The sequence below is a fragment of the Conger conger genome, chromosome 17 (assembly GCF_963514075.1).
Source record: "Conger conger chromosome 17, fConCon1.1, whole genome shotgun sequence".
Classification (NCBI taxonomy): Eukaryota; Metazoa; Chordata; class Actinopteri; order Anguilliformes; family Congridae; genus Conger; species Conger conger.
Window position 1 is genome coordinate 21,082,612 of NC_083776.1, and position 72,089 is coordinate 21,154,700.

The following is a 72,089-nucleotide window of genomic DNA, read 5'->3' on the forward strand; positions in this document are numbered from 1 at the left end:
ACTTCAACACAAAAAGATGACAAACGAACAATGCAAAGTTTTTTGGGGGAAATAGAATTTAGACATACATCAGAGTAGCGACATACACCCCTCTCCCCTCCTCTCCTTTTCCTCCACGCCCCAAAAGTGCATGCCTCTCCACTGGCACCACTGGGCTAAGCGCAGCCGTGCATTTCCGCAGGAGAAGCGCGCAGTGCGCAGAAGCCGTGGAGCGAAAAAGCAGAGTAAAATCCAAGCAGCCTGCTTCTCTCCATCTCCCGCACCTGATTCCCAAGCCAGCGCTGATTTCAACACAACAAGAGAAAGACAGTAAACACGCGTCGTCTGTGAGCAACGGTGAAGAAAGAACCTAGGGAATTTAGTCATCCTGGACGGGAAATCCAAGGTCGACTCAAATCCTTAATGAACTTAATGGACGTCTTCTATGCGCACCAGGAGAAGAAAAAGCGGAGGGTTGGGAACCGACGCGTGTCCAACACCAACGCATAAACCCCATCGCAGAAGTATGGAACCTTCTCGTCAAAACTATGCTCTGTCGTTAACGTTATAGCCTAATCGTTCCGTATGTCTCTACTGAAAAAGGAGTTAATTGCCTTATGAATCCGCGCAACTTTAAAGTCAATGTGTGGATTTCCCGTTGAACCAACCTGCATTTATATCGTCCAAGAAGAGCGGATGACTAATTAGCGGCTCGCCAAAGAATTTACTGTGCGGCTCAAACCTTAAACTGCACCTGGTGCAGCATAACTGCAAGTCCAGTGTCTGCTGTTTTTTTTTTTTTTTCTGTTTTTTTTTGTTTTTTTTTCCAGAATTGCCTGCTGGACAGATGATAGATTTTTATTCTAATCCATGTCACAATATTTATATTTGCACTTTTATTTTTTTCCTTTCCTCGGTTTGGAATTTATATTTGGATTCTGAGGAAAGGCTGTGCGTTTCACCGTGACCGTTTCTTCTCAGGCGATTGGCAACTACTTCTCCTTGCCTTGTTTTGGATACAGTTGAAGCGCATACAATACAAGTAGTCTACTGCGTCAAGTAAAACCAAGGTACTAAGGGGGGGCAGACTGCAGTTTCGAATCCTAGAGATTATTTCTCTGACTATTTTCTTCGTATTATGTCTGCACTTCGAAAGAAATTTGGGGACGATTACCAGGTAGTGACCACTTCGTCCAGTGGCTCTGGATTCAACCAGCCGGCGCCGGAGAAGAAGAAAAAGAGGCAGCGCTTCGTGGACAAGAACGGGCGATGTAACGTCCAGCACGGAAACCTGGGCGGTGAAACCAGTAGATACCTTTCAGATTTATTCACCACGCTTGTAGATCTGAAATGGCGCTGGAATTTATTTATTTTCGTCCTAACTTACACGGTGGCATGGCTTTTCATGGCGTCGATGTGGTGGGTCATTGCATATATTAGAGGAGATCTCAATCGAGCCCACGATGACAAGTACACGCCGTGTGTTGCCAATGTGTACAACTTTCCATCGGCGTTTTTATTTTTTATTGAAACAGAGGCTACCATAGGCTACGGCTATAGGTACATAACGGACAAATGTCCGGAAGGGATAATTCTGTTCCTTTTTCAGTCTATCCTGGGATCAATCGTAGATGCCTTTTTGATTGGCTGCATGTTCATAAAGATGTCTCAGCCAAAGAAAAGGGCAGAGACTTTGATGTTTAGTGAACATGCGGTTATTTCAATGCGAGATGGGAAACTGACTCTTATGTTTAGAGTTGGCAACCTGCGCAATAGCCATATGGTCTCGGCACAGATTCGCTGCAAATTACTGAAAGTAAGTGCCATTCCCTGCATTTAACACTTATTATTCCAGAAACGCATTTACGCACAGGCTACACTGGCCTATTAAAACTACAGTACCCAAATAAGTCACTTTAGTGTGACTACGGACTGGGGGCAAATGCATTGTTCAGAACAATAGTGGTCATTTTGTGAAAGTACAGAAAGTACAGATGCAAGGCTATTTGTAGATAGTTTATTTATTTATTTAGATAAAATAAAACCTGTTCAATGTATGACCATATTTGTTGTAGTAGCTAATAGTCATACCAAACAGGCCATTTTGTTGTTTGCTGTATTTACAAATCTGTTGCGGTACTTGTCACAAAAGAAAGTAAAACAACAGCCTGTATTTATAGGCCTACTTATGTACTTTATTTTTTGTTTTATGTATTGACATAAGTTTTCTTTCTAAAGGCTACTTCATTTAATCAACGAAGTAGGCTTATTCTATTGAAAGTGGGGCATGTACTATTTTTAGCAGTTTACTTTCAATAGACAACAGAAATGCATATACTTAAATTAATCATTTATGGGGAAGATGCGTCTCAGAACCTTGATGTCACTTTTTGAAGTAGCCTATATTATATTGAAGTATAATTTCAGAGCCTACATATAATCCAATAAAGTTTTTTTTTTGTCTAATCAAAAAATAAAAAATAAATAAATGGACAAACCCTCCAATTTTATCCAATTAATTTTAAACTTGGGAAAATGAATACATTTAATGAATCTTTGAAAAATCTTCAAATGATTGATGGCTTTGATTGCTGACAAAATGTGAATAACTGTCAGCCTGGCTCAGTGGATAGCAATGATTACTCTGATATGTCCTTTCTTTCTACACGCTTGTTTAGTCGCGGCAGACGCCTGAAGGCGAGTTCTTGCCGCTGGATCAGCTCGAATTGGACGTGGGCTTCAGCACCGGGGCGGACCAACTCTTCCTCGTCTCACCGCTCACGATTTGCCACGTGATCGACACCAAGAGTCCGTTTTACGAACTCTCGCAGCGATCCATGCAGACCGAGCAGTTCGAAATTGTCGTAATCCTGGAGGGAATTGTTGAAACCACAGGTAAGCGAGCCCAACACGGTTCTACCATCTTATTTCATAACTAGTCGACAACAGGAGAAATATTTATATTGTGCCCTGAATAAGGATCAGCATCTTAGAAATGTAGAACTGTGACATGGTGAGAATGAGTAAGATTTATTTTGGACTTGTTCCCAGCCTGTGTAATCTATGTGTGAAGATACGACAAGTTTAGCAGGCACCTACTGTATCTAGGCCATAAAGTGTCAGACAGGTTATAGAGCAGAGGTACTGTACATGATGTGCTTGGAAAGCTGGGTAAAGGGGTACATTAGATTATAAATGCAGTCAATATTTTTAGATTATTCAAATTAAATATATTCAAGCAGTCCTTCCACAGCGCTGTCTTGACAAAAACAATGGTGCCAATTTAAATCATGTTTGAAGCAGAGCCAAGTTTTTATTGATTATTAATACTGTCATTCTGGTCTTTTTCTCTTAAAAGATGGCCATGCCAGAAATTATTCTTGTTGTTTGAATAGTTGATGTGGTTAGTGTCTCAGTAGGGTTGTCAGTCCTAATGTTGGATGAGACATCGTAGTTCATTAAACAAGCTTAACGTGAATGGGACCCCCCCACCCTGACCTGAATGCATGCATTTTTAAGTGCAGATTTCCCCAATGCCTATTATTAAGCAAAAGACAATAAAGTATATAGTGCAGTTCTGGACTGAGATAATTATTTGACAATGAGGGAAATAGATTGAAATGGAATGTCTTACTTTGCAGATAGTTATATAATAGTGCTGAATAATTTAAAATGCATCCTGTTCATGCCATCATGATGTACAGTATATTAGACTTAAAATGGAGGATTGAAACACATAATCGAAGCCTAGAACAGTGTTGCCACCTGGTTGATCGACTCATTGCTGTTTGGAGACAATAAGCTGGGGCCTCACCCTTCTGTTGTAGAGAGATATGAAGTATCAGATGATAGTATCACAAGTTTAATGCATGAAAATGCATACACAATAAAATAATTAGAAGCAATATTAAATCAGCAGGAGCCTATTGTTGTTGCCTCTGTGTGATTCCATTTTATAAAGCTGTAATCCTCCTGTAATGAGGTAATCTTTCTTGCTAGAAAGTAACTGAAATACTAATTTTTAGTCTCCTATTTAAAGCTCTGGATGGCAGAGTGATATGAAAGGGTTTTACTAAATTATGGAGCATTGGTTTTTTATCAGTGTTATATGCTGGTCTGCCTGTTTGTCTGCTTCAAAGTGCGCTGTTGAGATAATCCTTTTCCCAGTCAACAGCCACATGACGTAGCTCAACCTATTATTCTGAAAACCTGCCCCAAAAACTAAAGCATTCCTAGTGCGCTTTTCTGTTTGCAAGTTTCTTTCATTCCTCTATAAAGACAGTTTTATAGACATGGTTGTCTCTCACATTTTTTGTCGTACTTACAGTGCTTTTTATGCGAGTTACATTTATCTAACGAGGGATAAGATGTCAATTTGTGTTTTTTGGAACTATGGTTGTGTTAGGCATGCTTCTTTTGCAAACTAAATTATTAATTTAATACTTAAACCAGCCTCAGGGAGCTTGTCTTGCTACTGTGCTGTCCCAGAATCCTTCAGTGATCCAGAAAAGGAGAGAGATTATCTTCAGCTGCAGGGCCCATATAACAATGAAATATTTTGGGAAGCATTTTTGAGTATAAGAGGGTTTGTGCAATTACGGGTGCGTCATGATCCTGAGATAGTCATTATGCAAGTTAGGAGAAGTCGTTTTGAGTACCCATGAATTGCACTCTGCAATCCCACTTTCTTGCTGATCACACATCATTTCACCAGTCTGTCCACATAAAGGAGTTTTCATGTGCACCGCCACATAAAGACTCCTTTATCGTTCGTCCTTGTGACAGCTTCTTCACTGGCTCGCCGTATAACCATTCTTTACTAGCATTTACAGTACTGTACCCGCATAACAACTTTCTCATCTCATCTCAGCTTTTCTTCCACTCGTCTGTACAAACCCCCATTCTTACCTGATGGTCTATCACCCGTTCAATCACATTACATTTGTTTGAGTCCCTCATCTACAGAACTCAGATCCTCCATAAATACCTTTCTGGTATACGACACTCTTTCTTTTCTTATATACATCCACACACATTGATCCTCTATCTCACCCCTTTCTACTAACAGAGCTGGCTTCACATCAGCCTGGACACATGACATTTTGCTCATTTTTCCATAATTGTTTTCATTTTCTCATCGACATTATAGTTTCTGACTTTCTCATTCACATGAGTTTGACACCAACTCTTTTATGTAACTTCTTTTCACTCTACCATCCACATGGCAGCTTTTAGACTCGGCCTTCGTCGGTACATAGTGATCTATGTCTGAGATGAGATCTGAATAAGAATGCAGAAATATGTCGTATGAACTGTTGAGTACCGAAGGTTTTTTATGCCAGATCTTATTTATAATCAGCATTGCCAGGATGATTCTAATTATTTTGACTCACTTAACTTCACATTTGCCTGGGCACTTTGTGATTGCATACAGTAATTACAAAGGTTAATAGATTGTAAGCATTGTTTAAAGACGTCTTATTGGGAAAGCCTACAACATTCAATTTGACACGTATACTTGTATTGCATTGTTTTTCATATTTGCTAAGATTGGGCAAGGAAACATTGAGTTTGATAAAGAAACATATCAAAGCCTATTTCCTTTTCCCTTTCAAACCACAGCACTGATGAGACAAAATGGCTATTGAAGAAACAGAAAAAGGCTTATTGCCCATTTCAAGTGCTAGCAAGCTAAGTAACTTACTCTGCTTTAAAAATGGCAGTATTGATTGTAATACTGGTTTCATTTCTTTTTTGGAAATGCTTGCCTTATCATGTGGAAAACCATTACTTTTATCTTTGTCAAGCTGCCCATTGGTGACCTACAGTATAATGGCCCTTTTAAAATGGATATCTTAAAATACTTAAAATGAAAAATGGATGCAGTGCTGTGCAACATTGTGTCTTTTACTTTTTACTAATATACAATAAAAAAGAAAATGAAACAAAATAAACAAGGTGGTCTAGTAGTGTATTGTAGTGTAGTGTACAATTGATGTACAGGATGTTTCCTCCACAAAGTTATGGAGATACCACAGTGCTGTTGCTATAGGCGATACCATTGGCTTTGAGCTGTTAACCCCTAAAGTGTTGCTGTGTAGATTACTGAATCATATTGTCATGTTTCCTGATCACTGTTAAATGTGCGCATGATCTTTGATTTTCCAAGATATGAGCTGGACTCGTATCAATCATTTCCCAACCCCGCAAAAGTAGCAAACTAAAAAAAATTCAAATCTCCCCTAGCTTAATAAACAGTATATGAATAAAAAATGTATGTACAGTTTTAGTCTCCAGACGGTTTCAGTTCGGGCTATTGAAACTGTTTCCATAGTAACCATTTTTTGTCCTCGAACATTCAAGATCTCAGCTCTGCAGCTAAACTTACAGTTTGTGTCTGTAGAATGGAAATAAAAGATTGAAACCCAAACAAGTATTACACTTCTGATATTACACTGTTAGCACCATGCATTTATATTACATTATACATTTAATGCAGTTAGTAAGCTACTTGCACCAGTATTAGTTGTATTTGTCGTATCAGTTGGATAATATTCTAAAAATAGAAAAACCCAAATATATACAGTGTATACTGTACCATGTAGTATTGTAAGACAGAAAGTAAGGGTCTATTGAACTATTTATTGTCAGTGTATCTCACAGTCTATGGCAAGTCATTAGCATACGTGGGGATTTTGTGATTTGTTTCAGCAATCATAGCATTATGAAATTCTTAGTCCAAGTGAAAAGTAAACAATCATTTTACCATTTATGAGCCTCGGTTAAAATTGAAACCAAGGCCGAAGTCGTCTCTCCAGGGAGGCATGATCATCGAATCACCGATGGAAAATTGGTAATCATTTTCGGGGCCAACTTTACAGATGTTAAATTACTTGGACTGCAATTGATTCACAATTCCCCCTGCCTGGTCTGCCAGAGTAGCACACCAATTATGTTCAGCTACCATATAATTTCTTACACAGATCCTGGCTTTGTCTTTGGTAAATCAGAGTCTTTGAGTTTCATTGCAGATTTTCCTTTTACAGAACACTGAAGTCATGTGTGATGGACCGGATTTTGTCATCAGCACAATGCTCTCATTTGTGCAAAGAGTCTTCTATGTGCTAATTAAATTTTCTTCGCGATGTGTAGTAATGCTAAACCGCATTGTTGTTATACAGACAATTTCACATCCTCCAAACACATTTTTAAATGTTGTGTTCTTGTAAATGGCTCTGTGCTTGACTTATTTCTAGAGCAAGGATGTCAAACTCCAGTCCTGGAGGGCCGCAGTGTCTGCAGGTGTTTGTGGTTTCCTTTCAATCAGCAGCCAGTTAAGGCCTTGAGAACAAGGTGTGTGGACTCTTTAGCCAATGAAAGACTTTAAAATGTATATCTCGTGCTGAAACTCACCAAAAGCCAGCAGACACAGTTTGACACTCCTCTTCTAGAGGAACCCTAAATTAACATTTTTTACAAACTTTTAACAGCATTTCCTCAGATCGTAATGAGGTCACTGGTCCCTGTAAAGTCAAGGCATTGAGAGTGTGGAGTGGCAACAACTGGGTGAACTGTGTGCTTCAGAGCATTGTGGCCCAACATGCTTCATCCATACATTAACAGTGAAAAGGTCTTATTGGCTTCAGTGTTTTGTTTTTGGCTCACTGGAGATGGACCACCTAACAGGGCTGTGGAATGGAGTGGAGAATGTGCTTACTCAGCAGTCTAATATAGAGAAGCAATAACATTGTTTCTGTGAGGGTTTCCTTCACAGGCCTTATGGGGGGCCATGTCCTATTCACGTTTATGGATCGCTGTACAGTAACATGAACTTAAGATAAAACCTGAAGGTCGCTTTTTCTATTCCAATGTTGTTAATAGTCAGATTAGGCATTAGATAAAAGTGTCTTTGTGAAGTTCTCTTTTCAGAATTGAAATATGTACATAATATATACTGTATTTGCATACAATTAATTGTTTAATTACACATGTCTATTGAATGTACATTGCATCTCGAGTGACACAATTCATCTGTTATTCGTATCTGTGCATATATCCCTTTGAACTACCATTGGCCATTTGCAGTTGCAGAAATCAACATAGATATTGATTATGCAAGAACAGTAATTAATGTATAGTAGGCATAGCAGGAATTATTTCTAATGATTTGTTGTCCTTATAAATCTTTATTCTTTTCGGCGTTTTACTGATTGTATTCAAAATTATATTAAAGGTTGACTCACTTATTTTCCCCAGGGGAAAAAGAAAAACTAAGCAATTATAAAGCATATATTATATTTGTGTTCTTTTCAATAAATCTTAATTTAGAGCTTGACCAGACATATTACTTCCTCTTTGAAATACATTAAGAAGGAGTACCTGTGTCATGTGATGATGTATGCGCTGGTTAAATATTAATCTTGAAAAGTGTTGTGTGGCTGCTACGCTGCTATATTTAGTAGCATGGCTTCTGCTGTGCTGTTCAGTATGCACACAGTACAGAGCTTTAGACTGAGCACGAAATGTGCTGTTCATTCGATTGTATTGAAAACCAAAATCGTTGTTGTTCATTTCTACTCATATTTGGTCACGGCAGGATGATCAGCCATTCTGCTCTCTGAACAAAGTTGCACAAAAAAAAAAAACATGAACAAAAAACTAAATATAAGAAGTACCTTGAATCAGCTTCTAAACTGCATGTGAAATAGAGGCACTATGCAAAGGGGAAGTGTACAGGGTTCTGGTATGACTGCTATAACGGTGTATTGACAGACCCGTGATAGATGCAGCTCACACAGTCTTTACCCCCTCCATTTTAGCTGTTAGCCATTTTGTCATGATTCACTGGTATTTGATGAAAAATAGAATCTCGCCATTGTTGTGTTTGTGGGTACTTTATCATGGCACAGTGTGTGGGTGGTGTAGGAATGATGTTTGTGCATTAGAATTGATTTTGCAAGTTATATATTTATGTGTATACATGTATATGACTCTTGTATGCCCCCCCCTATTAAATATATACATATATACATGCACTATATGTATGTATATAAATAAGAAAACGAGGTTAGCCGTTAACCAACTGGTTCTGGAGTCATAACATATAAATACCTACATATGATACAGCATATCTGTTCACACATTTACTCAGCTCTCAGTAAACAAGCCTGTCTGCTTTAGTGCCATTATACAATGGATAATATTTTTAAGCTGTCCTCATATCTCTTGGGACTGACAATATGAGTTTATTTGGTATGCCACTACGCTTGGTTCTTTGCAGTGTTTACTGTTACATTAACTATTACACCACAACAATCTTAACTTTCCGCTGAGGGAATAATAACTGCCAAAGACAAATATGAATTTCAAATTTCAGTTAATTGAGACGGTAGCATTTGTATCCACACGGCTCTCGTGTCTGAATGAGACTGATTAGAAATTCTGGGTATTAGGCCTGCAGAAATACAGTGTGAAAAGCAACAACTGAAGGCAGGGATACTGGGATAATCAGCTGTTAAAAATAAGAGGCCATCGTTTATTGTGCTTAGCTTGGCTTTTCAAGAAATGCTCTTTTATTATTTTTGTGAATGTGAGACTGAGTCCCACAACTGTGTGTTTCACTTGTATCTTACTATTTTCGTAAATGGAAAAATCAATATGATGACCAATGCAGCGGTCTCTTCATCCTACTTTTACATTAATCATTTAGTGAACGGTTTTTGTATTTGTTACAATGAGTAAAAAATCGTGACAAATGCAATTAAAAAATGTATGACCAATAACTTGTGTTTAGAGGCCAAATGTTCACTATGCGTGTAGATGGCATTCTATTGGACAAGGCAATTCCTTCTCTTTTGAGCATTATTTTAATCGGCTTCAATGGTCTGAGATCACACGCAATAATATGGAAATACCGCAAGTGTGTATCAGTTACAGTTATGCAGTCAGTTACATTACTGTTGTAGAACTGTGTAGTATTTTATGATAATTATTTCACTGAAGATATAAAATCTACAAGTACTGGTAATGTTCTGTTTTTTTGCAAATGAATGCCACATTTTCAGTAGAAAGACAACTCAGACTGAGGAAAATTTATCATTGCACCAACAAAATGGGCGTGCGTGTCTGGTCAGGCCTGTGAAATTCAGGTGAACAGGAAAGCGCTGGAGCTCTCGATAGGTAGGACTTATTGAAAAGCCGGGGGTCCCAGGAGAGACGGACTGTAATTAATTGTGAGTGATTACACACAGCGTCTCCGCTCCCAGATCTCCGAGGCACGGCGGTCCCTTGTTTTCTTCGGTTCAAAGGGTTGACGGCGCTTCGGCTGGGGAGCTGGGCGTCTGTGCAGGTGAAAGCAGGAGCCCCCTATTAAAGCTAATGTGCCCTGTATCATGTGCGGGAGGAGGCTTCTATTTTAAAAGTCTGTCACACCTCTCCCCGCAGAGTATCTATCCTACGCTAGCGGCACACAGCTAATCAACATGCAGCGCACTGTACAAAAGCTCCCTTCGAGCTCGACGTGTTTGAGTATTTATAGATCTTTCCGTGTTTTTTGTGCAGTCTAGTCCTCTCTTTTGTATCGGCGCGTGTACATATCCTAGCCCACACTGCTATAGATCTGCTTTACTCTAAGCGGCAGGGTTTGCGAATGAGAACCTAATGCAGTGTAAAGAATTGGGAGAATTGCACAGTGCATGGCTGGATGACTTTAAAGGGCGTGAGGGAGAAAGGTTCTGCTGACCTGACATGAGCTCTGTTAATTCAGATCAGATCGAAGATGAATTCCAAGTGTTTTAGTCACTTGGATTCTGTGGCACAGCAGATGGTTTTTTAACCAACCCGAGTACTACTGAAAGGAACTGCTTTAGACCCTGAAAGAAAAACATGGGGACATTAAAGATATCACAATTTACTTAAACTGAATGGTAAACAAATCTGCTGCATGCTAAAGGGAATTTAAGTGAGCCATATTTTGTGTATTGGTTAAGTGCTATCATTGTGATTTCTCATTAATGGCTACCTGTCTTACATGTGACTGTTTGTTGCATAGCACCAAGGTTACTGAAGCTTTAACTTTTTATTTATTCAGTAATTTTTCTCTGGATAAGAGCGTCTGTTTACTGGATGAAATATATAAAATAAAAAAGATATGATATTATTTAAAATAATTAGCTCAAATTAATAATTTATTTTTAATTCAAAGGTATGTTTCTCAGATCCAAATGAATAACAACCTTGATTTAAAAGAGGTAAGATATTTTCAGCCACAAGATTAAAAGTTTCTTCTACCAATCAAATATTACCATGTACCCGACCAAAAAAACAAAAAAACCCTGGTGAATTAAAAACAGGCACTCAGAGGAACACTGCTGATAACACATTCTTGATAATACTTTATAATAAAGAAGTAGTCCAAAACCTCCGCCATGATAGCTAGCAATCAGTTTTATTGAAACATGAAATGTATTTGTGCAGTTAGCATGATGATAATGCATACGTATTGCCACCTATTGGCTGTGACTCTCTAGAAGCCCAACAGGCTTGCTTCATTCTTTTGTGTAGAAAAAAATGAATTTTGTTTTGGCATTTATATATTTATAATATATTTATTATAATATATATATTTATTATAATTAATATATATTTTTCATGACTAGTTTTTGTTTTCATTTTTACAGTAATAATAGCATACTGAAGCACTAGATTATTTTACTTGTTTTTGGCCACACAATTGATAAAGATGATTTATCACATCAAATTACAAAAAAAGGAAAAACAAAGCCCTCCTCATAAAAGCGTTGGTACCTCATTATGTCAAATGCAAGCCTTCTCTTGCTCTCACATGCCGTCTGACCTGGCAAGACATTAAAATCCAATACAGCCAGTCAATGATAGGCTCAGGTTTGGGAGTCCACAAGTCACAACATGCCCCCAAGATGAAGACCTCTGCGTGTTTGTGGTCATATATTGTGCCAGAAATACTTAGTTGCATCAACCTGCAAACCAGCAGTTGAGCAGTATGGTGCTATTTGCCTGCCAGGCGGTGAACATGTGTTCAGTACTATTCCAAAAAATTCACTGACAAAATGAAATGGCATTGGTGACATTGGGTCGTATGGACTTTGCTGCAATGGAGCCGGTTAGGCTAACTTTCTTACATGGCCAATTACAAACATGGCAACCACAAAATGATACATTAATCACTGTGCGACAAATTGATTTGTAAGCAGGACCAAATATGTTGGGCACTTTCGTTCCCAGACAAAGTGCAGCTATTGTGCCCATGACTAAGGTCCATAACCTGGGTTGCTTTGTCATATAGTATATCCAAGTATATAAAATGGATAATATATAAAAATGTAAGCAATTTGTCAAACCTGGGACACGGTCTGTTTTTTTTATTTTAAATAAATAATTAGAGTAAGCCGAGAAGATTATCTCTGTGCTACTGGGAAATATGCTGGCAGCTGCAAAATTCATGACTCCTGTACAGTAGTTATACCTTAGAACGACTCTGTATAATTTACAATGCGAGGAACCAACTATGACATCAGGGATGCATTACACCCTCCAGATAAACTGTTTGTCATTTCCAAGGGTAAACACAGTAATTGGATCTTTAGAGATTTGTCAGCTCCCTAGGGAAGGGTAATAAATCGTTGTTGGAGGGGATTGCGCTGGACGGTCTGGTACGAACACATTTTTTGCGAATGGAGCGGTAATAGTAGCAGCAACAAAAAAACTTATCTCACTAGTTGAGCCATCATTGTGCTTGGAGGCTTGCTTCTGTTTCTCCATCCCCTATGTTTTTAATCCGGTGTTTAGATACCTTCTAATGTGATCTAGACGGGTTCACCATTAAACCTTTTCTGCCTTGGTAGAGGTATGAGCTGCCCAGGGGCTGTTTGAATGATATTTTAGACGAATAACGGCTTTATTTACATCAGGAAGAGTGTTCTTCTGTTTTGAGTGGATTTTTACTTGTGTGGCATAGTTTGCATGGTAATTCTGTATCCTGTATGAAAAAAAGAGACATCCAATAACATATCCTCCAAAGACCCAGGAATACATTTTTGTCCCCTTTATGGTGCTCTGAGTCTCTGGTCTTAATCTCTAGAACCATGTATTCTACTATTGAGAAAGCTACAGTACAACGGTCATTGAATGAAAATAAAAGAAATAATGTTTTTGAAAATATTTTCAGCAAAACCTGAAAAGCATGTCATCCAAGATACTTTATTATATTTAAAAAAATATTTAACCATTTTTTTGCCAGATCTCTGGAGGATAAGCATACAATGACTTATGGATGATATGAATAACGGCATAACCTAATGACTAGTGGCTTGATGCTGTGGGCTTACATCACAGTATGACAGAGAGGAAGGAAGCTGACCCCAGTCTGGTGGTGAGGGTAACCAGAGGAGTAATGATTTAACCCATATTTGGGTCAGAGTGAATTCATTTGAATAAATTTGTTCATGGTGAAATGCTCAGTCAATCTGGTTATAGGATATAAGGTTTGAAAGTGTTAACACTCACGGTTCTATCTCTCTAAACTATTTTATGATGCCAATGTTTCAGCCACAAAGGTTCCTTATTTTGTAACATGGGAAAGTGAAACAAGCTTGGCGGAGTCTTCACCTCCTAGGCGTTTTGGAAATCTGACACGAGCCGGTATCTAATTCGATATTCCTTATCATAGGAACATGTGCGTTTCCCATAAATGTAGTTGTCTAACTATAGTCGCAAGTTCTGTTAGGTGGACATTTGCTAACAGAAGCATTGTGTAGACATTGTATGGTTGAAACTGCAGCTCCTGACCTGTCGTTAGAAGCATAGTTTCCTGTTCGTTCCTCTCGTTATGTCAACAAACCCTGCAGTTTGATTCCAGAAAGTGAGGTTTGTTGAATTTTTATGAATAAAGGTGCCTTAAATCTATTTTCTCATTAGTTACAATAAGATGTCTTAAATTGTCTGTGTTTATAGGTCTAGTGCCGTATATATCAGACATCTGAAGAATTACACTTAATAAACTCTTAGGAGCTTACGGAGACGGGTGTGTGGGGGGTTGGACCCAAAATGCACGACTCAGAAATAGAGGTGCAATAAAGTCCCGTCAGGGCTTCATTCAGGGAATGTCCAGTGAACATAGTCAAAAAACAGGCAAAGTTCAAACACGTAAAATCCAGCCAAAACCAAAGTACAGTACCGAGGGAGAAGGCAGTCTCGTAATCGGTACACCATGCAAAAAAGACCGGTAGCTGGTAAAGCTGTCAGCAGGGCAGAAGTATAGGCGGACGGTAGGCAGGCTCAGGGTCGATGACAGCGCAAGAGTCAAGACTGAAGTCTGCTCCGCAGGGCAAAAGCACAAAGACAGCAGGCAAAGTCATGGTACAGGCAGGCAATGGTCAACAAAACAGAAGTCAATAATCTTTGGTCAATAAACAGGCTTGGATCGTAACAGGTAGCCAACGGTGCACTGACAAACAGGGGGGCAACAATTTCACAAGGACATGACATGAAACTGAGCTTTATATGCAGGTGTAGACAGGTGCAGACAATTAGCTTGAGAGCAGCATGCGAATAGAAATCAGGTGTGGAGGATTGACAAGTTAACGAGATAATTAGTAATCGTTAGTAATAAACCTATCCTGCCCTAGCATTAGTAAATTAGTAAATGACAAGGGAAATTGAAACAATTAGGGAAGCGTGAGTGACAGAAAGGGAGAGAGAGAAAGCATGAATGCAAGGTTTGCAGAAAGACATGAAAAAGTGTATGCTAATCAATGAATAGAACATAATATGAAACAAACATAAATCATGACATAACAAGTCTGCAAAACAATGACAATAAACTATATATCATGACAAGACAAGACTAACAATTAAATCGTAACAACTAAACATGAAACGTAACATGACATGAAAATGAAATGTAACAGGAAATAAAGCATAACAACATGGCGAGACTAGACTAACAACATATGTGACATAACAATAACATAATTAAGACAATGACTAAACATGAAACATGACGTGACAAACATGAAACGTGACACTTACTTTGGAGTCACTCCATGCTTAAAGTGGTTGGTAAAACATATTTATCAAGCAGCTCGCGCTTTATCTTAGATAAGTCTCACATTAGCAAGAGTTTTCGCGACAATCGCAGGTACCTGAAATGAAAAACTTACGATGATGTCATCAGTCATCGAAATTACAAAGCCAAAGAACCAATCAGCTTTTGGGAAATCTGTGTTCTGTTGAAATAAAAAACAATATTGGTTAATGTTCGGCTAAGCAAAATGGATACAAAAATGAAACCATGATACCGTGATGTTGGTGGAAAGAGTTGAGTTTTCCCAAAACTGCACCCAGATGTCCTCAAGTGCGAAAGGAAATGGTATAACATTGTATCCTGCTCTACATGCGTGTTTTGCTATTTACGGATTATTTTCAATTAGAAATTAATTACTCTATATAAGTTCCTAACTAAATCAAATGTAGGCTGATGTTTTCCAGTAATGCAGACAACATGGCCATGTCGATATGCCTGTAGAACTCCCAACACCACTGCTGTTTTATCCTAAATTAACATTGAATTTTGGTAGGATATATTGTTCACACCTCGCATTGTAAATTTCATGACACTGACAAGTTTAGGAACGCTCCATCTTCATAAGTTAGCCCTGGGAGAAATTTTAACACTGGCGTCATCGCATCATTAACAACATTGCTCGAGCTATTGTGGTGCGAACTGCAGTGGTGCCGATTTGCAACCTAGTCACTGCGGTTTTTGGAAACAGTCGTGACTGGGGTGGTAGTTTCTCAACTGATCCATTGCACGGTGGTGGTTAAGGGGTGACTTTTGTCATAATAACCAATGGTCATGCAATGCGTAAACAACTATAATGTAACTTCTGCTCAGGATACAGCCAGTGGAAAGCCATTATAGTGATGACTAAGAAGCATTTTAACCAAATAAATTTCTAATGGTGTATATGTATGTGTGTGTATTGTGTACATGTATGTGTATATTGTTTGCCTTCCATAAAACAACACAAATTCTGTCTAAACAAACTATAACCTTTCTAGTAGACACCCTGATTACGTTACAGTTTGCATGTCCCCCCCCCCTTGTGTGTTTACTCCGGGTACTCCGGTTCCCTTTCACATTGAAAGACATGCATGTCAGGTTAGGCGTGCTCCTGCTATTGCCCTTGACCAAGGCTCTGGCTTCAGAACTGGAGTTGGTCCCTGGGCGCTACTCTAGGATGGGAAATACAGAGGACAAATTCCTCCACGGGGTTCAATAAAGTATATCTCTCACTCTCAAATAGGTTCTTGAGACTTTATCCCTAAAAAGATTTATTTTGCTGTGCCTAAGTCTAAACTCTGCATTTGGAGGTATTGGAAGAAATCACTTCTCTGAGTGAATATGTCTGAGGGCAGTGAAAGCAGCTCCATAGCAGAAGGCATTTTCAGTGACTTGATCCCATTTTATAGTGAATCTAAATATATTCTCTAAATCTCTGTATTCTTATCCTGTACGCATATAAATAAGGAGTAGGCCAGATATTGATGGGGGTAGGGTATTTGGCAAAATGTAAATCAATGGACCTCAATCAATAGTTTAGTCGACTAGATGTAAATATTGTCGTTATTCAAGTTATTTCCACAATCCTCCAGACCTGCTGCTGCCAGAGGTGGCAAAGGAAGAGCAAGGAGAGGGAGGGGGAGTGAGAGAGGGAGAGGGAGGGGGAGTGAGAGAGGGAGAGAGAGGGGGAATGAGAGAGGGAGAGGGAAGGGAAGGGTGACTGGCAGAGGGAAAGTGAGCTAATCTTCCAAAAGCAGTTAGTATACAATTGGGCCATTCCATGCCAACTCCTGGAGGCTGCACCACAGCCACAGATTTTTTTCTTTTTCTGTGTTGGTAGATAATAATGAGATATAGAAACTCCTGAAAATGTGAGTTTCATACTCAAAATGTGCCAGTAGAGCCTTTTAAATTTTGCCGTGTGTTGCAATGAAAAATGGGTTGTGACATGAAATGCGAGGCCTACTTCAGTTTTTGAGATATTAGGCCCTACTTTTCTTCACCTGTGATTTGGGGGCTCCAGTATAGCAATATTTAACCTGTTAAGACATTACAAACACAATGTTTTGACATTGATTGTGCAGTATGGCATGATACTTAAAGACATTAAATATGGACTTCTACTATGCATATCATCATAATCATTGTTATAAGAAAAAAATCACCACGCTAAACAGTCCATTCAGAGTTGGCCCTAGTTTCGACTTCACAACTGATCTCCTTTGAAAAAAACACCAATTATTTTTAACTAGGCATGTCATTTGCATAAACCCACCCAAGGTCACCCTTATTTAAGAATGAAGTTCCCCTTTTCAGGATTTAGCATCCACGGTCACAGAGTATAATTAGAAGCAAGCAAGTGAGATTTCAAACATGACTAGCAAAACTGGCCACATTGAATGTGCTCTGTCAGGCTGTTAGTCAGCCTTCCAAAGGAAGAGGAGGTCTAAGAAAAGTGGGCCCTGTGCAGGCTACAATCAGCCTGCACAGTAAGCTGTCATTGCTCTTTACAGCTCTCTAGCTTAGTATGCTATAGGTAACCTAGAGTTTACAATTAGCTATAAAAAGCTGACCATTTGCACACTTCCTGCAGGGCCCTTGATTCTTGAAGCAGCAGGTTTTCTGCCTTAGATGCCATGTTTGTAAGTGGGACTGTAGGCAGGAGATGGGAGGGCCGCTTGTGTCATTCTCAGACAGTTAACCAATCAACGCAGAACGTGAAAAAATGTATTGCAATGTTTTCTGTTCCGTAAACCTTTTAGAATCATATAAAATAATAATATAATAATATAAAGCAGAAAATAATATAATAGGGGACCTTTAATAGCACAATTCAACCAGGCACTGTTTGAGTCACATGACACAGGCAGGGGCTATGAATAAAAAGATTAAAATAATGGGGAGGGGGGGGCTGGGTTGGGGGTACAAACAACACAAGCTGCTTGGGAGCATCCCACCCCCTCCCCTGGAATCGTAATCAACTACTGAATTTACAATTTGGTTATATTGAGACCACTGCCAAGATGGACTGATTTTTCCTTGTTCTGAACTTGAGTTTATTACATACAATTTTATCCACTAAGTAAAATAAGCACTGAAGTTTTAATGTGTGTTGGGTATCTAGTCTTATTCTCTAATACTGAGGATGATCGTAGATATTGACGTCATTTCAAGTTAAGTACAAATTACTAGTTTAATATTTATTCCCCGGGACAGATATTAACAATACTACCATAAAATAATATATTATATCAGTACAGCACAAGGGCAGATGGATGGATTATTATTGTGATTATGTTCTGTTGTGCTTTTCTGTGGGGGAGGCTGGGCTGGGGGTTACTGTCAGAGTTAATAAGTCACCCTTCTACTGTCTTGACAGCAATAAAGAGCTATTTGATCACTGCCTAGAGTGTGGAATAATTTAATTTGTGCTTCTTCGTTGACACATTATGCCCTAATAAAACTTAAGTACTAAATGTAAAATGGGCCAGAAATCAGGCAGTAATTAGTTTAAGGTGTGAAGAGGGTGTGACAGTTACTCTCTGAACCAGCATTGGCCTTTGATATAAAATGTATATGGTTAACGGGGCATGTAGTGGAATCTACAGTGCCAGCAGAAACTCTTGACCTAATTTATTTACGTATCTCAGTTTTGTGTCAGCCATGGATGGGTGTTCAACAGTTACTGCCCTCCCATTCTTTCTACATTCCTTTTAAATAGCCTTTTTACAACATTCTTGAAGGTGTCCAGTAGGTCCAAAAGTGAATGGTTATGTTTAGATTAATTTTATTTTAATTCATACACACTTATGAATTTACTCGTTGTTAGTTGAATCAGAGACTCTGAGCCTGTAGTGCTTTGATCCTTAGTGCAGAAGGTTCACTTGATGCTTTTTGAGCAAAGCTACATAGACTGAATAAGACGTGTTCCAGACAAAGACAAATACTCATGCCTAGATTCAATAAACATTTGACCTTAATTTTGACAGCAGTATTTTAAAATGTACTAGGCCATGAGCCTAGTGGCATGTAAATGTTGTGAATGTGACACGAATATCACTATTCAAAAGGGTTATGTGTTGTTTTTATTGTTTGTGTACTGTAATAAAATATGAACGTTACTTGTTATTTAAATATTCTACAACTACAGTTGCCGGTATTACTATTGGAATATAATCAATGTAACCAATTTCTGGCAGGTATTCAGCATGGCTCTGCGATATTGTTACTCCATACAACCGCTTTTTGTCATATAATTTGATATTCCTGAGCTGACACTTTTGGTTTTGGTACCTGTCTAATTATCCCGCAAAAGGAAAACAAACATGTTAACACAAAACCTAAAGCGACAGGTCCAACACATCATGAAACAAACATTTACCTGTGGTCTATTATCCATGAGTTACAAGCGACATTTCCATAATATCTCCAGCTAGGCTCCAACACTCTTTGCCTCCTCCAATCACCAGCTCACGCAAACACAAATCTATTTTACAATAGTGTTGGTATATGAAGTTTTAAAAGAACATTAATTTCCTAAAGAACTGCCTCGACAGCTGTACTGACAGTGTCTGCGGGAGTGGGTCTGTTTTTTTCCCTTTCAAATTTACATCAAACTCAGAGATGGCTTCTCCAGGATCAGTATGATGGAAATCTGTCCTGGTCAAGGAAAACTTTAATTCATGTTTTTTGACAGCTTTGCCAATTCTAAAAAAACCAGCACACTACCGACATGAATGCACTGCACTGCTGTCACAAATCTGCTGTCCTGCTCACGTTTGTTGATATTGCATGCAGACTATGCACAACAGGCCTATGTATGTAGAGTACTCTTACTTGTAAAACTGTAGCTATGGTACCAATACTGAATACTTAAGTACTGTAACTGCCGAGTATCAATACCATTGAGTAGTAACGGTGCACCCCCTAGTAGGAATTTTATCACGCTTGGGGGCTAGTAGGTTCATGGGTGGGTGGATGACCATGCCTAAGATATGCGCTGAATTGTTTTACTTTTAATAAATGTATGAGTATGTGTATGAGTGTATGAATGACTGGGGTATGAGTAGCTTTACTTGCTTGGTGAAAAGAAAAATCTCAATAAAAAAATCAATTTGCAAGAAAGGACATTGAATACCTTGTAGTTTGTTCTGTGGCGTTATTTTTTCTAGATCATTCTTTGTGAACCCTGCCTCCACTGTATTGAAGTGGCATTGTACTGGCATGATGTATAGCAGAGCCACTGATAGAAAATGTTTGCTTTTGTCTGTGTGCATGCTGCCTTTTGGATTTAGCCAACACATGAAAAACGTCCTGCACACCACCGTTGATTGATAGTAACTTGGTTTCAGGGGCATCAGTTATGTTTTGGCTTGGTTTCTTTGAAATGCATTTGCAGTAGTCATGTGGAAACGCAGTGGGGATATTCTACTTTTATTCCAGATCTTGTTCAATTTCTGAACACCAAATTGACACAGGCACAACCTCTCCTCAGTGTAGAGCCACGGTTACGTTAGCGCCTGGGCATTCAGGCCAACCCCCACAGCTGCACATCTTTGCATAATTTCTCTGGAGCTGTACAGTTTCCACTTGTGTTTCCTGTGCCACATTTCCTCCTGTGCGCTGCTGCTCCTTGAACTGTCTTCTCTGAAGCCCCTGGACATGACCTTTGCAAATTCAGTGAAGGAAAAAAACATTTATAGTGCACAAAGCTCTATCTGTCTGTGGAGAATAATTCCTAAGAAGGAGGTCACTAAGGCCAGTGCAGTATTCTTCATTACTTAAAGCCTTAACACTTGATGTTGGTTGCCTTAGAAACATATTAGCTCTTGTTCAAATGCGCATAGGGCTTTTCCACTTTTTTGGAGAAAGAAATATATAGATTTTTTTGGCTGGAACAGTACACGTGTACCCCGAATAAGCACAGTATGTATGAACCCCAGTTGTTAAAAAAATAATAATAAATTCAGTAAATAGCTGCAAGTTATCTTGCGGCATTGTGCGAACCTGCTGGCAATCATTGTATCCGATGGTCTTGAAAGTGTGTTGTATGCATGTACACATGCCTCTTATATTGGGAGTGCAGCACCCTGAGATACGTGTGTTTTTTTGGTGTGAAGTTCAGCCCCACCAGAATCTCAATGAAAAGAAATGGCCAAACTGCGGTGTAAAAATATATATATTTGTTCGCAAAATTCTTTAGATTGTCTGTGTCCCAATATGCAAAAAATCTTTGTGCCTTCCCTTCCTGTCCAAATATTGGAGGAGATGAGCGAAGTGGCTTGAAACTCCTTGGCTACATCGGTGCTACTGGTCACAGTACATTCCTTCCCTCTGTAAGGACTGGAAAACATCTGCTGCCGCCGCCACTGCAAACAGCAGGTCGGCCCGTGTGTTCAGCTCAGCCAACCGCAGATGACGTGTAGCCTACATACGTCTTCGCAGGCAGCTTTTATTTAATGTATTTCATCAAATCTATCTCTGGCTACGTTATTAAGATAGCTTGCTAATATGTCGCTTTTATTTCACTAGTATTCTCATTTTAAGCCGCTGGGAATTCCAGGGAATTCCACGCAATTTGTAAAGTATTTTGACATGCTACTGCGGAAGTCTTTTCACATATCTGGATGACTTTATCTTGCTCATGGCCACATGGTTTGAAACTGAAACATTGCCACTAAAGTTAGCAAAGTTGCCACTATGCTAACTTTAGAAAGTGGAGATGAATTTTGAAAGATATTTAGCCAAATTCGTGCATTGTTGCCACAAATAGCGTCATACCCAAAGGCTACATTACAACGGATTACAAAATGTCAGTTCATTTTCATACGCTACATATAACAATGAGACAACGCAGTCAACTCAAAGTAATGAAATTAGCACGGGTGCTATAATATCAACGGAGATCAATGGAAAAATTGACTGTGTGCACAACGCAAATTATTCAATATTCTGAACAATAATTTGCCACATGGATATTTCTGGCAGCGTCTAGCCTATAAGACACTGCTGCCACACAATTGGCTGATTAGATATGAATCATGAATCGCAGGAATAAACAGAAATACAGATGTTCCTAATAAAGCGCTCAGTGAGTGTATACATTTATTGTACAAGGTGCTCATATATCCGGGACTCTGGGATTACCGAAATGTGCTGTATTTGTACAGATGTTTAGGCTACTTTGACCCAGTGTTGCTAGTTACAGTATTAATCAGTGTCTCGACGCGAACTGCAATGTCATGTTTATGTTTATACAGGCTACTGTAGCCCATTATGCATGTACACTTGTGCTTGAAACTCCCAAGCTATTTTGTAGCTTTAAATGGGCAAACAACATGTCAGCTTTGTAGAAATATTTTGAAACTGTACTTTCATGTTGCTAAAATGTTTACAAAAGGCTTCAAGGCTTTATGTTATCAAAATATTTTTATAGTGAACTTTGATTTTCATAGTTCACTTTCTGGACTTAAAAATATATATATTTGTGGGGTTTTTTTAAAAAATTGCCCAGATTGCAATAAAGGAGAATTGTGGGTTTGTGGTTATGAATAAAAAAATAAGAACTTCAACCCAAACTACAAAAGCAACTTTCACAGTAGTCTTATGTTTCCAGAAGCTCTACATATAAATACATTGATTTTGTACAGGGCAGGGGCGGCATTGGCTCAGGAGGTAAGAACTGTTGTCTGGCAGGTGGAAGGTTGCTAGCTCGATCCACCCTGGGTGTGTCGAAGTGGCCTAGAGCAAGACACATAAACCCAAATTGCTGGTTGGTGCCTTATATATATATATGTGTGTGTGTGTGTGTGTGTGTGTGCGTGCGTGCGCGTGCGTGTGCGTGTGCGTGTGTGGTGATAGGCGAATGAGAGGCATTAATTTGAAAGTGCTTTGGATAAAAGCACTATATAAGTGCCATCTATTTGTAGTATTTATTCACAATTATAAACAAAAAAATATATATCTTTCATTGAGCTGAGATGGGTTTTCTGATAACGTTGGATTTTAGGATTAACTAGTATGTTTACGATGTTCTTAAGTAACAAAGGTTTTCTCCTTACGTGGGTTTCCAAAACAGTCGGCAATCGGAAAAGGAACTTAACAAAGAGCTTCAAAGCATGTTCCTGCTAAGGCTTGGTAAATCGATGTCGAAATGAGCACAAATTGTTTAGTCGATCAACACAGTGCTCAAAATGTGTGACAACATATCACATTATCATTATAACTATGAACTATTTTTAAACTAAATGTAATACCAAATAAAAACAAATATTAAAAAAACATTCCACTCTAAATAATTACAGGAAATTTCCTGAGCATTACCCACCCCATAGGCGCCGTGCCAACCAATCAGTTCACCTGCTGGTTTAAGTAATTAGTTCCCTTCTCTCTGGTAGATGGTGTGTTAATTAGTGAAATCAGCAGGCGCGGTGATTGGTGGGAATGAAGGCTTGCGTACACTCGGTCCTCTGTGGCACGTGATTGGGCTCCGCTGCTTTTACAGTTGGCCTACTCCACTGAAGCCTTGGCTGGATTGGACAGCCGCAGGATCAAAGCTCACTTCGCAGGATCCCAAAACCTTGAGAGTCTTAGTATGGGGTCTCTGTGGTCACTGATCAGATCAAATGTCTAGTTTTTTTTCCGCTGAAACCCCCAAGTGCTCCTGTCAGCGTGCTGGCAACTTATTCGGCAGATGTGTGTGCGCACGCGGGTGTGTGTGTGTGTATGCAATTGGGTGTGTGTGCGCGCGCATATGGCTGTGTGTGTGTGTGTATGGGTGCATATGGCTGTAAGTGTGTGAGTGTGTATGTGGGTGTGTGCGTGTGCATGTACACGTGTTGACATCTGCAGATTCTTGTCTGTGAAACAGAAGAGTGGTCAAGTGGGATCCAAACAAGCACCTACATCCCAGGGCCTGTCACTGGGGGAGTTTGAGTGTGAGTTATTCTATGTGAATGATGCCAATTTCTCACCAGGGATGTCAGATTTAGCTCATTTTACATCTGTCTTAAATTTTTGAAGAAGACAGTAGTATTTTCTCAAAAGAACTCTGGGCTTGAAAACAATGGTCATACTGTACAATGCTATGCATAGCACATGCGTATGTTTGAGTCTACAGTACATCCATACGTGTGGATGGATGGAATGCACTGGTGCAGATTCGGTGGTGATATGCACGCACTTGGCTGAAACGTGAAGCGGGCAGATGATTCCCACCACCATTGTTGCTCAGATCTTGGCAAGACTAAATCCAGGCTTACCGCTCCTCAAATGCCAGTAAGCTTGCAGTGCCAGTGTTGAGAAATGCTGGAAAGCTCCTTCTGGGCCCCGTTGCCTTTCTACTCTCCCTGGTTTTCACTTCTGGTGCAAGTGACTAGGTATATTTTCCCTGCTTTTCCGGCCTGGGATTCAGTGTCTTTGTTTTCACGTCACTGTAGTGGCATCTACTGCTCTTGTCATTTCCAGCTGCAGAACCTGGCTTAGCTTCATCCACCCAGGGAGCCTGTTAATTTTTCTGCACACACTCCGGCTGTGATGGTTTCTTGCTACAGGGCTACAGAAACCGTGAACCCCAATCTATTTCTCTGTCTCACTTCCAACACATACCCAGTGCTCCTCCATTAAATAATCAATCAGTAAATAAAGCAGCCATTATTTACAATAGAATTATGAACACTAAATATTTTTTAAATGATTATAGATTTTTTCATTTCGGCAATTACTGTACAATGTAGCTGAACAAATTGTATAACTGTGAATAACTGTAATCTACTGGTTTCTTCTCATGAAATGAAATAAATCAATAAAAACAAGCTGGCAGTATTAAATATATGGCTTATTTAATTTTTCTACCATTTTATGCAGTATGTATTTGTTAAATCAAACAATGTGACCTGATTTAAAAGGATGTGCACCTTAAGACGGAAAGGGTCACATCCAGTGAGCATCATTTTCAAAATTCCTAAGAATGTGGAGTATCATAAACATTTAGTTATGACTTCTGTAATGATACTCCTGTGCTTTTGCAAGGTCAGAAGTGATTTTTATTTATGTTCTAAATATATGAGCTGTAAACAGTGTTCAGTATTTTATTAGGGATTGGGTTGGGTTGTTTAGTAAACTGTTGACTCAGCAGCAAACACTGCCCATGTTTATGTTTACCCAACTGGAGACTGTATGAACTGCCTTTTGAGATCACAGATCTCTGTCATATTTAATAATGAGATCATTAGTGATTTATTGTGCTTGTGTCCTCATCACACTGGATCTTTTTTTATTTTTGTTGGTTGCAAAGTTAATTTATAAGGGTTTATGCTCATATTAAAATGACACAAATATAGACTTGAGTCTGTTTTCTCAGGACAAAGTACTGGGTTTTGCTTCGCATATGTGTGTTGTTTGTCATGTCAAGCTTTATTTCATTTCTGAAAAATGTATCTCTGCCTCGCATTCGTTTTTCATTTTTAGCGCTATTAGGGCTGAAGTTATTCTACATTGCGGATGACTTTATATATTCAGCAGTATGTTGTTTCTTTCACTATAACCAATTTTTTACCACCATATGTGTTCTGTTTTGCAGGGACAATGGGTTCTTCTGGCTAATCAAATGTTTTCTTGCCTTAGCTACATTCACAGTTATGTACAAATAGCTGATGTATGTAAAAAAAAAAACATGCATAGTCTGACTGTTAAAATGAAGTTATTTTCTTTGTAACTCATACATTTGAATAAGTTCAGCCTTAATAAACACTACATAAATGTTGATTAAATGTGGGTTCAAGAAGCAGACAACATGTTGAATACCTTAAACTCATGATTTGTAAATTGCCAGTCCTGGGCATGTTTTAAGGAGGACAAGCAGGCTGAGATATGGCAAATAATATTCTTGATATACTGAAAAATGCAATGTTAATATCAGGTCAGACGAGTATATTGACAATAATGAATAACGTGAGCCTGAATTATAATAATGCTCCTGTTATTGATGCCACCAAAATATGTGCATTTATAACTGCTGCATTGCTAGGCCAGTGGTTAAGGCCAGAATCTTAGCATCTGATTGTGTGTGTCTTCTATTGTTTGAATGGTAAAGACATTCTGGTCATTTAGACAGACACTAAAATTCAGATTCGTTTGAAATTGTGGCAGCAACTTGAGCTGTGTGTGCTAATGTTAGCCTTGAGCTGCATTCAAAAGTGAGATCTAAACAGCCTTGGTATGATCGGCTTATGTTCATGCTGGTAGCACTAGTTTCCATAGAAACACAGCTCTAGTCAGGTATGATTTTTGTGATTATATAATGCAGAGAAAACACCTACACTTTACCACATTTGCAGTTCTATTCTAAAATGCAATGTGCCGGGTCTTCGTGTAATTTTTGATATGCTTTGCTAATTTAACTGCTAAATTTGCTCATAGTATGGTTTGAATCACATTTTTTGTGAAGTCGTTTTCTCATTAAAACAGAATACAGTATCTGTTTATAATATGGAATGAACTCGAGAGATACAATTAATTGTTTTTACAATTCCGCTGTACTTATTAGCCTTGCCTACCTGCAAATCACACAGTAATTGCTGCAGAAATGATATTGGAGTGAATTCACTAAAATGTCAGATGGGTTTAAATACAGTAAAAGGAGAGTGGGGAGTTTGAATGTAATATGCAAGCTGAAAAATAATTTCCTTGTTTGGTTATGCTTATGCTTTGTAATGCCTCTTAATCGTAATGGCTTAATCCTCATTTAAGACTCTGTTTATGAACTGCTCTGATTAGAAAACATATCTGTATGCAGGGCAATCACAAACCAAACATCTTTTGTAGTGGAAACAAATGTAAAGTCATCTTGTCAGTCTGGAAAGAAGGTATGATTGCGACTTTGAAAAACATTCCCCAAGCACAAGAAAACGTAAAAGCTATCTTGGAACAAATGAAAATGGAAGAATCAAACCTGCTATCAGCTGCATTCTTTATATTGATGACAACATGCAGTGCTAGGTTTCAAATGCTGATATTCTTCATTTGTTCTTGGCAATATTGTGTTGTTATGCCTATATGATATACATTTAAGGACTTTTCAAGGGATTGAAAAGCATGAATGTTTCAGGCAGATTTCACACTGAAACACTGCAGAATCATTTTCAGAGACTGTTTTCTCAGATGAGTTCACAAAAATGTCTTACGGTGATGTACAATGTAATGTCTTACTTTTCCGTTCTAATTTCTTATGGAAAATGGGGAAGAAGGTTTTGGAAGCTTTATGATTAAGGCCGTTTTAGCACAAACAGAACATGACCAATTAGCAGGTAGTCACAAATACTACTAAAGTAAATACATTTATTTTAAAACATAATGAAAATATATACTGTATAATTACAGCACAATTTAGACAATGTCCATACAAAGGATCTCTTAATTGGCTATGATCCTTCCAGGGACCCTCTACCCCTGTCATGATTATGTGTATTGAGGAAAATTGCTTTTAGTTTGTGAAATTGCATGCTATTCAGCACAATTTAGCAACCTGGCAGTACAGCCATCATTCATTCTGAGTGAAATCTACGTATTTCAGTTTTCACAGTAGAGCTTACTTGTTCAACATGATTTCAGTTATTTCACTAAATTTGAAGCCTAATTGCACACAAATCATGGTTATCTTTGCTTAACCATTTTAATACATTGCCTACTGTATATCCCAAGTTTGGATGATCGATGTAATGGTCACTGCCCTTTTCTTCAAAGTTTTTGTTTGCATCCATTACAGATGAGCATCTGATAAATGCAGAAATGCAAAATATAAATGCAGTGTTTTAAGGAAAGGTTTCCCTCTTATGAATTAGGGATGTGACAAATTATAATTTTTTGTAAACGGTTATCATCCCATTTTAAAAACAGTTAATCGTGTAACCTATACTTGTCAGTAGCCAACTGAAATTTTGTAAATAATATTTTGGGCCATCTTAAAATAGTTTCATTTAAATCTTAACATTGTAAGTCAGATAATAGCCTGATTGGCAAATTAAGATTTAGATTTATATTGACATCGTGCTCACAGACGTCCAGCAGTCTGTAGTTAAAGCCGTGTAGGCTACATCCAGGCATGCTGGTTGAAAATTTTAATTATAATTATGCATTGGTTAAAATTATAATTCTTAAAATTATAATTCTTTGTGTTTTCACCCCTCTTCCCTAGGCTATGGCTTCTGCCTGACATACTTGACTGGCATAAAATGTGCTGCTGCTCAGTTTCGGTTAACCGTTTATCCCTATTGTGAATCTGTAACATTTAATAGCATGATTTAAATATCTTAATTTTAGCACTTGTAGTTCCTTGCCAAGGTCAAGATGTGCACTGAATATCTAAACAGCAAAAGGTTGGCTGTGTTTTGAAGACTTTGAAGAACAGAGCATAATTCTAAATGGTACAATGAAGCTGTCAGCACGTTGTGAATATGATTAGCATGGGGTGGCAGCATTAATAGCAAACTGTACACGTTCATTATTCTCTTAACTGTACAGTGTGTGCAGGAGTGAAATAACTTAAAATGTGTGAGAGTCACAGAGTTGCATTACATTACTGGCAGATGCTCTTATCCAGACCAACATGGAATAAAGTTGCGCATGCTAGTGCAAGTGACCACATAATTAAAAACTGGGGGACGGATAAAAACTTGAATCCTTGTGGATTAATCGGATAACAAACTGACCAAGAAAAAACAATAAAAGAGACCAAACTCAGGAGTATTGTGTGGTAGTATGGGCACTCTGCTTTTATACCTTTAGGTTGTGTGTTTGAGTTGAAGATGGAGTTCGACCTTCACCTTAGTATTTTCATTAAAATCTGCCATCAATGGGTAACAATAATGGATGTCTTCCAAACAAGTGGGTAATGTAATGTGTAGCACTACCAGTGCAATCTTCTTCTTAGTTTTATGTTCAGTTTTGTTTAACATCGGTGGATTTAATAGTGTAAACACAGAAAGTAGCAGGAGTTTGAGCAGGAAAAGCATAAGGAGAACTTCTCGGCTAATGAACAGCCCTGGGTCTGTCTCTTTGTTGGGTGAAGTGTGAAGTAGACACTTTCTTATATTTTTAATGGTGTAGCTCCAGAAGACAGATGCAGACCTGTTTTGTACTGTTGCGAATGGAAAGCTCTTCCACTGGCATTCTCCCACCGCAGATCCAATGCTAAATTGTAGTCATTATGCAGTAGGGTGAACACTGTTGTGCACTGGAACTTTGTTTTCATTAAAAATTATTTGCTTATCATCGCACAAAGCATAATTGATATTAACATGAATACCTCTTGTATATAGGCATTTATAATTTTTTTGTGTTTCTTTTTTTATTGTGAAAAGAATCAGAAAAGAATATTTAATGTAGTCATGTGGCAAACTGCCAGAGGTTTAATTGGATCAGAGCATCCTCAGATTCTGAAGTGGCTTGATGAATTGCAGTGATAATAAATTGTATTGCATGAATAAAATCACCCCTTGTGTAGGGAAAGGGAAATGTGCAACATCTTCGCAGTGAATTCCCTACCATCTGCTAAAGTGGCAAGATGTTTGCTAAAAAGGCATTTTTTATTTCTAAATTTTGTAAATGATTCAAATCCATCCGTGGTGTAATATTATGCAATTTTATGTTAAATGTATGAAAATAATGCCTCCAGTTTTGTTTTGTTTTGGTAAAATATGTTGTTAGAGTCAGTTCAGTTGCCTGTGTATTCCTAAAGCTTAACTAAGCTAACGTCGCTAAAAATATAAAGAAATGTCACTTTTATAGTAAGCTATGGGAATATCCACACAACCAATGGATTTGGCGTGATATAATTGCTATCACATTCATGTGAATTAGTTTCACAAATACAGTCATGTTCTATGCGCATCAAAATAATTGGCATAAGGTGTTGATATGGTACATACTGTATGAACACATTTCCAGATTCATCTCCAAATTGCAATGTAAAAGTGCCCTGTGTGTGCATATAACTATCAAAGTATTTTGTCAATGCTTACCACTATATGTTGGTGATGTCACATGGCAGCTGAATCACTAGATGTTGATATACAGTACTGTGCAGAAGTCTTAGGCACCCTGACATAGGCAATTGGCTACTTTTTACATAAAAACTTCAAGGCTGTCTGAGATCAGAAGCAAGGAGCCAACCAAAGTCTGCAGAAGAACTGTGGCAAGTTCTCCAACATGCTTGGAACAACCTCCCTGCTGATTGTATTATAGAACTGCAGGACAGCATTGGCTATCTCAGAGAAGTGATGCCATTTTAACACCGAAGGGTGGTCACAAAAAATATTGATTTGATTCTGAACTATTCTGTCAAATTACAAAAATGTAATGTAAAATGTATAGTATGTTTATTTAGGACCTTTCATTGAATTACCTTTGAAAGAATCGTATTTGTACAGAATGTTATACAGGTGCTAAGACCTTTGCACATAGTTGGCCCCATACTTGCAGATAACCATAAGCTGGATTTCACTTTCTGCCTTCCACACACTGTAATGCAAAATCACATCTATCGTTCATTCATACAGTACGGGAAATCTCATGAGGTATATTCTCTTTACAGCAGGAACGTGCAGTCATTACTTGGAACTAATCTATGTGGCCTTTCACAGACCTCAAAGTCCTGCTGACTTACGTCTCTTCAACATTTTCCCTGTGTCCCTGTTTTCCAGGCATGACTTGCCAAGCACGGACTTCTTACACCGAGGATGAAGTCCTTTGGGGACACCGTTTCTTCCCCGTCATTTCTCTGGAGGAGGGCTTCTTCAAGGTGGACTACTCTCAGTTCCACGCCACGTTTGAGGTGCCTACCACTCCCTACAGCGTGAAGGAGCAGGAGGAGGCTCTCCTGATCTCCTCCCCTCTGATGGCGCCCTCCCTGTGCAACAGCGGCGAGAAGAACAGTTCTCTGGACGGCCTGGAGACTCTGGAGGACATGGAGACCACCACGAAGCTCCCCTCCAAGCTGCAGAAGATCACGGGGCGGGAAGGCCTGCCCCGGAAGCTGCTCCGGATGAGCTCCACAGCCTCAGAGATGACCTACAGCCTGGGCGACCTGCCCATGAAGCTGCAGCGCATCAGCTCCGTGCCGGGCGTCTCCGACGACAAGCACCTGGGGGCCAAAAGCAGCAAGATGATCGAGCCCATCAGCCAGTCTGTGGCGGACTTACCGCCGAAACTGCAGAAGCTGGCCGGCGGGGGGACGGGGGGCAGGATGGATGGACACCTACCCCCCAAACTAAGAAAAATGAATTCGGACCGCTTCACGTAAAAAACCCCCATCTCTGCCCCTCAAGACATGCACACACCCCCACTGACTATTTAGAATTTGATAAGAGGGACAAAATACCCATATTGAAGAACATTAACATATACACGGACACACACACTCAAACAGACACATGCATAAACACATATATATGTATACAACGGCTTGGCTGAAACCTCAATTCTGATTGGCTGGGAAGTGTGCATTATTTTTCTATTGATGCCCGGCTATGAATTAGCGCCAGTAAAAGTTGAGTCACTGTCCTAAGTGAATGCACACCATCGGCCTGACTTGACAAAGCAAACATAAAGGACTAGCTAGAGAGTAGCCAGTCTAGTCATAGCTTAACTTTTTTTTAGTTTAGCCTCTGTTTAAAATATAATTAAATAGCTGGCAAGCTAACTATCCATGATAACAAAAATGCTTTGAAACTGAATTTTAAAATTACATGTAGGTAACATGTAGTTAAGGGCACATGTGAGTGACCTAGCATAAAGCTAACTTGGTAGTTAACTGGGTTGAGAGAGAAAGGAATGCTCTTTGCAAAGCTGTATAGGGTTTGGGATTTGCTGGAATGCTGAAGTAACATATCCATTGCAATAGAATCACATATTTTGAACGCATGTTTTGATTACAAGTTTTGTGTTTTTGGTAAGCCGTTGTATAAGCGGGATGATGACCTAGGGGCTGGGTGTTCTGCAGTTTGAATGCCCTTCACAGATGGAGATTTATAGTACTACCAGCCCCTGTGTCATTATTCCTGATGTAAACAGACAAGCACACACACTCTATAAAATTTAGGGTTATGGAATTTAGCACTGTTCTTGGGTGTAAGTATACATGCTTTGATAAGAGACCTCAGAATTTTTCAGGTGGTTGCATAATTAGCACAAACTGGCATGCAAGTATCACAAGCGCATGGATTACAATATGTGTACAATATTTTTTCTTTTTTCCCGGCATGGCATTTATAGACACAACGACGATTTTACAGACAATAAACAGTGAACAAACAATCTCGGAGCTGGAGAGCTACATCACACACAAAAGGGAAATGTTTTACAGGTTGTTATGGGTTACGTCCTGTCGTGAAAGGCTCAAACAATTAATTTGAGTTGATTACTTTGGTCATTCAGTGTGGTATTTGTGTTTTTTGAACTGTTAATTTGAATGCATGTTATGCTTATATTCCTTAGGCAGAGACACTGAAATCAGATGCTTAGTCCGTATTACATTTGTTTATTACAGTCTTATTTCACAGCTGTATTTTTGCTACTGTATTTAATATATAGGAGCTACTATTTTATTGTGAATGAAATATATGGCATTTGTTAGGGTTGGGCATACATATAAGGCTGGGTGACACTCGGTATTTTAAACTGCATAATTTGCACCTTAAGAAAGCCAATATCATGAAACAAGACAGTATCACTCACGATTGCCTTGTGTCATCCATCTTGATGAAGAAGGATATTCTCAGACCTAAATAAAAGCATTTGTAATCTAACCACACACTTTTAAGAGTCCATATTTTCCAATGTTCCTTTATTGAATGGAAGCAATATTGATATAGTTATAATAATCTTGCTGCATCCATATAATATGTCAGTAGTGATCAAGGGATTAAAGAGTTTAGTCAAAACGTATACTAAGATCATAGTTTTGAGCAATTTCCTTTGTTTTCATTTTAAATCACTCAAAATTGCATTGGTCATAGATGAATTCCGGTATGCAGTTACTCATAAAATAATACATTTGAAGATGTTTTTCCATTTTTTATATTTTTGAATTATAATTAAAAACTGAAGATTATAATTTTTTTCAGTAGCTGATTGTAAGAGACTATATATAAAACTTATCTTCTTGTTTCTCCTCAGCATAAGCCAGTAAGTAATTGTTTATGACCTCTGAAATCAAAACAAGTATTCTGAAATAGTATGTGAATGTTGTGGATGTAAATGTGTTAATCATATGATACATTCACTCAGAGAATAGAGAAAATGTCAGTTTCTTAAATTAAAAGTTGTATCCTTTCCTACATGAATTACAATCAGCATTAAATTATAAAGAGACCAAAGTGCAGTCTAGCCAAGATGAATTTTATCATCCCATTCAAGCAGTGAGACTGGGCTCTATATCTGTTAAAGGAGCAACTGAGATGGATCGGTGCATTACAGACCTGACCCTTTCCTCCACCGTTTCCTGTTCGGAAAACGAGACTCAATCTCAGTAAGGTCCTGAGAACAGAGCCCACCCCAGGAAAAAACAGAACAACTCTCTTCATCACCACTGTCCAACAATAGGGATTAATCTTTATAATAACATTGTATGGCCCTTTGCAGTTTTATACTTATATAATAAAAAAGAATCCAAATGTATAAATGTTTTTTTCACACGACAAAATTTGGGAAGCACAAACCATTATGTAAATTTGGTCATGGGTTGTTATACTTGATGACGTCTGTGAAGGCATGGAGGTGGGCCGTCGCCCGTTATGGCTAACTGTATTTTGTTTTTCCCACAGAAGCTCATTGTAAAGTTATTCAGAAGCAGAGCCATAAGACTTCAAATGAACTGATAAATGTACGTACAACAAAGCCCTCACAAGTGTCCAAATCCCACACCTTTTTCATAGCATTGAGCATCAAAGCTCCAGGAAAACTCCACCGATGACCGTTTCTTTTTTAGCCAGTCTTTTATCTTGGTTTGTCAAAATGTTTTTTTTCTTTCTTCAAACTGACTACACAGCAGGTCTGTGTTTGTTGATGGCACTGTAAACCCATGGCTAAGAACTAAATGCTGTATGTACTGTATGTTGCAAATAGAAATGTCTACCAAACACCTAGATATCCAGGCATGACAATATATCTATTGTACAAACACACAGGTTTTAAATGGACTTGTATGTATTAGTACTGTATAAATTAATCCTGTATTAAACTATGGCAATTTGGCTGGGTTTAGGTTTTTTCAACTCACATTTTGCTACTTGTATATGTACAGTATGTTGTCTTTTTTTCTGAGGGTGGTCAATTTGCAGTCTTGTGCTCAAAATCCTTTGTTCCTGTACAAAATCGTGAATCTGTTATGTTGGGCATTTTAAACATTTTTCACAATGCTTTAATGAAACCATAGTTTAAGGTGAGATTAAATCTGTCATAATGTATCTTATCACAGATTTAAACTCTAAAGTGTTATTCAAGTGTGTGTGTGTGTGTGTGTGTGTGTACGTGCGTGTTCGTCTGTGTGTGTGCATGTTTGTCTGTGTGCGTGTGTTTGTGTGCAGACATTGTATGCCATTAAATATTGTTTGAATATATTTTGAATTTGTTCTATATTCTATAAATTGCATACTGTACATATAGGGGGTTTCCTGAAGGGCCGACTGGAATAATTCTGTCCTTAAGCACGAGCTAAGCCTTATGCCCTAGACATTGCAAGCCATGATTTGAGTTGTTGGCAATTATGGGGGGTGTATACTGTGTCAAGACACAGTTGGTTTCGTCATGCCAGGGGAGGATGGCTAATGCTTGGGCCAGGTTCCTCTGGTTATCACTGCACAAGCAGATCTAATTACTCGGCAGGAGTCTCCAGGTCAGGTCAGTGACAGATATGGTTCCCTTCCAACCTCTGCTAGCCCTGCTAGCATTCTCTATGCCAGGTATTGGGGGAAATGGTCACTGGCCTGCAAACTGAGCCACAACACACCCCGTGCTGTTTTTCTTTTTCTCTCATGATTCAGTGGGACATATGCAGGAAAATGAAAAATAACTTTGAAGAACTATTATCTATAACTATATATCCAGTATTTTTTCAAAATCATTATTTGACCTATATGCAGTATCCATAGTTTGATGTATGTATTAACATGCACACTTGCATATATAAATTAGATTTATGTTTAAAAAATGTGTTCAAATGTTCTATACATTTCTTCTGTATATAAAGATATACATGTATCCTTCATACTGTATGTATGCACATACAGATACATAGTTAGAATTAATGCAAGGCTCAAATAAAATGGAATTAGAGGACAATGATGTTGCACATTTATAATAACAACAATAATAAGGATGGACCTATTTGGATTATAGCTCAGCTCTGAGAGCACAGTATAAGACACAAGACTCGGGAAGATACAGAAGCAGGCACATAAGGATTCCGTCTGTTGAGAGTGAGCTGAGAATAATTGAATGTCAAAGCTCATTCATCTTCCTATATACTTTCTCCCTGCTGGTGTTAACTTGCTTGAATTACTTGCCCCCGTACATTGACATGCTCCGTAATTGGAGGGCAGTCAGTTGAAGGTATTATTTGGATTCTTATACAGGATGCGTTCTGTTCATCATTACTGTTGCTAAACACAATGGACATGGACAATGTACAGAAGGGGTGTGTATTAGGACTGCTAACAATTATCCAGGTATTAATACCTGGCTACTCAGTAATGCCTGTCTAACGAGCTAATGTTTCAATGATAACAAACATACACTCAGTGAGCACTTTAATAGGTATTTATAAGACTTATTTTTTAGACTTATTGGTCTTCTGCTGCTGTAGCCTATCCACTTAAAGGTTATACACTGTTGTAATGTGTGGTTATTTGTGTTACTGGCTCAGGCAGTAAGAGCAGTCGTCTGGCAGTCGGAGGGTTGCCGGTTCGATCCCCCGCCTGGGCTGTGTCGAAGTGTCCCTGAGCAAGACACCTAACCCCCAAATGCTCCTGTCAAGCTGGTCAGCGCCTTGCATGGCAGCCAATCGCCGTCGGTGTGTGAGTGTGTGTATGAATGGGTGAATGAGAAGCATCAATTGTACAGCGCTTTGGATAAAGGTGCTATATAAATGCCTGCCATTTACCATTTACCATTTACTGTCACCCTCCTGTCAGCTTTGACCAGTCTGGCCCTTCTCTCTCAATATTTGCATTAACAAGCTGGGGTAGAGGTCTACCTAATAAAGTGCTCTGTGAGTGTACATTTTAATGGTGGGCCTGCCAGTTGGTATATTCAGCAGAAGTCAGTTGTTGGTGTGGTAGTGGCCTGGATAAAATTACGACCTGACTAGGGCCGCTGTGACCAGGAGTCCCTCAGGGAAATGCATAATTGGCCCAGGGAGTCAACACTGACGGCAGGGTTTTCCTTGACTCTCACTCAGTGGTGATTAGGTACTTGCTTCCTTCCAGCATGGCTGTGTGAGTAGGTTGAGGATAAATGGCAGCTGGATGCATGTGTGTGCTGGTGTTCGGCCCTCAGAGCTGAATGCTGCTGGGATGGCACACATCTACAATTATGATTGATGGGGGGAAAAAGCACATGCAGAAACAAACACGCACACTGACACACTAGAATGCATGCGCACACACTGACACGCGTGCACACAAACACACACGCACACATTCATTATTTGCATCCCAAGGCCAGAGACTGAATATTCATCGCACCTGCATCCAGCTACCCACCTTTTCTGATCTAATTTTGTCAAATTGGTCATACCACTAGCTGGCTAAGAGCTTTAGGGCATCATTTTAAAGCTGTCTCACTGAGAAAGCGAGACTATACTTAGGGGAAGAGTCAAACACCTCCAAGCACCTGTCTGACAGATCAGAAACACTCTTGAGGAGGCAGGCGTGGATGTGTCAGTGACTACTCTCCGCAGAAGACTGCACAAACAGATCTACAGAGACATGCAAGATGCAAACCACCAGTTAGCCAGGTTACAGTTCACTAAGTAGTACCTAAAAGAGCCAGCAGAGTTCTGAAAAAAAGCCCCCAGGGTGGCTGCAGGTGCTGGCTCACTTGCCTTGTGATGTAACAAAGTAACTGCTGATAGCAGCTGCAGAATGAATTCTGAATTGTACATAAGCATCTTTTCTGCTCAAGTTTAATCAAACTCCTCCTAACTCATTGGACGGTGCTTCATCCCACAGCAAGGTAACAACCCCAAACATACTCCAGTGATTTCTTCTTGATGTTCACAGCTTATTTCAGTAAGCCTATTGTTTGGCCAATATGCCTTGACTGTTTTTTCTTTCTTTCTCAGCCTCATAATGGCTTCCTTGACTGTCATAAGCACAACTCTTATATTGATAAACACCAGTAGCAGACTCCGAAGGTAACACAAACAAGGTGGACGTTAACAAAACCGGGCATTGTTGAAGCTGCCAGGATGAGGGAGAATGATGACAAATGTATTACAGCCAGCAAAGCTGAACATTGTGGTTTTTTTGTGTGGTACCCATCATTTCATGCATGTATGAACATGGTGTGGTCAGAGTGAAGCTAATTATGTCGCCGTTTTATCCGAGTTCCAAACCTCCGACACAGGCAGTGAATGCAATGAAAGATTGAAACTGAAAGCTTTTATTACACCTGCACTAAGGAAGAGATTGAACGCCCATGACTAATCAGAAAAATCCATTTGTCACAAATATTATGGTGCCCTGAAATTGGGAGGGGGGGTTATGTATAAAAAGTGCTGTAATGCGTACATTAAACCAAAATATATGTAGAAATCCTCTTTACTAAAAGCAGCACTTTAACCACATGTGAATTGCTAGAATTCAAATCTAAAATTATGGTGTACAGGGCTACATCAAGAAAACTATCTTTGTCCCAGGACTTATGGAGCTCACTACATATATAAATTATATGTGTATGTGCACTATGACTTCATGTAAACACACAGATTATAAAGATCTGGATTGAATATGAATATGATTGATATTGCCTCACTAAGAAGCCCAATGCCTGGATTCATTTGATTTATCTTCTTATCTATCAGTTCTTCTTCATTTTCTTCATCATCATAAATATTTCAGTCAGCAATCATTAATTCTCTGAATAGATCATTCCTGCCTATACATCCTGCTTTTATATACTAAAGTCAATAACATCTGTTCATAGGAACCGATTGCACAATACCCAACCATTTCTTGATGCCCGGTTTGCGATCTAGGTTTTTATTTTACAGTACCCTTTGTAATGATTGAGACAAATAGGCCTACATTTTTTATATAGACGATTTGACTCTATACTGACTCTATACAATGTTAAAATTGTAAACAAATAATTAACGTGATTAAAGTGCAGCTTTTATTCAAAGGTTGTTTTGTGCATTTTGGTTTCACCATGTAGAAACCATTTCAGGGCACCATAATGCTTGGGACAAAAGGCTTCACATGTTTTTCTGATTAGTCAAGAGTGTTCAATTGCTCCTTTAGTGCAGGTATAAGAGAGATTTCAGTATCTAGTCTTCAGATTCTAGGCTTTTGATTGCCTTTGGAGTCTATTATTGCCATTTGTCAATATGAGGACCAGAGTGGTATCAATGAAAGTCCAGGATGCCATTATGAGGCTGGGAAAAAAGGTCATAAACGTAGGCCAAACCAGATGCTTACCAAAATCAACTATTATAAAAGGAAAAAGAAAATGGTGAGCTCAGTAATTATAGGAAGACATCTACAGTTGATGATCATGATGATGAAAACATAAACTAAATATTACTAAAAACAATATTGTATTTTGTACACGGTGAAGTCAAAATGCATACAAATTTCCTTTAGTACAAGCTGATTTTTTTAATATTACAAATAATTATATGTGAAATAATATAATGTATGTCTTTGTCCCAAACATTTTCGAGGGCACAAGGATTCAAATGAAGGTAATACATTTTCTGGAGCCAATATTAGACTATGCTATTAATTTTTCTAGCAGTATTATTGAAGTACTAGGTGGTTAAGTACTGAGTACTTTATGTGGTTGAAGAAAGCATGAATATTTTAATAAACTGGCATACTGAATCTACAGCACAGCAGCAATCTGTTATGGTAACCTACAAACACAGTCACATACATTAAACAGCAAACTATTAATGTGTAGCACAACAGTACGGTTTAACAAAAATGTTACTATTTACACAATTGATGACACACTAATGAGTACAAATAATGCTGCGACTCATGTATACTACAGCACACCTCTGAATTCATAAACAATAAGATTTCATCTCTAATGTTAAAATATATATATATATATATATATATATATATATATATATATATATATATATATATATACAATTTTCAAAAATACATTTTCAAAGTCAAGTTATAAAATGGCAATACTTATATTCTCTATACAGATGTCTTAGTCCTATACAGGTTCAGAAACAAATGGCCAAGCTGCATGACTACCTTTTTGTTTTCCAGTTTACTGTTACTGTTATACTGTTACAAAATGTGTACAAATATATATAGAAGATGTGCTTTGCATTTCTTTTGCTGAAAACACAAGAGATTACATTTTATTTACAAGGGAATGTTGTTTTTACATCTATTGTGTGAGCCATTAAACTGAGGTCCAGACTCGCTGTGGTCATTAAAGGTCCCCGAGCACTTACTGCAAGCTGTAGAACCCTCTAGTGGCCTGGCCTTATTCCCAATCTGGATGTCTCTGTCTGGCCATCTACTCATGCCCCCGATTTAATTGGCTTAATAAGTCCTTGCTCGTCCGCATCAACCAAGGTGCGATGGGCATTCTGGTGCAAACAAGCTGGTGTACATCACTTATTTGTGATGACTGGGGGGAGTTAACCCCTTCAGGTCAGAGTGCAGTGATATCTTCTAAAAGCCAGGAAAAGTACACGTTTGACTGAAGTTCATCATTCATCACCTTTAATATTGAATTGATTCATTCTGAAGTCATGTCATTTCTTTGAGAGGACCGTGTGCCTCAAATTTAGTGGATAGAGTGTCATCGAACTGTCCTTGTATCCCTGATGGAGAAACTCTTTTCAAGAATTTTGTATTCACAGCTCCTTTGATTCTTTTGACCTAATGTGTAAGTTGTGGACTGGCCATTGTGAAATGGTTTTGGTATGTGTTAAATTAAGCATTTTGTTCAATTGTATGAGAGTTGAAACAGCTGAAGCAGACATTTGTGTATCACTGGGTGCCATATTAAATCAATGCCTGAAAGGAGGTCCTTAATGGGGATAATTGGAGTCTGGAGAATCAAGTGCACAACATATAACACTTTTGTAACTGCATGTTAATTAATGAAATTAATTTCATTAGTAAACGGGCACAGTGAGTAACATGTAGCTGAAGCAGGCTGATTACAAATATCACTTGAAACAAGATGCAGTAATTTTAAGTTTCGCATTTGCATTTGTTTCACATCTCTCATTAACCCTGTAAAATCAAGACATTTTCTGAAGCCTTTCATCTTTTTGTTGAAAACCAGAAACAATTACTTACATTTTAAGTTCCTGAAATGTATTCCTACCTTTTGCTCAATGCACAATGCTTGCTGGGATAGGCTCCAGCACCCCCCTATCCACGACCCTGACCAGAATAAGTGGGTTAGATAATGGATGGATGGATTTTATTCATTCATGTCAAGATGGAGCAAATTATGGTCTTCTATATTTGGACCATCCCCTGTTGAGCCGTGTGTAACTGCTTTGTGTCTGACACATTTCTGTGTGTGCATGTGCCACTTTAGCCAATTTCTAAATTTAAACTAGTGAACCAGATATTTTGTCCCAAAAAAACATTTTAGAGTTCAAAATGACAGCTTATTTCTGTCATCCCTGAACTGACTGGCAGAAAAGAGACTGGCCCTGTTACCATCTTAGATTGATTGTTTGCTCCAATATTTCTGAACCATCATTCATGCCTAGCTTTTTATATAAAGATAAAACATACAGGTTTGGTATATTGACAAATATTTTTTAATCTGCTAATCATTCATGAATGACAATGATATTGAAGGAACTTAATTATTGGGCAACTATTTGTCTGCATGGGAGGAGATTGGTGAGGAAACGATTGGCTGAATGTTGAGGGGTGCAAAAAAGCCAAACGGAAAAGAACCCAGCCAACGCTCAGCTTCTCGAGTCCATGAGCTCTACCCTGTGATCCGGCAGTCCACAAATCACAGCCCCTTGCCAACCTTGTGACAAGGTCATGCTCTATCTGCTAAATAATTAACAGGCCCATTCCCTCGTTATTTATTTTCGTACAGTAAGGTTAGATACTCGGTCGATGGCCTTGTAACTGAAGGATCATAATTGTGTGCTGTCTGCAGTCAAGTCAAACTGAATACTTATATTTGGCCATTTTAATGATCTTATGACCTGCAATTGACCTGATATTTCACTCGACATAATTTACAACAGGACAAGCCCCCACCTTATGGGCCATGCCGTAGAAGTGTACATGAGTTTACCACAGTGGAAACATATAGAAATGCAGCTGGGTTTATTCCTGCAGGGCATTCGCTCCATTTACATATAAAATGCATACAGAAGCTGGTGGGGAAGCAGAGAGAACAGCTGACAGGCTTACATGCGCTGACACTAAGATGAATAATACTGCTAATTTAAATCACATCTGTATGCGTTCATAACCACCCACTGGAGAGCGCAATGTTATTTAAAGCAACCAGTGCTCTGCTGGCTCAAGTCTTCAAAGCTGCTTACCATTTTTTTGTAGTATACGGTACCTTCATTTTACTCTTCTGTAGCTATTTACATACTGGGAACGATGCAGTAATGCAGCTGGCTTTAGTTCTTGTATGATATTTAAGAGCCGGTTGAAACTTGTAATAATAATAATGACACAAGTGTGAAAAGCGCACGACAGTAAAATGAGAACAACACATTATACAGTACATGTTATTTATTGTATCTATATGACATTAAGAAGCTGTAGTAAGAATTGGAAAGATGGAAGCTGACAGAATGCATGATTGTAATTATGATACTGAGGAGCTGTCTGGGAGTGACAGTTTGAGAGATTGCTGGTCATGCAGGAGGTACTTCTGAGAAATTACCAATTCCTGTGTAGCCATTGATTACAACATTTCATGAATTGGTCCATTCAAATTACCTTCTCTTATTCAATTTGTTCAGATATTTTTCTGGAAATGAAAGAAATGATGCTGGTTATAGACACCCTTCTAACTTTTACATCAACTCAGTTAAATTAGCTGGCACAATGGAAAAGGACAATGTGTATAGTCCAGGAAATAATGATTAGCTTCTGACAGTTTAGTTTGCAGACAACACAGTCGTGCTATTGAACCCCAGAATTTGAGAACTATTGTGTACTATATGTCTGAATGACTGGTTTCCCTTTGGAAATTTGTACTGCATCATCTGAGGAGTTGTTCTTAGACTTCCAGGAGTGTCATTTTTAGCTTTGTATTTTTTCCATTTTAGTTTGTGCAGGTAATCATTTAATACTCTTTGCGCTTTGAAGTATCACAGATACATTTCAACAATAGTTGTTGCTAGCGTCCAGCTGGAGGCGCAAATCAAAATCAGTGTAGGGTAAACTGTTTATACCGCAATCCAGCTCTGTTTATACCATGTCAGTAATCAAACTTGAGTCAGGGAGGTAGTGAATCACCTGAAAGCCAGGCAGATGGAGAGACAGAGAGAGGAAGAAAGAGAGAGCGATAGAACCATACAGAAGATTACTTGTATTAGTGTTCATATCATTAGAGCCTGTAACTCATCTACATATCTCATATGCACCTTCTGTTTTTTCCCCATTTACCTTGTCTTTTCTTGCTCTAGTCAGCAGCTGAGAGACTGCTCATGTCTGATGTTACATTACATTACATTACATTATTGGCATTTGGCAGACACTCTTATCCAGAGCGACGTACAACAAAGTGCATACCCATAACCAGGGCTAAGTGCGCTGAAAGACCCTAGAGGGAAGTACAATTTCAATTGCTACCCGTATAACAAAGATAAGGACCAGGGCCTTTTTTTTTTTTCTTTTTTTTTTTAATCAACAAATAAACAAACAACAAAGCAAAAGTGACCAAACTTAACTATCCAAATACTGCTTACCTAGCCAACTAAAAATACTGAAACACTACGTAAATCACAAAGACAACAATTAAGGTTCACAGGGAGGTAGGGAGGGATGGGGAGAGGTGCTGCTTGAAGAGGTGCGTCTTCAGTTTGCGCTTGAAGATTCTACAGTTCTGACCTCAACGGGAAGTTTGTTCCACCACCGTGGAGCCAGAACAGACAGTAGTCGTGAGCGTGAGGTGGAGGTTCGGAGAAGGGGAGGTGCCAAGCGGCCTGTGGAGGCTGAATGAAGAGGTCTGGCAGGGGTGTAGGGTCTGATCATTTTTTGTAGGTAAGCTGGGGAAGACCCCTTAACTGCTTGGAAGGCTAGCACCAATGTTTTGAATTTGATGCGAGCCATGACAGGCAGCCAGTGGAGGGAAGTAAGCAGGGGGGTGACGTGTGAGTATTTGGGAAGGTTGAAGACCAGACGAGCTGCTGCATTCTGGATAAGTTGGAGGGGTCTGATGGCGGACGCTGGGAGGCCAGCCAAGAGGGAATTGCAGTAGTCCAGGCGGGACAGAACCATCGCTTGGACCTAGAGCCGGGTCGAGTAGGGGGTGAGAAAGGGGCGGATTCTCTGTATGTTGTATAGGAAGAACCTGCATCACCGGGTCACCGCCACAATGTTCTCGGAAAGGGACAGTCTGCTGTCCATCACCACGCCAAGGTTCCTTGCACTGGGTGATGGCGTGAGTGTGGTATCCCTGAGGGAAATGGAGAGATCCAGGTGGGGAGAGGTATTAGCAGGGATGAATATCATTTCAGTCTTGCCTGGGTTGAGCTTTAGATAGTGGTTATCTGGATGTCACTCAGGCAAGCAGAGATACGGGCAGAAACCTGTGTATGAGATGGTGGGAACGAGATGAGGAGTTGGGTATCATCCGCATAGCAGTGGTAGGATAGCCCATGTGCAGTGATCACAGGGCCAAGGGAACGAGTGTAAAGAGAAAAAAGAAGCGGGCCTAGGAACTCCTGTGGCAAGGGGCCGAGGTGTCGATGCTGTACCAGCCCAGGCAACCTGGAAGGGGCGACCAGAGAGGTAGGACTCAATCCAGTCCAGGGCTGTGCCACAGATGCACGTTGCTGACAGGGCGGACAGGAGGATGGAGTTATCTCAGAGACACTGCCTTAACCTTTCCTTTCACTGAAACGAAAAAACGTTAAAATAGTCATCTGGTCCATCACTCAGAAAGACGGGCAGCTCCACACTGGGATCAAATATGTAATTGTTTTGCATTCAAATCCTTTCCGTGCTCGATTGATCTGGCCTGGTGCAATTGAACCAACCAAGAGGCCCAGAAGGTGGGGTTTGCATTTTGTGAGAGCATTTCATAGATTCCAATACACCGGACAAGCTCAGTAAATCATGGAAAAGTATCCAAAACAGTTACGTATTTGACCCAGGTTTGCTACATGCGTGTGCACAGACACGCACACGCTACAGCGTGTGAGAGGGAGGTTGGGTTGGGAAGCCCAGACAGGCCCACTGAAGTGTCTCCCAGATGATGTAATCTGGGTGAGCTCTCAATAGTGTAGGAGTTATTCAGACACAACTCTCTAGTCCATCTCCACCGCTTTCTCTGGCAGAGCTGCACGAGGCTCCTGCTATGTCCACTTCCTTTGCAGTAGGGAGTTTCCGTTGACACTCTCTTTCTGTGCTTTTTCTCGTGGCATTCATTAAATCCCAATGGTCTCTGGGCATTGGCTTCATGACTAGCTTTGCAATAAACAGTAGTATTGCAGTCTCTGCCTTGGTCCAGTTGCTCGTCGGTGGCTATAGGGATAGTAACAGACTGCAGCAGAGGTCAACAGCCTCCAGTGATGATGAGTCTAAGTGAAAAGTGCATTCCACATGCATGGTTCTGTGTATCACATTTGTGTAACTGTTTACGCGTTTCTTCGTCTCATGCTCAATTTGTGATCATTCGGATTAACCACATTGTTTCATTGCAGCGTTTGTAGTGGTGAATCGGTGAGTTTATTTATAGACCAAAAAGGGAAGTCACGCAAAACTAATTCATCCTCCGAGATTTATGAACTACTGCACCTCGTGAAGCAAAAAGCTCTCAATGGATGTGTCTCAGCGGATTTTTGAGGGTGAAAAGCAAACAATAAAAACATTGGTAAATGACTAAATAAATGTGTGTATTGTCAGCTGTGAACTACTGGGTGTTAAAAAAAAAATCTGATTTTTTATTTAAAAAATTGTACAAAAAATTTGCAACACAGAATACAGTGTATTCCAGAATAGCAAACAACAAATATAAGATGAGAATATGAATAGCAACGATACACTGGCCAGCAGAGAAGAAATCAGTGTTCATGCAGTGTTTTATTTTCTCTTTTCCCCATCAGCTGAGTCCCAGTCATTTCAAAAGCAGCCATACCTAAGACGTTGAAGCATAACTGTGATTCATGGCATCTCTGAGATTTGCTTGTTTATTAATCAAATGTATAATTAAAATATATGTACTGAGGTAAGCTCTTTAATCAAACAATAACCATAAGGACATGAGATGTAAGCTACCCTCTTCAACCCCCCCAACGACATCCAAAGCTCAACTTTGAGAACTAAACTGCTTTTTAACTGATGCCTATTCACTCTGAGGTATAACACGCACCTGCATTTTCCTGAGATTTTCTCAGCCGTGTGAAAGGTTACAGTCATTATGAAAACCGATGCACTCAATCATCGAACAAACATCTCTGCAAGTCAATTTTCTCATAGATCAGAGGCTAGTTATTTAGTCCTGGTAAGCAGCGATATGAATAGACTGGCTGGTCCATGTAAGGTTTTTTGCAGCCTGTCTTTCACCAGTGACACTAAACCCAGCTATTGGCTTTCTGCTGGGGGATATGGACTCGCTGTACAGCAGCAAATGATTGTGGTGCTTGAAGCCGAGCCTTTGGGATCAAAATAAAAGAAGTGCTTAGATAACCCATGCCTGCTAAAAATAACACTCTTGGGGTGGGGGAGGGGCTGCTTCTTGGGCAAGAAGCAATCGAGGGATTTTGCTCCCCGCACGGTTTTTGCCAAACACATGCCTCTCTAATGAGCCGAATTCTATCAAACGTGAAAAAGGAATTGTATGTAAAAGCAGTGTGTTTCCTAAAATAAAGTACTGCATCCGGATCCCAAGAGCCCTTTTGTGATGAAGTGTTCATTTACAAAAACATGCCTTTATGCATAATGTTTGTGAACAACTATTTTTGGATGACACTTGTTTTACAATTGATTATATGATTTATGCTTATTTATAGGGAATTCATCAACAAGAAATAAACTCAAAACCAATTTTGGGTATAATTGGGTATATATATATATATATATATATATATATATATATGCACACACACACACACACACACACACTCTGTGACCACTTTATTAGGTATTCATTAGATTTTTTTTTTTTTGATGTATTCCGCTGTAGCCCATCCACTTCAAGGTTTGATGTGTTCTATGTTCAGAGACGCTCTTCTGCATACCACTGTTGTAACCTGTGGTTATTTTAGTTACTGTCGTCTTCCTGTAAGCTTGAACCAAGCCATTCTCTTCTGACCTCTCTCATTAACAAGGCATTTGTTTTTCACATCATCCTCTGTAAACTGTAGATACTGTTCTGCATGAAAATCCCAGGAGGTCAGCCATTTCTGAGATAGATACATCACCCCGACTGGCACCAACAGCCATTCCACATTCAAGACACTTAGATAACATTTGATCCCATCCTGATATTTGGTCTGCACAACAACTGAACCTCTTGATTATGCCTGCATGCTTTTATGCATTGAGTTGGAGCCAGGTGATTGGCTGATTAGATATTTTCCACAACCTGGTGTTCAGGCTTCCCTAATACACTGTGTAGACTATAAAGTGAGAGAGCAAAGCAAAGTGAAACATCTTAAGATGTTATTCAAATAAAACATTGGATTGTTTGGAGTTCAAATTTCAGTGAACAAAAGATTTATTTAAAAGAATTATTCGTTAGTGTTATAATTAGTAATTAATGATGCATTTTAAATACTTGATGATGAGGGTTTTTCCTTCTCTTGTTGCCTAGCAACAGCGAGCTGCCCCCGAATCAAATTATGTTCTCAATGTAACAGAGACTCTTTTATGTACTTCATTTTGAATCTAACAACAAATACTTTTTTTAAATGAAAAAATATAAAACAGCTTACTGTTTTGCCTGAATATATCTATTGGGGATTATTAAAACAGAAATACTTGTCTTTGCATATAAACAGTCATGCATCGGAGGAAACTTTCAATGCTAAACAGTTCACCTCTCAAATGTGTCCCTTCCACGAATGCTGTTTTTCAGTCATTTTGGAAATGGTCATTTATTCCTAGCATGATGAATATTTGAAGAGAACTCCCCACTCTTGTCATATTTGCTTTGTCCCTTTCAGTTTTTACATCATACTGTACCCACCTCCTGAGATGCTGCGCCAATGTACAGTACACCCCAGAGAAGGAACATCTCTCTCTCTCTCTCTCTCTTTCCCTCTCTCTCTCACTATCTGACTCACTTTCTCCCCTCTCTTTCTCACTCTCTCTCACCCATTCTCTCTCTCTGTCAAAAGTGCACGAGAGGTTTTGAAACAGAAATAGAGGTACTACTCTTCTAATTTCAGTTTTAGAATACACACAATCTAATGGCACAGGCTTCAAATGGATTTGCTGCTGCTATGATTGTATTTATGTTTTTGACTTACAGCACATTATTGAAATGAATTTAGAAAAAATATATTGTTTCTGTATAAAAGACAGTATCTGGGCATCTTGATACATTTTCAAATGTATTCAGTATTTTTGTCATATAACCTGGTACCACACACCAGTGTGTAAATTATCACTATTTTACATTATTATTACTATTCTTTGCTATGACGCTTGTCCGTGGTGATTTTGATGCCTGAGATGTGACAACAGCAAATAAAAAATTAAACTTCAGCCCCTTCTTTCATAATCACACAGACTGTATTTTCATTTAAACATTTCCCGAGTTACCATGACAACGGCAGAAATCTCCGAGGAGAGGTTTCAAAGTAGGCATCCTACAAACAGTGGGTCTGCTTTCAGAACACTTTAACCCCGCTCGCAGCACAGATCTACACTCAGCCGAAGGCCTCGAAAATGACCCCATTTAACACTGCTATTTTTAAGACAGGAATGTGTGATGTAATGCCAGCAACCTGGCACCCACCTGAGGAAATTCAAAATGGATCCTGGAACATCCGTACAAGAAATATTCCTGCTGAGGAACATATGGCTCAACCAGTGTTTAATTTAGATGTCATAAGCTTTTTGCAAAGCAGTGCTTATTATGTATATTTACTATAAAATATGTATTGCATTTGAATTTACAGTATGATTTTTAAAATGCTGGGCATGCGCTATATTCTCTAATAATAATGTCGTCAATAATATAATCATATTCATATACAGTAATTATATTATATGCATAATGTAATTCAATTGCTTTGGCAATTAATTATATTGTATCTGCTGCCATTATTTCTCTGACTATCATCCTGAAAGGCCTGTGAGTCAAAGCCCTTCTAATGAGAATCCAATGTGTGCAACATAATGTGAGCCTTATAACTGATTGTTATACAGACAGTCGCAAATGCTAAATTATTAGTCCAGCACATTGGTTTTGAAGAAAATAAAACAATTAATATGAGGTTAAAGTGCAGGCTTTCAGCTTTAATTTCAGTTCAGTTACATCCATATCTGAACAGAAATTAAAGCTGAAAGCCTGCACTTTAACCTGAAGGAAAAGTAAGTGTCTTGAGTTCAGAAATTACAAATGACATGGCAGACCACAGAAGACCACTGTAGTCGATGACTGAAGAAAAAAGTCTTATTGTCAGATGAGTCCAGTATTAACCAGTAACAAATGTTAATCTCTCCTAATACTTTTGCTCACATAAGGGAACTATGGGCAAAAATGGTCGCAATTCCTACACACATCACTCACTATGGATGCAAATACCCCCTAAATTAAAGCTGACAGTCTGTACCGTAACCTCATATTCATTTTTAATTTCACATCAAATGTCCTGGATGCAAAACAATTAAAATTGTGCAACTGTTCCAATACCTCAGCAATTTACTGTAGGTCTGAATCACAATTTTCATCAGTTTAAACAAGTGATACTCTTAAGAGTCATTCCTATGAACATGGCTTAGTACAGTGCAGTGGCTGCACCATGCATACCGGTAAAATGGCTTTCAATAAACAAAACAATCCACTCAGGTCTTCCTGCCGGGTTTAAAATTGACCTCTGTCCTCATTTTTTATATGTAGAAAGCTATTTTTACATGTCACAGACCTTCAGTGTTACAGAGAAACAATCTTAATTGCTTTTGAAAAGGGGAATGGTATACAGTGGGGGATAGAACCTTGAATTTAAATGATCAAAGAAGGCCAAGTGTGCCTTATTTTATTTTGGTCTAAATGTGAAATGGAATACATTGGCCAACCTTGTGACTGTGACAATGTTATATTCAGATTTTAATTCAGTTTAATGGCCTCAAGGGGACTTTGCTTTCCCATTGCCTTGCAACGTAGCCTGGAACCTACCTTCTCTGGAGGGGAAGGAGAAGAAGATGCATTATCCATCGGTAACACATCGTAGGCAATTAGCCGTAACTAATCAACTACTAAAATACCAAATGTAGAGCTAAAGAACGATATTGAAAATGTAAATGGAATGGCACACCAAAAGATTGAAAATGAATTTTGACTAAGCTAATGTAAAGAGAATAAATTGTGACAGATCCTGAAAAATCCAGGCTGACAGCTTGACCAAAGGCGGATAGAAAATGCATGGCTAAATTTGCAGTTTGAATAAGCCTTGGGCCAAAAGTCAATGGTCGATTTTGTCATGTCATCAGACCCGCGGCCATATGTTTTGGACACTCGTTGAAGACAGGAGCTGAGCTATCAACTGATAACCATCTGGTGGTGAGTTCAGTGGTGAGGGAGGCTGTCAAGCTGAAAAAGGTCTGGCTGGCAAGGAGGACTCCAGATTCAGCCAAAAGGTACCAGCAGGTGAAAGGCGGCAGCTGCTGCAGTTGCAGAGGCAAAAGCTGGGGCATAGGAGGAGTTCAGAGAGGCCTTGAAGAAGAATTTTGGTTGGACCCAAAGTGGTTCTGGAAAACCATTTGGCACCTCAGGAGGGGACAGAGGGACACTGTACTGGCTGTTCTCAGGAAGGATGGTGGACCTCAAATGAGGCTATTGTTGGAAGCTGGAAGGAACACTTTGTGGAACTCCAACAGACACACCCTCCATTCAGGAGAGAGCTGGAACAGTCTGGGGGATCAGAACACATCTCAGGAATAGTCAGAGAGCTCCTCAGTGACAGAGCACCAGGGGTGGACGAGATGCACCTAAAAAAGTTGAAGGCTCTGGATGTTGTTGGAGTGTCATGGCTGACACCAATCCTCAATATTGCGTGGAGGCCAGGAACAGTGCCTTTGGAGTGGCAGGCTGGGGTGATGGTCCCCATCTTTAAGAAATTCTTGCCATTAAGTCTGCCAAGGTTGTGCCGTGTCTCCCCTCCTGTCACTGGGATTCACGTACAGGATCTCAAGGTGCAGTCGAGGTATGGAGATTGTCCGGGTTGGACACATCGGGTATTATTCACGAGTGAGGGAAGAAGGGATCGAGCAACAGGCCGCCATGTAGGTGCAGTCATGCAGGCACTGTACCAGAGCAGTGAAGAAGGTGCTGAGCTGGAAGGCAAAGCTCTGGACTTGCCAGGTCATTTCCATCCCTACCCTCACCTATGGTCACAAGCTATGGGTAGTGACCGAAAGAGTCAGATCGGGAATACAAGCGGCCAAAATGGGGTTCCTCTGCAGGGTCACAGGGCTTACTCTCCTTCACAGGATGAGGAGTGCAGCTCTCTGGGAGGACCACGGTCGAGCTGCTGCTCCTCTACAATGAGAGGAGTCAGGTGAGGTGGATGGGGAATGTGATAAGGATGTCCCCTGGGCGCTTCCCTTTGTGGATGTTCCAGGCATGTCCACCCAAGAGGAGACCCATGGGCTAGACCCAGGAGAGGATGGAGGATTTATATCTCCCAGTTGGCCTCTCGCCTCAGTACGTATTTCTGAGGAGGACAGTGGAAACACCGTTGACAACAAAAGATATAGCAAAGGTGAATTCAATCAAGCATAAAATCGTGATTGAATTCATGTATTTCAATTAGCTTTTGCAAACACTAAAATTAGCAGTAGAAAATTCTGACAAATTATTCAACAGTAAATTGGATGAAGGTATACATATTGTATTTGATTAAAATGAAAGGAGTAACTACATGTTTTCACAATAGGATTTTGTTCATTACTACACCATTCAATTGAATGCAAATAAGATCAGAATTTTTTACATAAAAAAATAACTATGCATTTCTTATGTACAGTACTTTATGTTTTATATTTTACTTAAAATTACAATGAAATTTAAATGCAGCTATTGATGCCACATAGATACACACATATATATTTATTGGCTTACAGTAATCTTTACAGAGGTTCTTAAAAATAAACAATAATCGCATTAAAACAGGAGCCGACTCTCCACTTGTCCAACAATGTAGCCAGGCAGTTAAAATCACTGGGGGACATTTCAGCCAGATCATCTGGCAGGAGAACGATTGCATGCAGCTCGATATAAAACACGTGGGCCATCTGTTCCTCTTTATTTCTGCACTCCAGACCAGCAATTATGTTTCATTTACCTCAATCAATAACATCATCAGCACACAACAGGCCATTTTTTTCAGCAGGGAATTAGCAATGGACCCACAGCAGTGTTTATTGTCCACAGACACCCAGTTCAGTTACTGCATGAGCAGGGCTGCTTTTCCACAACATCGAGTCTCTAGTCCAGAGCAGCATCTTTTGTCAGGATTTAACCTTTACCCACCAAACTGATCGCTTTTTCAATACACTGCTGCTTACAAGGCTTATTAACAATATACACGTAGACAATCACACGCAGGAAAATCACAATGTGACATTCACTGTCACGTGTTAACCTTTCTCCTGGCCGAATTTTCCCTTGGTGATAATCGTCGCCCCTGTGCTCGACTCAAGGCTCTGCAAGTCACAACGGTCCAGCACCTCAGGGCGGGCTAAAGAAAAACCTCACTCTGCAACCCCCCCATTCCCGCACACCAGACACCCCCCCCCACCGGACAGCTAAGAACCCGGGTGAGCAGTATTCTTTGACAACTCACTCATCTTCCTCCAGAGTAGTGCCGCAGATGCTAACACCTGCCATGCTTTCCCATCACACAGCTGAATGAACCCATTTCCCACCTCCTAAACCACACAGCCATTTTGCACAAGCCTTGGTGCTATCCCACATGGTCCTTAGGAGGGTAAAACTGCAATACGCCTTGGGAAAGAGCTCTAATATTAAATGGCTCTTTTCAACAAATTCATAATTTGCCTTTCGTTTGAATATCATTGACTTTTCTTGTCTGAATTTTTTAGTGAGGAGTATATTTTCCACAGAACTATGTGTATAATAATGGGTAATAAGAATTCATTCATTGAAAAATATACGCATACAGTATTTATAACAACAGCAAAAACACAAGCAGTCAATAAAATATCTTGCAGTTGTAGTAGACACTTCACTTAATTTTATCTCTGTTGTGCTGCCTTAACAATCCATTCATGTGTTATAATTACCTATGTTCAAGCTTTTCCATGAGTAAATTCAAATGAGCTTATTTTTCTTTTTCTTTTAATACAATTGATCCCACAAGGCAAGTGCAAAATGAGATGAAAAGTTAAGATGGCATACTAGGGAAAGCTCAAAGTAGAAAATGGGCCTAATGGGCAGCTATCACATGCATTTCTTCACAAAATCCATCTAAAATAATCCTTAAATCTATAAATTGGCAGTGTAATTGGTCACTGTGGTGATGGTTGATGGGTGTAAGTGCATATATTGATTTGTTCTATTTTTTATTGTACAGCCCCATTTAAAAATGGCCCTATGTTCTTATTCTTAGGAGAATAGGAACTTTCAGAGTGCAAGTAAGGGCAGTTTTATTACCAATAGGAATAGTACATAGACAAAACAAAATTGCGTTTTATGAAATGTTGAACCATTATCAAAAAACAATTGCAAAACATTGCAAAAAACAAGTTTTTTTATTTTATTTTAGAGCTGTGTCGGGAGCATTTCAAAGCAGTCCCTCATTGGTCAGCGTATGTGACCTGCTCCATCAAAATCAGTCATATTGACCCCAAAACTTATTTTGAGTGTTAGAAACTATTCAAAAAAGGAGAATGCTAACATTAAAATGCTTACAAAGTTATCTCTTGTGTTGTGTGTCATTGCATTTTGAGTTCCCCCAAATCATGTTCCGACTGATTATGATAGAGCATAGAGTCACATATAATCACACAAATAATTAGGAGGAAGCATGCATTTGATTTTTGATTTTTAATGGTATTATATCATGTGCTTCTTCACAGACATTTAAAACATCTGTATACAGAACTGCATGCTCAATAAACATTTGTATACAGAACTGCATACTCAATAAACTACTTCTCCGTATATGTATATCCAACCTTGGGGATTGTCGGGGAGACTTATCCCGCTAAAGCGCTTGTTTTCAGAGTGGTGAGGCACCTCATGGTCTAGTATTGTGTCAGGGCCCGCAGGGTGGAGCGTAATTGCCTGTCGTATGGCCCAGGGAGGGAGGGTTATAGAAGGCAGGGGTGCATTCATTTAATCTCACGAGTGTCAATCAGTCTCCTGCATCCTGGCTGGGCTATCTGCCTGTGAAGTTTTATTTTTACACAGTGACTCAGGTGGCCTGCTGGGTGGCAAACAAAATGGCAGCTGACAGCATATCACCTTGGAGGAGAGTGTGCGTTTCTGCACCCTCCTGAAGCAGCGAATGACGTTGCGGCAAAGGAACCGGCTTACGATTACGATTGGACGTTCCAAATTGGGAGGCAAAAAAAGACGATAATAGAAATTACAGCAAAAAGAAAAGGCATGCGGGCATACTAATTAATGTGTGTATATGGAGCAGCTCTTTATGACTATTCATGAGAATGGCATTTTGTTTTTGACCTAAAGGCAGACAAAGCCTTAACTGATATTTTTAATATTGCACTTTGCATATATTACTTGCATATGAAGATCTGAGTCCGTAACTGCAAATAAACACTGGTCATTGAACATAAAAACATTGAAAAGAAGAGTGTCATATGTATAATGTATAGTAATTAAGTGTGGTTACAGAAAGGGCCCTAACCATATTGTAACAGTCACCCAGTCTCTGGTGGAGGCTGATAGTTGATAATTGTTGTATTAGTAGGCTATTTGACAGAATTTCTTTCCCTCTATTTCATTTTTTATTTACAGCAGATCAAATTTCCACTGGGTTGATTGGAGAGTTCTTTTATTTCTGTGTCTCAGGGTGTGGGGATTGGTTCTTAACTGATAATTGGTCTTTTCCACATTTGTCTTCTGTAGACTTCATACCCAGTCTTGTTATGAAAGTTGGCTACATTGGAAGTGGAGCAGGGTTCTTTGTCTTCTGTTAGTAATTGGAAGTAATTATGAGATCACACTTAATAAAAAGTTTTATTCAGAAATATATTCTTAGTAAAGCGGACTGTGGCTGGCTTATCGTGGTTGTCGGCAACATTTTGCCTCTTGGCTTCTTTGTCCCAGAAGTTATTTCATCTACTTTCCACAACCAGAGAATTGAACAATAAATACAAAAAAATCTCTTTATATAACCTGACAACACTGCCAGCCACACTCCCTGTTATTTAGATGGATGTGAGGCTCTCAATAGAAAGGCCACATCCCATAATTTAATTGCGTATGGGACAAAGGGAGGCTAAGAGTCGGTGAGATTTGAAAATTACACGCAGTTCAAATTACTATTTAATTAAATCATATATTGGTGCAAATTGGAAATAACAGAAATCATGCTCGCTTTTCTTAATTTTTTTTCGTGGGGGGAGGTGTCGGCTATCTTTTTGATATGAATTTCTTTGACGGAAGCTGATCTATGTTCAATGTCCGGTTGGCCAATTATTGGTACATAGGTTATTGATATGAAAATTGTAACCATTAATCGTGTACGTGACCACTGTTTAAAAGTGACTTGGAATTTCTCTTGGGAGAGTTGTTATCCAGCTTACCCAGTAATACTGCTTTTTGAAATAGGCCTCTGTGAATTGCTTGAGTATTAAAATTTTAGAGTGAAGAGCCATATCAAGAAAAAAATGTGTATGCATATATGAAACAAAAAGAGCAAAAGGTTCCATCTCTTACAAAAAAATATTTTCTGTTAATTATGTTCTGGACAGCAGTCTTCCTTGGTAACAAAACTATACACGTGCATTCCCAGTATGAAGCATTAAAGTTCATGTGCTTTAGTGGAATAGATGAGTTGTACATGATGTCTCAGAATGGTGCCCCACAGAGCCTGCCTGCTGTGCATTTGAGGCTCATCCTAAGGGTGTATATCCATTTTTGAATGAGAAATCTTTCATTAATTAACACCGCACACATCCCTGGACATGGCATAATAACATAACATTCGTACCCACAAACATCTTTACTGTCCTCTCCGACGAGGTCAGGCCATGCTGTGTATATATAAAGTATATTTATTCTGCATTCCATGAATGTTAGTTTTACTGAATACAGGAATTGTCACGGGACATGCTATTGAAAGGCAGTGCAGATAAAAGAAATGGACCAAAAATCATTTGAGGCATTTAACCCTATCACCAGTGTCAGTATTAAAAACAATTTACCTTTTTCTGATTACTGCTGCAATCAACTATTGAACTTTCAGGATAATACCACCTCTTGAATGATTATACCATGTGTATGGTGAAATTAGTATAATGATTTACCATTTCTATCCTTGGAGATTTTCTTAACCTGATTTTGGATAATTTTCAGTACATAGTTATCCTATCATCACAAAACTTTGCAAACCTTTACTCTGTTCAGGCCAATTTTACTCTTGTTATAAGCTTTAGGGGTGGGTACTGCATCACAAATCTCATTGTTAGGTCCTGAAATTTAATTTCTTTATGAAAGAATTTGTAGAAAAATACTGGTGGGGGAAAATGGCCCAAAACCATCTTTGTCAAATTTAGAATTATACCGATATACTTGGTTCAGATTATAGACTGCTACAAAAATGTTTGAATTTGAATCTTGAATAAAGTATGCAAATAAGCTCCTTACATTTGTCAAATGTTTCAAGTCCATACCTCATGATAATTGAAATGTCTACCTCTGAAATGATCTGGAAGACCAAAAAGGTGTTTTCAGTGCTACGCAACCTGAACAGTGTTTCATGTGAGGGGGGTGGATAGGAGACGTACCCCTTACTGCCTGTCCAGGACAGCTGCTGGGAGACAGGACTGAGAGACTGGCAGGGCTGGCACGGTGAAGTAGAGTCCACCCTCTGACCTGCTCTGTGGGTCTGGCCTGGGGCTGCTGCCCAACTGGCCAGACCCACAGAGAAACCATGCATAAGAGATTCAATGACATCTGCTCCCACTGACAAAGAAGTAATGTGCATTTTAGACATGACAGAACACGCCTCTATTTTTCTTTTTATTCTCTTTTGTCCAGCAGTTTTTTTTTGTATATACCAGTGGTTAACAGTCTCTAAGCATGTACCAATAAACAAAACTGCTTGCTGTTTTTTTGTTGGTCTATTCTATTCTATACTGTGCAAGAGAATATAGGAGTGGTTATCAATCAGATAGGGCAAGCATTATTTTGTCCTGACAAATGATTTGTTTGGGTCTGACATTTAGAATTCACTCGTCTGAAAAATATCATTTGTCAGACTGAGGCCGGAAACATAATTTTATTTGACATGAGCAACAAGTCTGCTTTTCTTCTATACAGCACTTCAAAGGATGCAAAGGGACATGATTTAATGCTTATGATTCTACCGGACATCACTACTTTAATTACACTGAGTGGAGAACGTGAACACAACATACCAGTGGAGTTTGGGTCTTTAAGAGACTATCTTTCAGAAGAATTTCAATGTTTTTTCTCCTGTAACTGTTCACCAAAACACCAGAATGTTCCTGGAAATGTTTAGCAACCACTGAACCCCAAATGTGAGTCCTTTGCCGAAATGCAAAAGCATAATAGCACAGCAATTTGCTTTCCATCGATTCACGAGAAGAGACAAGACATAAAATCTGAGGCTTGTTCCCCGCGCAAACATCACCAGGTCCCTCCATGGTGCTGGTCCTAGAATGTTCCCTTCTATTTGAAGGACCCATGCAAATGCAGAAAACAAACCAATAATGCTGCATTAATGTACGTGAATGTGGATATGAAAAAGGGAATGGAGTCCTTTATTGGCTTTACCCTTCACTGTGCTTGCCTCCCCCACCCTCCTGAGGAGAGAATCACTGATACCATCATGCCTGACTGGCAAGCCCCGGTAACAGGGGCCAAAGAGCCTCCCCCATTGAGTAGAGCATGACGAACCGAGAGGGAATCAGGAGAAACTGAGGGAGCTCTCATTGCACAGTAAACCTTTAATACAGTGACATTCGGTACGTTCACACTGGATTACTCAAACATAACCATTACTTGGTATGGATACTGGATATTCTGTGTATAATTGTTGCATTAGTAAGCTATTTGACTTTCTGCACATCTGCAGTACATCTGTTCTCTGAATCTAGCAAGCTAGCTATTAACTATTAATATATACAGCAGTGTTTACCTAGATTTCCATTTTTGTGATGAACACAGAAGATTGCATCAGAGAATTTCTTCTGGACCGGCTAAAACCAATGAATCATGCTTTAAATGACTAATGTTTCTTTGTGGATGTACTGTAATCTCACCACTTTTGAAATGCAGCCACTTTCAGCTGACTGTAGAAAAGCTTTTTATATAGCCAGGTAATATTTTGAATTCTTGAATATCCTGGCAAAATGTAATGCATATTAACATGCACGTAATCTAGCTATTACTTGCACCTTACTTCAGCTGTTAAAAGTACCACAGATCTCTGAATGTGTATTATGACAGGGTGGACATCTGTCATAGAAGAATTACATATTGGTGCTGGGGTGCTGAACTCTAGCAGGGGTTCCCCCAGTGTGGGTCCTGGAGTCTGACTGTGTGCACGTGCGTGCTCTTCTCCGACTGAGCGCTTGGCTAATTAACGTAATTGATTAGCTGCTGGGTTTCCGCCCCCCTACACACCCCCCTCCCCCCCCCTCTCAGGAGAGGCATTACAGAGGCCAGGTGTTTGGAATTAAGAAAGCTTGTTACAGGAATGTTACAATGACGTGACATGGAGGAGCAGCTGACCCTGTTAATGAGGGGGGGGGGGGGGATTGCTTTGTGGCGCACCAATGCGTTCACAGTCTGACGAGAACAGATAACAGACGCGGTGTATTTCTGATGGAGCACTGACAGCAAAACATTTTCAAAAACCCAGAAACCGTTAACCATCAGCTCAATTAAAACGAGGGCTTGTTTGTGGGGGGAATACGACCCAATGAAGTTCTAGCTTATAGATTACAAAGGACGTTAAAAATTAACTGGAAAGCACACACGCGTGAACGCGTGCACACACATGACTACTGATGCCAGGAATCATGATTTCCTGCCAGAGATGAAACACACACTGCCTGTCAGACACATGATGAGGTAGCAGTTTATCTATTATAAATTGCACACATTGACTCAACCTGCATCATCACAATTCATGCCAGGATTTATCATTGGCACACAGAGAAGCTCCCATAACCAAAACCCCAGTCTCCATGTGCTGGTGTCAGTGCTTCTCAAGATATGCGTACTGATTACTACATACTGTACACATCATGCCTTAACCATACAATGCCCATTAAATTGTCCCTGTAATTATTTATGCACTATTTTTAGTAACTGCAGTATTTAGAATATTGCAGCATAACTTTAAAGAGCGCTTGTGCAGGCAGCATTATGCTCACATTCATGTTATGTCAAGCATTCATGTAGGTTTGATATATGGGTATAATTACCCCACCAACAAAGAGCTTTAAAAAGGACATGAGTGCATTCTCCCTCTCTCAGACAGAAAGAGGGGGGAATTCACCCAGGGAGGCTGGGTGCTGCTAATGCAATGATCCAGGTCAAACTGAGTTTTTAAATCACATTTTTACTGGCCAGAATTGTTAAACATCCGACTAAAACCCACACGGAAATGTACGAGTGCCCATCCTATCCACACCATTAACGGCTCTTTTACCGCTCTGTTGTCTGAGAGGAATACACCGCATTTTAGCACTGCAGTCATTATTAGGAGGGGGGAAAAACCTTGTGGTGATATCATTCCAAACGCATGCAGAAACCACATTATGACCAATGGCGGAAGAGCAGCTTTTAAAAGTGCACAATTTCAACTGCATCATAAATCTTTTAACAAACCCTACATGGAAATAGCAGTGCAGATTATTAAAGGCACCCATGAGATGTGGAAGTACAGTACGTTCAGGAGACGTTGCTAGGAAACACGACTGCTGGGTGAGTCAATGAGCAATCCACAGGCTCTCAGCAGCTACAGCGGGAAAGACAGCCCTGCATCCGTACAATAATCTCAGCCTGGTCATCCAAATTATGCAAATTTATATTATCTTCACTGCCACTCAGCAAAAAATTTACATTCGGTTGCACAACACCTCCCTTTTATCATTTTAAAATCTGAGAATTCATTACACGTCCATTAACGGTTACTTTCGAACCAAAACATTTATTAAATGCCACAAGACGAGCTTCCCTCCGTGCTTTAGGTTGAGTTTGTGAAAATGACAACACAACAAACATCTCTGAAATTGAACTGGGGCGTGCTGCAGTTATTGTGGCATTCACTGTAGCAGAACCAAATCCATTTAGCCATTTATACCTGAATGATAAGGACTGGATGGCTATGCAATGTTGAATTTCTACAGTTTCAGTGGAACAAACACACAAATTAACAGTAATGCAGAGGATAATGTATACTGATTCTGGATATGGTCTGAAATGTTATTCACATTTGTATTTATATTAGATTCCATTTCATCAGGACAGTGTTGTGCATCTGTGTATATGTAAATGTGATTTCAGGCCAGAAAAACCATAAACATGTGCTCAACAGGAGAGTACATTTAGGCAGCTAGGCTAATGGAAGAGCCTCTAAGGTATACTTTAAATACTTTAAATACTTTTTGAGGCATGGAGTCCTCTATCTAAAAATTGAATTATTAGTCTTGATTAAAACAACACCTGTCTCGTGCAGTTGTAAAATAGCAAATGGTCTGTCTTTAGTCCTTTTAAAGATGGACACCACTGTTTATTTTACTGTAGAGGTGAGGTGTACAGATTTGTTAGACCGTTGACCCACATTTTCAGGTTTCCTCGCATAAGAAGCAGAAATAGATCCAGTGAGAAGTTGATATTTACATTGTGCAGGTATGAAGAGTGCTGCTCTTTTGTTTCTATCCCTCCAGTCCCGGCCATAGTGCTTCCCTTGTGTTTTATATTTAATAACATTGCTTTGCTCTTACTTTGCCTAAACGTTCTGTTCTATTTTTATCTTTCATCACTTCTGACTCCACTCAGGTCCTTGTTCCATTCTTTAACAAATTTATAAATACTAAATATATGCCTCTTAGTAACTTTTGCCTAGGCTACATTTCTCATGGCAAACTTGCAGGGAGATCCATTCTTTTAATATGAAGTTAGACGGGAATGTTATTGGGCCAGTTTTGGTATAGCTCACCAGTTCAGTCGATTTAAAATGTGCAGAGAATCTTATTTTATCGTTATTTATAATGCTAAAAGTTGTGGTAAATGCTCCTTGTTCTGGAAATATACTCTTTGTTTAAAGTTGTCCAGGGGTTATTTTCTGCAGACATTCATGCATGAACAAGACTGCTTTCTGCGGATGACACCAAAATTCAATTAGACTTATGCAAGAGGCAGCCTTGAACTGAGGCCTTTGGAAGGCTGGGCAGATGCTTTAAACTTTTCCGAGCCAGCAGCTCTTGAGAAAGAACAAATGATCACTTGGGCAGTGCAATTATTCCTATCTGAGGGTTAAGGCCACACTTGGTTTACCTGCAGTGAAAAGGCAGGTCTGTTGGCTCAGGGATTATCTGCCACTCAATTCACAAGTGGGGAGCCCAGCAGACAGCAGCCTAGCAACTCAGGACTCAATCTGTGACAGATGAACAAATCGAAAATGACAAATCTAAGCACCGTGCTATCAGGGAGGCTTTGACTCCTGGGAACAGTGACTCAAAAGAAATCTCCAAATGCACACTAGCTGTTTTTGTAATCCCTAGTTGCAGGCACAGTGGACTGTTTCTCCAGCCAGGGCTGACTTCTTCACCTCAACAGTGGAGTACTTGTATTGTGTGGGTAACACCAATATTCACCTTATAAATTAACGGAATTACAGAATATGGTTTTAAATATTTACATTAGCATTCTTTTTTTTAATTAGCTTTGTTTTGTCAGACTAAACTTATGTTGTCAGCAGCCTGTTTACAGAACAGCTAGCTTATTAGTATTTAAGGACTGGGTTGCAACCAAATGTAAACAAGTGCCTCAGTGGTTAAATTTGATCTGCATTTAACTTATCTTGTACTAATGAATGTGTCGGGGCAAACACACCCGCCAAGTGCCTTTATTTAATTAATCAAGAATTATTCTATTTGTACGAATACAACAGTGGTAAAAAGAAAGCAAACATTCCACTGTTTTTCTTCGTGTTTCGGTAGCGTGCGGTCCGTGAGGCAGGCCTGGGATGTGGCGAAGGCGAGCAATTTGTACCCCTCTCTTTTGAGCAGACGGGCAGTGCTTGGGCTCCTGTTTCCCAGGCGTGCCATAGCGGCGGCCCCCCTGCTCCGCAGAGCGCCTCCAGTAATTTTGGTGCCATCGGAAACCGGGATAAAGGGAGCTCCCGGGGGAACAGGCCAGCAGGTTTATCCTGAATAATCACCCTCATGGATTTCCTTCCCTTTCTCCTGACAATAGCAGGACTCCAGAGGAGAAAAGCCCGGAGAGAGACAAAGAAAGGGCTCTTATTTGGCACTCCATCAACTGCCGAGGAGACTGCGCTGCCCCTGGTGACAGAAGGCCCAAAGTGCACGTCAGCTGTGGCAATAACCAGCCAGGGTAATCACCCTGGTTTTCCACTGTACTGTATATTTTGTCCCTCCCCTGATAAGTCAGACACTGTTGCCTGCAAAATTATGAGCAGTGCTGCATCACGGTGTTTGAGATGCAGCGACAGCTTTTGCTGTCCGTGTATGAAAGCCGGCCCCTTCTCGTCCTCGACTGAAGCTCGCCGTGTGTAAATTGCAGAGGTTTTCAGCCGTCCCCTTTCGCCATGTCTGACGCTCCTGGCTCTGTGGCATTCTGCAGTATTGACCTCTTTATTCACCAACACTGCCGGCCAATTAAAATTGCACTGGCCTGTCTTTAAAATGTACTTTTCTACTTAATGAAGGCTCATAGCGTTTCCTGTAATGGCTCCCTGGAGGAAGCTTTGAGGTTAGCGACTTTCCATATTATCTGAGCTGGGGAGAAGCGGTAAGCTGCAAAGAGCAAGATAATGCTGTTTCCCAGGTGTGCAACCTGACCACTAATAAAGTGCATGCTGGTTCTAAGCCTGTTAACAGCATCCATCTTCCGCAAATTAAAATGCACTGACTGTTATGTCCTGAAGGATATCTTCAGAGTGATTGAGGCGAAGCCAGCTGTCTGGGGAATGGATATACTTCAAAACAAGAAGATCAAAGCCATTTTTTTAAACATGATTCGTCTGTGCACGATTCCCTTCTTTCAGCGTTATGTTATGAATGTCAGGTGAGATGGACATCTGAAAGAAGGATGATGTATTTCTTGTGCATAATTACAGAGCTGCCAATTACCTCAAGGTGGTCTATGTAAATAACTCAATATAGCCTTGCATTTTCTTCTTTGTTTGTATCCCGCTAAATAACATTTATCTTGGAAGATAAAATGAGAACTTTACCTTTATTTACGTAGGAGAATGGCTCCCCCTACTGGCCCACAAAACACGTAAGGCATCGGTCTCAAACAGAGGGCCCTGTGCATGTAGGTCTTAGTTAGTTAGGTTAGTATATACTGCACTGCTTGTACGCTTTGTATAAATGGTGCTGTCATTTCTACATGGAGAAACCACAGTGTGTAAATGCACCCTTGAATAAAATGGGAATCTGCAGTCTAACCACATGTGGATTATGAGTATTGTTATTAGTGACACCATTTGTTTTGGTTTTGTACTCCAGAACACTGGATGTGAAAACTAATATCAGGTTAAAGTGCAGATTATCATCTTTAATTTGAGAAAAATCCATCTATGAGTGGAATTTGCATTTGGATTCTGTTGTCCGTCAACAAATAAGTGTCAATGCTAATAAAGCAGGCCATCCTGAGGCTAAAAATCTGAATCAAACAGTTACAACATATTGTATATCAAAATCAACTGATATATTTAAGAGTGCACCGGTGAGCTTGTGAATAGCAAAAGACCTGTTGGACCATGTAGTGAGTGACTGAATAATACTTTCAATGGTCACACTTTACAATATGGTTCATGAATGGGCAATAACTAATGTAGTTAACACAAATTAATTATGTGCTAATACATTAACAGAGCTGTACAGTAGTAACTTCTCAGTAGTAGTTTGTTCATGACAATTCATGGAACCTAAAGTGTTCCCCTTTGAATTCTGAAGAAAAACCCTGTTTCAGCTGTCAAACAGATCATGGACACTCTCCAGGATGTAGGCAGCCATGTGTAAAAGAACACCATAAAGAAAAGATTACACCAGCATAATCTCAGAGGGTTTGCCACAAGAGGGATCGACTGGTACTGTAAGCCTCAAGAGCAGAATGACCAAGTGACTTGGCAATGTTGACAAAAGATGTGTGCTTGACACTGCAGTCCACCAATCACTGCTTAGAAATGGTTGCTGTGTAGGACTTCCTCCAACATCTAGCTGACTCGGTCTGCAACATCATTCTAGTTGATGGCGAAAAACACTTTAGCGACATTATAAAAAGGTTTGTAGGTGGTTAAAAGGTTTTTTGGGGAACTTGTAACACAGACACTTTATCCGGTATGTCTGAAGGGGAGGATGTGTTGTTTTTATTCCATTCCACAAGCCAAAGATGAGATGGGAAAAGTCTGTTGTGGATAAGACTTTGTGGATGATGCAGCTTAACGTTAGACGAACACTCATTCGCTTGAAGGTAAGATATAGGATATTCTGCCTATTAATAACAACAGGTAACATGTCTGTGATTAACTCGCATCAAAGTTTATTTGTTCAACTGCAGATAGGCAGAAATGTTTGCCTGCGAGCATCCTTGTGTATGCAAAGAGAACTTATATAGGAAATAATTAAATAATAAGTGTAAAAATGCCAGAATATGTATGTAGGCTGTACAGCTTCAATATCCCACAACAGTTGAACGTTAGTGTTAAAGGGGCAAAGACCTAGACTAATGTTAGCTTAAACTGGCTGTAGAAACATATCTAACATTAGCAAGCACTTTTTGGGCTAATGTTACTATTACAAGGTTTGAAAAAGTAGTTTTTTATTCCAACAGCTATTCTATAATGGCAAATTACCAGCAACATCAATGGAAGATCAAACAATATATCATTTTTCTGTATTTCTGTATATTTTTGAAGATACTCATTTATACTTGTTTATACCACCTGTAATGTATTGTGGTAGATCATTGAAGCAGATGCTGCCAGTTTATTACATCTTTTGTCAGGCATAGCAACAGTTGTTCAGGAGGGCGGGACTTGTGGAAATTTTGCTAATGGTCAGTGGAAAGCAAGACAGCAGCATGTATACATTAGCATGTATACTTTAACACTTTCGTAGAAAGTAAGGTTCTAGACCACTGACTACTCTTCAGAGGATTAAAGATTTAGTTATGCACCAAAGTCTTATGGACACATGAGATGAGTGTGGAAAGTGATGAAAGAAAGGAACTGCTCATGATCCAAAGCACGATCCGGTGAAACATGGCGGAGATCATGTTATGGATTGGGTATGTATGACTACCATACATTACATTATTGGCATTTGGCAGACGCTCTTATCCAGAGCGACATACATTTGATTAGACTAAGCAGGAGACAATCCTCCCCTGGAGCAATGCAGGGTTAAGGGCCTTGCTCAAGGGCCCAACGGCTGTGCGGATTGTATTGTGGCTACACCGGGATTAGAACCACCGACCTTGCGGGTTCCAGTCATGTACCTTAACCACTACACTACAGGCCACCCTGTAGTGTAGTGACATAGAACTGACATACTTGTCTTCATTATGACTGCAGCAGCAGGATGAAAGTGTACTAAAAAAAGAACCCACCTGCACATGTTTCACATGCTGAAGACAAGACCGAAGGCAAAACGCCCAAAAAAGAAGATGGCTGCAGTACAGGCAGTGCATCACCAGCAATGATATCTTGTCTGATGCCTGGTGATGAAAAAGGAAGATTTATAAGACAGATATTCAGTTCAGTAAGAGTGCATTTTCCCTTATCTGCTGGCTTGAAGGGATTTTGAAATGTGTTGTCCTGTTTTCATCTGTGACTATAAATTGTAGTTGATTATATTTCTTGTGTCCTCTTAAAGTCAAAGTGTCATGGCGGGGAGGACAGAGGAACCAGAAGCAGACACAGGAGTGTGGAAAATGACAGGTTTACTAGCAGATGGAGGGGCAGACAGAGCGTAGTAACAAACAGGCAAAAAGGTCAAACCACAGGCAAAAGGTAAATCCAATCAGAATAGTCCAAAAAGCAGGCAGGGGTCCAAAAAAAACAAGGGCTCGGGAACAAGGGGGCTAGAACTAGGGGAAGGAATAAAGGGCTCGGGAACAAAAACAGGACAAGACGAACTAGCAGCGTGCAATTGAAAAGGACAGGTATAAATACACAGGGGAATGAGACAAACTAGGCGGGGCCTGGGAGTGAGGCTGGTCTAACAAATAAACATCAGGTGAGACACATGAAAGGGTAATAGGACAATAACAAGGGGTAAACGAAAACGCGGACTCGATTCACAAAGACACACATGTAATACAAATGGCTCCGGACTAGGGAGTAGACAATTTGCAGAGAATCAGGAGATGCAGAGATACGGAGAGACAGGTGCGAATACTTCGCTGAAACTAAGTAAGTAATCAATGATAGAATAGGGAGGCAGAGTTACAGAACAGAATTTAAACTGGAGATGCGTTAGTAAGTTAGTTAAGTGATTTAAATTACAAATACCCAAAACTAGTGAATGTTAGTTTGTTAGTTTGACAAACATATTAGTGTGTTAGTATAATTAGTACTGTAGAATTTCTAAGTTAGTTGAGATTAGTATATTAGTGCTATGTACAAACATGAAATGGAGAGAAAGCAGGAAGTAAGGAATGCAAGACTGGAAGGAAGGTTGAACCCCGGAACTACCGTAAACACCCTAATAGTGGGGCACACAGACAGGGGAGTGACTGGGCTATTAAACATTCAGACTCAGACATTACAGGGGAAGACGAGTGCAAAGACTAATGAATATAAACAGAACACCAGACATGAATATGAAAAATAATAAATTACAAGAATAATGATAAACTAACAGACAGAACACAGGAACATAACACAGTGTTCCCCATTTTCTGTCCTCCCACCTGTACGCTTGAATTACATTTATTTAATCAGAGCCAAACACTTTGTCATTTCTGTTATGCTGTTCTGATAGCAACAATTCAATTCCACAGGTTTGTTTGAAGGCTCCTTTCTGTCAGAGTGGTCTCCCAGGTCAGTGGCCTAGCTAATCATCCAATTGATGGAAGCAGGACAAACTAGTCCATTACTTTTGGCCTCTGAGTCACGATGTACCATATTTATTGTCCAATTTAGGAAAAAAGGAACTGTTTCATTTTAGAAATTCTATGCAAGTTTATTTGTATGCTATATTTTTGTCTCAATCTGTAAATTGGTGTCCAGATTCAAGATGTGCTCATACAAGTATGTACAGTAAAATGTTGGATTGTGACAGTGACTAGTTTAGGGTGGGGATGAATAATTAGGAGCGCTATACGAAGGATAGGTTTATAACTTTGCCAAGATGCCTCAGACAATTTTCAATGTACAAAAAAGTAATAATAATAATACTGTGAAACTATATATATATTTTTAAACTATAAACTATAAAAATGACTATAAAATGTAATGTGTAGTTATTAAACCGGAGGGCATCCAAGCTACTCAAAAAGATTCTGCTGTAAGTGCACTAGTGCAGCTACAAATAAAAGGACAGAACCCAAACGAGATACGAGACAAAAGACAAATGACCTTGTGGAATGAAGAGTTAAATTTGTTCTTCCATACATTTCTAGATACAGAAATAAATGCAGGTTAGTCTCAAATTTCAAATAGGTAGTTCAGGATCCTAGGAGAGGAACTAGTAGGTCTGTAGCCCAAGTACAGATGAACAAGAACCAACAACTGAGGGAGAATGGCAACACTTATACCCTGTCAGAAGTTAGGGGTCACTATTTGTCCAGCACACTGAATACTGAACCCAGAATAACTGGAGATAATTTATTAACGTTACACATACTATATTTAGAGGGAACCTTCCCTCGACCAATAAGAAATCAGATCAGTCACTGACCCAATCCTAATGAGATATATAAAATTCACTAATGCTTATGGTTATTAGTGTATAAGACATCACTGCTAGCAGGAATCCGAGAAAAAAGAAAGGTGATTTCCTCCACTCTGTCATTGATTATCTGGTGGGCACACCCATTTATTGGGCCAGTCTTTCATAGGCAGATATAATTTATTTTATTGTAATTCTACACAAATCAGACAGGGTTGTTCCCTCGCCATACACATCAACTACTGTATATGTATTTGTTTCCATTGTGTCGGTCACGAATGCGATCGTTACCTGATTGTTAAAATCAGTCGAGTTCCAACTTCTGGCCGGTTGAGTAATGATAGCGGTTATTCTAATAATGCTCAAGATTGTTTGTGCACGATGGGTGTCCGCGCACGATAGGAGATTACCAAACAGTGGGGAAAACATACAAATACCTTGCGTTTGTTTTACAATGGGAAAATATGTGGTACGGTGCCTTCGCTGTATGTTAAGAGGTAGCTAATCCCCTCAGCGTTGTCTGCCACTTTGATCTACAAAGCGTTGTGTTGAGTGAGTGATCAGGAGATGGGGGCAAATGGGAGATAGTGTTGGAATGTTGAACATTGAGACATCCTATTTTATGGCCTTAGAAATGCAACAATGTAAAGAAAAAAATAAATGCACAAGGATTGCCGATTATCCTACATTCCCTCTTGCATGGGCATGCAACAATTGGCTGCAGGCCTTCTGACTTCAGGCTACTGTGGACCTGTAGGACATATACTCATCTCTCCTGTGTTTGTTGCACACTGGTTTGCATTGGTGCGTGCTTGTGTGTGCATGCATGAGCATGTAGATGGGTGTAGGGGTAGATGTAGTCGAGCAATGGATGGGTCTTCCTAGCATGGCTGGAAGATTACCCTTGAGGGGACTGACCCCCTTTGCTTGATAGACATTTTGGGGGCACTGGTTGGACGTGGAGGGAGAGGTGTGCTTTACAGTGTAACTAAAAGGAGCTAAGGTTACTGTACTAGCCAAGGATATGATGGTGTGGGGAAGTTCAGTTAACCATCAGCTCTAGGGCCTGCTGCTTCTCCTTGGCTAGCTGCAGATCAAGCTCCTCAGTGATCTCTAGCTCATTTCCTCAGATCCACAATTTCTACCTCCGCCTAGTAGGCCCCTTGATGCAAGTAGTCCATTTCACCAACATGGATCACCAAGTTTTCTGGCACTGTGATCAGGAGACACCCAGTCCTATGGGTAGCTTTGTGACTGAGTAGTGTTGGGCATAGGATATAGTCAGTTCTGACACGGGATGTTGACCAGCTATTGTCCATTGGTGATGGCCACATATCATTGGTGGGACCCCTCCTTACTGTCACTTTTCTGAGGTCAGGCCTCCACTCAGCCCACATAGAACCTTACATCTCTCCTTAACAAATGGTTTGCTTTGGCATAATCAGTGGAGGTCCTTAGCCTTCTTGCCCAATTTGAGGTTAGGGGTCAGTGCCCGGTTGCATAAAACACCTTAAGTGTTTCCCTTAACTCTGACACTTAAGGGTTGATTTCCCCTTAGCTCAGGGAATTACCCGAGGGTGTTGCATATAAACCCTTAGACGTTTTTCTTAGGTAAGGGAAACAGTTAAGTATTTTACTCCAATGGTTGACGTTTTACTGTAGCAAAATTTGACCGTAACCATGGATGTGTTATCTCATCGGTTATGATCATTGACTGTAGGCTATACAATAAAATAAGGTTTTAACCACTAACCTACAGTAATCTAGCTACATTTAAATATGGAAAACAAAAAAGGAAACCAAATTTGACGGATTACTGTTGTGTATACTGTTGGAGGAATACGTGAACATAAAAACCATTTTAAAAAGCGAACTCAATCCGACTGTGACAGCGACCAAAAACAGAAGATGTGGGAGGAAATAACAGATTCGATTAATGCTAGAAATATAACCGTGAAGACAATCCAGGAGGTCGTTAAAAATACGAGTATATGCGTACCTGCAAAAAAAGAATTGAGCAATTAGCTATCGGAGGGAATCCAGCGAAACCAGTGAGAACTAAAGTAGCCTAATAGCTAGCTAGTTAGCTACCCATCGATAACTATAGCAAGCCATATTCGATCAAGTAACGTTAAAATTAATTTTTGTAATATTTGAAGCCCAAATGATCGGGTACAATTCTACGGCGCTGTTGAAGCCAAACTAACATTGTTTGATAGGAAGTGGACAGTCCCCAGCCGAGTCCACAAAAATGGTCAAATGCATTTGGACTCATCGGTTCAGGCAGGTATACCAGGCGGTTTAGAGAGTGGACTCAGACCACCTGAGCCGATGGAGTAGCAGAGTGAGAGTCATTTAAAAAGTAGCTAACTATGAAATATGAAATAAATGAATTTGCCTAGTATAATCACTCTGTTCTCTGTAGACCTAGCACTGCTTTGAAAGTTTTGGCAAAAAACCGCAGTGCAATTAAAAGTTGTAATATACACGGTATATTGGGTGATCGAGTTCGCCTTCAAGGTTGTTTGCGATCTCGTAAATAGATTGACGTGCAAATCTATGTTCTAGAATGAACTTCTCGTCTGTCATGTAGACAGTCATTTTCTTCCTCCAATGGCTAACAAAAACTTGTTTACCGAGACTTAAGGTATTCTGTAGCTAACCTTAAATTTTACTGAGGGAAATTGTCCTTAAGGTGTTTTATGCAGCACTTAACATATTATAACGAATTACTTAAGGGAAAATGCAATACTTTAGGCTTTTATTGAGGGTTTCTGACATTTCACTTTAGGAAAGCCTTAAGAAACACTTAAGGGTTTGTTGTGCAACTCTCGTAAATTTAAGGGAAACCTTAAGGGAAAATTACACTTCAGGTGTTTTATGCAACCGGGCACAGGTACTGAACAGATTTCTCTATGATAGGACTAAAGGAGTGGTAACTGTGATAAGGCAGGCGCTGTATTAGGCTCCGACATTGAGAACCGCCTTTAGCTGAAATGTTTTCAGGCCGGATAAAAGGGAGGCTGACAATGAAGGCGACTTGAATATTGTCGACATCCACAAAGAGAGGCACCGCTGCTCCCATGCTGTAGGCGAATCAGACTTGAAGAAAGTCTTAATGTCTGGGGATAGTTTTTGTAGGAAGTCAGTCACAGACTCATTGACCAGATAGGAGGGGATACGCCCTTGAATCAGGTCATTGATTCCTAAACCTACCTCCCAAAGGAGGTCGCCAGTCAGGAGTTGGTTAGGTCCGGAGTTCGGGTGTGCCATCGAAGGAGGCCCTCCATTTCTCTGGGTCCTGTCTTCTGTGCGGAAGTTGCCCAGGCTACTGGAAAGGTTGGCAGCAGGGCTGAGATTTGTTCAGCTGCTGTCGCTGGACAAAGTTTTGGCACTTTTATGGTCTCATTCTCAGGGGAATTCTGACAGGATCACTATAGGGCTTAACAGTTTCTCACACTGAGGGATTCAGAATTCAAAACAGTTTCAATGCACATTAAACAGGGGTACAATGATACACATGCAATGAGTGTTATGGTTTCAATATGGATAACCTACTTTTACAGTGATTGGTTCCTCGCACATTACTGAGTTCATTACCATGAACCCGTCCTAACACTTTCCTGATGACATTGGAAAAACGACTCGGCTAATGCTGGATTTCATATCTCAGTGGAACCTCCAATATGTTGGGAAGGGGGGAATAAGTTACATATGTTTATTCTCTGAACATAAAGGTGGGACATAAATCTGTCAAATCAACCCTTTCACAATATTGATCAAACACAACAACGACATTAGCCAAATCATAAATACCATATGGGAATACCATATTTACATAAGTTTAAAAAAATATATTGAAATAAATAGTGACACATATAACCATGCAAACTTCTTAAAATGCAAATGGGCCACAGTATGAAACTGTTTGAATGTCACAGCAGGTGTTTTGAGTATGTGTAGAGAATGTGAAAGTCTGTAGTATTACATAGAATAGCAGGGCGTTTGATGCAAGGCACTATACTATTCTGTGCAGGAGCACAGATGGCCTTGCTGAAATACAGGATAAAATAAGGCACTGGTGA

At 39.6% G+C, this 72,089-nt stretch overlaps 1 protein-coding gene and 1 pseudogene across 1 annotated transcript; both read left to right on the plus strand.

Annotated features, from left to right (window-relative positions):
• The first annotated feature begins 206 nt into the window (after positions 1-206).
• kcnj3a (potassium inwardly rectifying channel subfamily J member 3a) lies at positions 207-34,692 on the plus strand. The gene is made up of 3 exons (XM_061226653.1): positions 207-1,795; positions 2,658-2,874; positions 30,778-34,692. Exons 1-3 carry the CDS (start codon positions 1,118-1,120, stop codon positions 31,374-31,376), a joined length of 1,494 nt encoding a protein of 497 aa, XP_061082637.1. The 5' UTR covers positions 207-1,117; the 3' UTR covers positions 31,377-34,692.
• A 15,960-nt stretch (positions 34,693-50,652) lies between these two features.
• The window catches only part of LOC133116944 (uncharacterized), a 24,378-nt pseudogene continuing 2,941 nt past the window's right edge, over positions 50,653-72,089 (plus strand).

Bases quoted from the DNA above. Each gene is read 5' to 3' on its own strand.
- kcnj3a (XM_061226653.1), top strand. From the start codon at position 1,118: ATGTCTGCACTTCGAAAGAAATTTGGGGACGATTACCAGGTAGTGACC. The intron at 1,796-2,657 runs GTAAGTGCCATT...ACGCTTGTTTAG, and splicing joins TTCGCTGCAAATTACTGAAA to TCGCGGCAGACGCCTGAAGG. The intron at 2,875-30,777 runs GTAAGCGAGCCC...CCTGTTTTCCAG, and splicing joins GGGAATTGTTGAAACCACAG to GCATGACTTGCCAAGCACGG.